This window comes from Telopea speciosissima, chromosome 3 (genome assembly GCF_018873765.1).
Source record: "Telopea speciosissima isolate NSW1024214 ecotype Mountain lineage chromosome 3, Tspe_v1, whole genome shotgun sequence".
In the NCBI taxonomy this organism is placed as follows: domain Eukaryota; kingdom Viridiplantae; phylum Streptophyta; class Magnoliopsida; order Proteales; family Proteaceae; genus Telopea; species Telopea speciosissima.
In genome coordinates, this window is record NC_057918.1 from 39516910 (window position 1) to 39588998 (window position 72089).

The window sequence follows — 72089 nt, forward strand, 5'->3', positions numbered from 1 at the left end:
TCTTCCTTGACCATGTAGGCCCTTGCATATAAGGATTTAGTTCATGGTATGGGTGATGGCATTGGTCATTGCCAATAATGAAATCGATACTGTTTCGGGCTATATCGGCCTGATTCCAGATCAAACACGATTTTTTCAAAAGAACATAAATTATATTTGTACTGTATTAGCCAATCCGATACCAATTCCTAAAATTGTGCCTGCATATTAGTATGGTATGGGAGATGCCAATATACACATAAAGCATGTAGTAGAAACAAGAAACCCCACCTATTCTACTATATATGGCCAAAAAGCCTTGGACAACAAAACCAGACACAAACGTCAGATGATGAAACACATAATAAGTTGAATACTAATTCACAATTCACTACCGTTTGGCCTCTACAGCCTACTACACATTAATTTATGATTTGGAGTACCTATTCTAAGTTGTGTTTGGTATGTATTCTTGGAATACATATTTCTAGGTCTATAACACAATCTAAAGCAAGAAAATATAACAAAAAAAAAGGGGTTTAAGAATACGTCTAGATCAGAATCTATTTCGAAAATACATATCAAACACAACCCTAATATTTTACTTTTTCTTCTTTTAAGAAAACAAAGTTCCATACAGTCCAAATGGGGTATTTCAGTGACTTTAAACATCATAATCAAGAAGTGGTTTAATTAATTCATCATTTTTGAGTTGAAGAAGTGGTTGATAGTTTACCATCTTTTTTCTTAGTAAACCTATAGATATCACTATACCAGGAACAGGCAGGAGAGAGAGAGAGAGAGAGAGAGAGAGAGAGAGAGAGAGAGAGAGAAGGACAAAAAGGGTATTATGGACCTAGAATATAATTTTTCTCCATACAAAACTTTCCCTATTTACCAACTCCATTATAGGTGTCCATATGGAAAGACAAATGATACTTACCAAAGAAGTTAGGAAGGTGACATAATACGATAAACATTTCTTTATAAAGGGTATCTGGCAAAGCAAGCAAAGCTACTTGCGACCCACAAACACAAATTAAGTGTTTGGTGACAAAGAAACTTTGAACTCACTTTAAAACCTCCTCACCTCTCTCTTTTTTTTTTTTTTTTTTTTTTTGGGTTTTTTTTGATAAAAACCTCCTCACCTCTCCTCTCTTGACCATACCAAACCAGAAATTAATTAACCTGGAAATTAAGATGTCTACAGACTCCATTTATGGTTGGCAATAATTTTTGTTTATTCTTTCTAAGTTAAGTAGTTACAAAAATAGTCAAAACTTTTGTCTAGGACAGCCGGACATCAGATCATAGACAGGTTGGTGCAAATACCCATTGATTAAGGTTGTGTTTGGTATGCATTCTCAGAATTGATTATGGGTTTAGAAAATATTCTGAAGGGAGAAAATAGAGAAGAACCGACGCAGGTTTCAGAATTCGTTCTAGACCCAAAGTCTATTCAAGAATGCATACCAAACACAGCCTAACTAGATTTTCTGCCTCTTAGATTGGTAGCCATTCCCCACTATTCAATTGGTGGCCATGATGCCATTAAGGCCAGCCACTAGATTCAGTATATGTACCATTAATTTAAACCTGATCAGATATTTTACCTAATGAAGCTCCTTTAGAGATTAGGAGGAAATTCTATTCTCATGGGTGCATTCTATGTGGATCATGAGTCCTTAGGTGTTTTTTTTTTATTTATGAAAAAGGCCATATATTAACAACCCTAGGGGGGAGACAGAAATTTGTACATAGAGTTGGGGTTGTGACACCACTTAAAAGTTAGAGTACTAAAGTTCTTTGTAAGTTCAGCAAGTTCCAAAAAGCTAGTTATAGCGTTCCAGGGGATTATGGGAAGGGACTTTGTGGTAAGCATATCAAAAAGTTGTTTGTTGCAGCATCATAGCTCCTTTAAGATGATATTGTCCGTGGTTGCTCTCTTCCACACTTGAAGAATGCCACATAGTCCTTAGGTATTGGAAATTGTAAGATCAGTGGGAGACTAAAGCTATTGGACAAAGTTTTCTTCCATCCATAGAAGATGATTCACCCACCATCCAAGGGTTCACAAACCCCTCTTAGGGTTTTAGTACGTTCCAAAATACCCTCCCGATACCTATTCCCGCCCCATTCACCAAGGGTGGAGGGAAACTCTGTCCAAAGCTATTAATCTATATTGTGCACATACTTAACCTTCAAGCAATGAGAGTGAGAGAAGTTGGTTGCAACAGTCTCCTGTCCTCTTCACCCATTATCAAGCCCCACACACAAGCAAAGCATAGAAGCTAAGAGTATTCTCTCAATCTTCAGTTGGTGCAAGGATATATTAGTACCTTTAATTCCCAGTGCTAATAAAAAATGATCTGGTATCAAGCACATGGTACTTGCCATATTGTGATAGAAGAGTGTAAATTATTATTTCTCCACCTCTTCCATTCCCTTCACAATTCTCTTGCAGACTTACCTAACTATTAGGGTCACAGATACAGCTCATTATAGTAATGGCAATCTATGTGGTGTTCAATTCTATTGTGTTCAGACTCTTTACAACACTGTAGAGCTTAACCATTAATGTGTTTTAAGCTTAGAAAGCCTTTTTATTTAAATCATGACCGTTCATTTAACATTTTAAATCATGGTAAATTCATGGTCTGATCTAAGACAATACCTCTAGAAGCCTCTAAAAGATTCTAATCAAAAGGGTACCATTCCACTTCATACTATAAAAATTTCCATTCTTTGATTTTTTGATCATTTGACAGAAAGATCTGATAATACAGTGAAGTTGTAATCAAGTGATGAAAGTTTAAAGTGATGATTATTAATGATTATAACCTTTGATATAGTGAAGATTAGTGGTTGTCATGATTTAAAATGCTAAATAAATTTTAATTATCCAACTTAAAGATTTAAAAATACTAAAACATGATTGTTAAACCGTATCCTTTAAATAGAATCTTCCAAATGTAGAAAGTTCCAGGTTTTTTGGTTATCTACTCATACAAGGGTATTTTGGTAAAACTAAGTTTTCTATTTCACTTAACTGATAATGGCAAGATTGAGGCCCCAGAAGCATCAAGTTTCAAATGTCATGTTAACCCTGTTGTTTTTACCCCTTAATGTTAGGAACCGTAGGTGTACTTTTTCCTTTATTCATATAAAGCTTAAAAAACACTCAGTATCTCAAATAACTGAATCAGGGATCGAATCAGTCCCCAGAATCCTAGAATCGGCCCTTAACTCTGACGACTCAGCGATTCTAAGGTTTCTTGGCATGAAATGGCAGTGGCAACTCAGTGAGAATCAGTATCGGTCACGGCCGATTCCTCAATTCGGTTCCGATTTTTTGAAATATGCCATTATCATACCTGAATTCACAATTAATTAGAACTTCTGGGCCAAGGAAGCCCCACGCAGCAAATCTCATAGTAGGGCTAGTAACGTTACACCGGAAGGCAGTTCAAACTATCAATAACAGTAATTTGATTTCCCCAACCCGTGTCAGACCAGTTTATTAAATTGTTTGTCTTGTTTCACTACTAATTCACCCAGATCCAGACCATTTACAGTCATATTTAGGGCATTGAATTAGGTGCCCCATATCAACTATATCAAGTGAACAATGACACCATGGCCTTGAACCAAACAACAATTTTCTTTTCATATTCACCTACTTGAAATGTATGGAGGATCCTGGGCTGCCTCAATATTCACCCGTGAAACAGCCAAGGCCTGGCTTAGCTTCTTCCCATCTTTAGACATGTTTTTCCACTGATAGTTTGCCAACCACTGTTATGATTTACAAGAAAGCGGGACCCAAGAAAAAAACAAAGACAGATGGGGGAGGGTAGCATGGTTTTAAATCAAGGTATTGGTATTGGCCAAGGCCAAGATACAGATCGGCTGTATCGAGACAAATCGGATGGTTTTACCTCGATTTTGATTTAAAAAATTATTTTGTACAGCATTTTTCCCTTGATAGTACCATTCCACTGATCCTGTGTGTCGATACCAATACTGAAATGGCTACATTTGGTCCTCCCAGAAACATGAGTTTTCCACTAGAAAACACTGGAAAAGCTAGGACTAAGAAGTACAATATGCACTTCTCCCAGTGTTTTCTAGTGGAAAACTTTATGTTTCTGGGAAGATCAAATGTTGCCTATAAGAAAAAGAAAAGGAAAAAAAAAAAGAGGGGGGTGGGATGGGGAAGAAAAGAGAAAATAAACAAAGGTATGTAGAACTATTGTTAAGGTATTGTTTTATGGACACAGTGAATTTTCTTCCTTCAAGTAATTATGTATCTCAACTAAGGAAAAGGCTAGCTACACTAAGGAAGAAAACTTCACTTAAAGAATAAAAAACTAACACCCTTTAAAGGAAGAGAAGATATTACAGAAGGCATTAAACAAGGGGTGAGAGATGAGAAAAAGTACAGAACAAAGGACGCTGGTAATTATCATGTCCGAATCTGTGCAAGGTATTCTTTATCTGCATTAGCAAGGCGATTTTGAAACAACGCCCACTCTTTTCTGCACCTCTCTCTTACCTGTGGTTGGTAGGAGAAGATAAAAAGAAAATCAATAAATATAGTGCTCTAGAAAATCTTGTACAGTTTTTACACACACACACACAGAGAAGACATAACATGGATTCTTACATACATACATGAATGTGATTTCTGATCCATACTCAATTACATGTGGGTCTCTGGTAAGAAGTGGATTCTTACATACATACATGAATTTGAGTTAGGCCCCCAGGATATGCTTATGAAATTTCAGATATAGACTTGGATCTAATGTAGATCAAAACAACTTTATGCCCATATACAAACACACACAGAGATGGGTGAAGACCTCAGATTTACATCATCTAATTGCCCAAGTTAGCACCACATAAGAAATGTACCATTCAGTCACATGCACAGTGATTTGATTAGTTAGAGCTAAATATTTCTATATACAAACTACAGTTTCATCAAACATGCCAACATGGTAAAGAAAACATGGAGAGATTGATATACATTAGTTCAGATCATACAGAGAAATGTGTTTTCAAAGAAACACCACTAAAAAGGGGGAGGGGATAGAGAAGAAAATGATGCGAAATCAGTAAAGAAAACATGAACACATAATGGTTAGGGAATATACCCCTTCCCATGGTGCTTTCCCTGCGTCAGCCTGGCCCTGCACATTTTGACAAAGTTTGGATTAATAAGATTAGAGCTGTGAAAGCATAGCTAAATGAATGCAAAGTTTCAATAAAAGAAAGGAAGTTCAAGGATCATAATGAGGTCATAGATAAAATGACAAACTATTCTCACGCACAATAATAAACAAAAGACATGAGCCCTGCTAAGAGAACTAATTCCCCGCAAAGTTCATCCAATAGGGATAATGATGCTGTTGATTCTCTAATTGTTGCCGTGGGTGCGACTTTCACATCCACAGCTGGCCAGTAAAAAAATTAACTAATACTTTCAGAAGTATTTAGTACTTAATCACTGGAAGTCAAAAAGTTTGTTCAATAGCATATCACCAAGTCATAAGTTAAAATGGAGTACACTCAGATCCTCACGCTAACAGAAAATACAATCATCAATCATGCACTCACAATGAAGAGATGGTTGTTGCATTCCATCATCATTGTTTAAGGAGCCAATATGTCAGTTAATTTGAACACTGAAGGAAACTGTACCTAACCTGAATCTGACTCACAATTAAACAGGCTCAGATTAGCCAACCTAACCTGGAAAAACCAGGATGGTGTAAGGAATCAGGGTCTACTGTTGAGTTGCTAATTCCTTGCAATTCTTGTTGTTTCTTTCCCGGAAGGGAAAAAAAGGAGGGGGATCATTTGGTTAAAGGAAGCATTTGTATCAGTATCATGGTAATTGAAGTAGATTGGTCAACAGTGCATGATGACCCTAACCCAATTGGAAAAAACAGATTGGCTCCAGCTGTTGGGTCAAGAGTCACCGCCTCTTGTCTTCCTAGTCATTTTCCAAGACTTATCCAAGCTATTTGGTGCGTGTTCCATCATTCCTCAACTCAAGATGCATGAAAAGGATTTGATAAAATCTTTCATAATATAGGTTCTTAAAAGTAGTTTCATGTGCAGCGCATGCACACACACACACACAGACACTACATTGCTTGGTCACATTTCGTGAACCCAAACCATCTGACATGTCATTTTAAACTCAAAACGAAGCACAGGAATTCATTAACATTAGAATTCAAAACTGCCATTTCAGTAATGGAATCTAGTGGGATTTATGTAATTTTCTGTTCACTATACACTCACTTTTAAGGCACTTCATCAATTTATTTTAAGCTGAACTTTGGTGTGAGCCCCTCAGCCCTCTATCACAGGGGGCTATCTGTTTCGATACATGGCAATTTGGTGACAGTGATTAAACATCTCTGACCTTTATTACATGCATGTGTGTGTGTGTGCATACTGTAGTCAGTTATGCTTCAAAACAAGTATTCTTTAATTAAGAAATGAAAATAGTACTCTTTAGTTTCATATAAGACATACATGTCCTATTAATTTCCATGTATTGGTTGAAGTTGTCTAACTGATGCTCCTCCTAATACCAGTACTTCAACTCTTGTATGGTACCTATGGTATACTACGATTATTGCGCCCATATCCAGGCATCAGTATGGTTCAAGAAGGCGACCGCTTCGGTCGAAACCAACCAAAATTTTTTTGATTTCGAACCTTATTGGCACGAAACATACGACTCAGGAGGTATTCAATTTCGATCAAGTTTTGGTCGAAATCTCGGTCCGGGTCGGTTGTGCCATGTTTCGCCGAAATGGTACAACCATGTGTTATATTGACTTAAATTCGATCGAAACTGGCACTGTTTCGATTTAATTTATATCGATATTTAGCAGGTTTCATGCAAAACCTGCTGTCAAGGCTAAAAACATCAATTCTTATCGGATCTTAGCCATTCCACTTCCTATTCTTGGTGGAAGAAGTTGTTAGAAGCTTGTACAACTCATCTACAACTAAGATTTGGTGGATTTGAGGAAGATTGGTTGAAGATTCAAACTTTGAGGTAATACCCTTTTTCCCTAAAATAATTGTGTAAAAATAAGGTAAATATGTAGTTATTAGGCTTTAATATTTGAGAAATACACAGGCAAGGTACAACGTACACTCCCAACCTGGGGTACAAAACCAAAGTAACAATTTGAGTGAGTTTTCCAACAATCTAAAGATTCCACTGTGTTTAGGGATGTTTAGGGTCTCTGCCAAGTTTCAGCTCAGAATATGGCCATTTGACCACAGAAATGGTCAAATGAATCCACCAACCGACCCCAGCAGAATTTCAACCAGAAATTGGTTGAAACCCGAAATAATTCTGTTTCGACCCTTCTTGAACCTTGGGCATCAGTGATTAGCTTGCTTCTTGGGGGAGGGGGGATAAGTGTGTTCTTCCTGTCATATAGTGGTGTTGTTCAACACATGGGTACTAAATTTTGATGGTGGCTCCCTGAATCCCTACAACTTAAGTTCTTTACTTCTGGAAGATTGGAGTTATCATATTCTCCCAACCAATTATATTTGTTTTCACAAGCGTGATGTGCACACACACACACACACAGAGACAGACTGAAATAGGATATTAGTTAATGCATCAAGCACCTTACACATAAATCATGCGTTAATTAAGAAGGGTATTACCTGGCTCCCTAAGGAAGGTATCACTTGATGAACAATCCATTGTGAATCAACCACACCAATCTTCTCATGTGCAGGCTGCACATGTAAGAACCAATAGAATAATTGATTAATAAATGTAAAAATAGAAGTGTTGTCTAGATAAAATAAAATTCACATTGAATTTGACAGCAATACAGTGGAAGACTTAATGTTCCAATGGAGGTTCAGAACAAGAAAATAAATTTCTTAATAAGGAAAATATAAATGGCTTGAAAGTAAGCCATGTCAACCATATAATCCATCAAACATATTTAAGTAATACAGATGCTCATTTGGATTGTGAACCCAATCAGATGGACACCTTCTGAGTTGCAAAATAGTCTCCTGAATAATTAGTTTTAGTCTTATTGAAAAACAATGGAAAAAAATTGCAACATGAATGACACGATTCAGAAAACGTTTTGGCAATCAACAGGACCACAAAAAGCCATTGAAATGCAGACATGCAGGCTAGAAAGGGAACAGTTGAGGAAAAGATAATTCATACCTCCACACATCTTCTTAATGCAAAGTCCAGTCCCCATCCATGTACCAGATCATTCTACAAGCACATATCCAATTAATTCAACAACTATAAGCGCAAAAGGAAAGTGTTCAATGGAAAAGGTCCCAGAATAGGGGTAGCAGAACCAAAGAACTGGGGCCTTACGTTCCTCCAAGGAATCCACTTATACCTGAATCATATGCCACACGCAACGCCAAGCTTGCCGTGAAAATACAGGGGCCATAATTTCCACAAACCTGAAGAATGGACAAACAATTATAGGCCACAAAAGTAAAGACACCATATACAATTGAGGGATTATGAGATTAGTTGAACTTAGAATAACCATTTGTAATTAAATTCCATTACTCCACCATAAAACCACCCAGGTCAATTACAGGCGGTTGGTCCTAATTATTCGGAAATTTAAACATCCAGAAACAAACCAGAAGGGGGTGGTGGAAGGAGTTGGGAGGAAGTGATGCAGCACAAAATCTGAAGGGATGGTTCCACAGGTTGCAGTCCTTGTACAGTTCTGAAGGTGGAAGAAACTTTGAGCTTTGACATCCAATATAAAAATTGTTAGGAAATCACAAGGAAATCCAGGGTTAGAGTTGGAAAATGAAGGTTAAGATTCTAGATTTTAGCTTTTTATAGGATGGAAATGAAGGCCTAAACATCATATAATAAAATGAGTTAAAGACGGATTAGGATTAGTGATTAGGAACAACAAAAGTTGTAGTAGGGCTCGCATTGAAATGATACAGGGACATTTTAAAGGTTCAAAAAGTCTAACAAAAGGAGGAGACTCAAGAGAGGAAGGAAGAAATGAGGGTAGGGTGTAGAGATCGACAGAGAAGCCATCAGAACCATAGCCTGTCACAGTGGATTGTCTTTGCTACCAAGTTAGAAACACAGACAATGTGAGAGACTGCTTGTACTGTTGTAGTTTCTGTTTAGTTGCAAAAAAAGAACGAGAAATTGAAAGAACACAAGAGGAGAGGAGAGGAGAGGGATTTGACTGTGGGCTCATGGGAGAGGAAGAAAGGAAAATCAAATAACTATTTTACCCTTTCTTTAGTAACTCTAATAAAAATTCCTGAAAAGGAAAAGTCTCGTGATATCCTGAAAAATCACACATCATTGTGACTGGAATATTTCTCCAAAGAATAAATTAGAGAAGAAAAAGAAACATGGGTAATTAAAAGAAATAAGGGAAGGAAGAAGACAACGACACAGAAGAAAGGAGAAAACCCATCAAGATATCCATATATGTTGATCCCCCTAGCAAAAAATTAATTTATCAAAGAAAACTAAAATGACACATTATGAGAGAACCATATGTAACTTGACTTGGACATGGAGAATCAAACATAATCTGTCACCATTTTTATTTTCTCATCACTTGACTAAGGGCTATTTTGGTATGATTTCTATTTCAATTTCATGGGGTGATTTTGATTTCGGAAATTGTTTGGTTTGATTTTCACACCTTATTTCGGTGAAATAGAAATCATATGAAAGAGAAATTCTGAAATAGGTGAGAAGCCCTTCCAATTTCAAAATTGAAATTACATTCATTCTATTTTGCGAAATCTTTAATGAGCATGTGGTGAACAACTGCTCTTTTGATGGGCAATGCAGTAATTTCACTCAATTTTTTTATTCAACTGTCGCTACTACTGTTTGTTGCTTCTTCTTCAGCGAACACCAGTCTAGAATCCAGATCACCTCCTCCGTCGATTTCAAGCTCCATGGGGGTTCCCTTGCTGCTGCAACCCCACCACCGGTAACCCATGTGGCAAAGGAACCTCTCACAACCCCTTTCCTGCCACTGTGAACCATTGAAGGGGATTCTGTTATAACAAACAAATTATCCCTTTTGTGAAAATGTTAAACAGCCCTCAATGTTTTAGCTATTCTATTGATTTACCTTCATTTTATAGCGTTGCAGGGGATTCATGGTAGCGAAGGGATCTGAACGCCCAACACAGCCTCTGCTCTAGGTTCATGATATTGAAGCCCGCTTCTCAGTTGGGGATTCATAAGCAAGACACAACAGTTTCAGGAGGGGAAGTAGAAGTGGTTTGATGGGTTCCAAAGCGACTTGCAGAAATGAGCTCTGAATTGCAGTTCATTAACTAAGGGGGCGATGCCTATACTTTGCTTCCAAATGGTACCTGGAAAATCAAAAACTCCAAAACCATGTTCTAGTTTTCTTCAATCGCTCTTCTTATTCTTGTTCCCATATATTTCTTGCAGGACGGCAGAACAACTAGATCAAACGTGCAAGAAAGCCATTTTTTTGCGCTATTATGCCCTTTATCTAGTTTGATTTGGTCTCAAGCTTTGTTGCTTGCTTAGAATAAAATGGGTATTCTCTTTATGTTTTATCATTTTATTCTTTTCTGTTAGATTTATCTGGGGATTGATCGACAGAAACTGGAAAGGGAGTTTATGTTTAGTTTTCCAATTTGCTACAGGAGTCGCCTGAGGAGAGATGAAGATTTTGACTTTATTGGTTGATGTGGTTATGTAGCTACCCCTACCATAAATCAGCGCCTGGTGCACAGGAGAGGGGAGAGATCCACAGCGATGGTAGGGGCAGGTCTGGTGGCAGGGCTGGGGTATGTGATGGCGGGATTGGTAGGGTTGGTGGGGCTGGGGTGTTGTATGATGGGCAATGGAGGCTTGCAGTAGGGTATTTGGCGGTGGACACTTGCAACAGGGTGTTGTGGGGAGCAGCGGAGCGTTGGCGATGGAGTTCTGCAGAGCGGCCCTAGGGTGTTATGGTGAGGTTTGCAGCAGGGTGGTGCGGGGCTTGCAGCAGCAGCAAGTCAACATGGCAGTAGCAACAAGGCAGCAGCGGCAGCGCAACAATGCGCCTGAGCACGGAATTACAGGAGAGAATCTATTCTCAGAAATTGAACTACCAAATGGGTTTCTTGTTCTTCAATATTTCAAATTGATGCAACCAAAACAATTTCAATTTCTTGACCAAAAATCTATTTGTTGACTATTTCACGAAATCAATCCGAATTGAAATCGTATCATACCAAATCAGCCCTAAACTTCCTTTGTAAAATAAAAGAAATCACTAGGACCATACTCTAGAATTATATTGTCAACTCAATATATATAATTACTATCGTCCCCCATATTTTAGGATTATGAAATAGTCATTGAAGCCTAGGGATGCCTTGTTCCTCATCATAAACGGGCAAGTTACCCTTTAGGTTACGTTTTGGTCCCATTTGAAACCTAATATCCCACCAGAAAAATTCAAGTTTTCTGAATCTGAAGCAATTTGGGGAAGTCCTAGTCTCCCTCTGCACTTCTAGTGTGAGGATGGTCTCAGCATCACTGATTCCGTCCTGGGCAAGCCTCGGTTTTCTGATGGTTGAACGAAAAAGATGGACCGCTTAGCTTTTGCGAGGATTTATGTGCAGATCTCTGCAAACGACCCTCCTCCGTCTTCCATTACAGTCACTAATGATGAAGGGTTCTCTTTCACCCAACCTGTTGGGTTCGACTGGCTTCCTCCTCCATTGCACTTCTTGCAAGGTCTTCGGTCACTTGTCTGGAAGCTGCCTCCCTTAGCCATCTGGGTCCAGTAAAGCTTCAACCCCTTCTACCGCTGCTATTGCTGCTGCAACTGTTGCTCCTCCTGCCATGCCCAATGAATCCTTCAGATCTCAAACCCACATTGGGTTCCATCCCCCTCAGGTACCTCGCTCCTAGTCCCAGTTTGCCCATCCTCTCCCTCTACCCCCCCTCCTCCTCCTCTGGTTACCCCCCCCTTCTAACCCTGACCTAGGGAGCAACTGTCGTTCAATCAGTCCAAGGTCGGAAGAGAAATAGAAACTGGAAGGTCAGGCACCGTGAACCGCCAGGTTTCTGGTTCTCCCTGAGCACATGACCTTCCAGTTCCCTCCCCGTTGGTCCAAGCTTCCTCTTTGCCTGCAGGATCAAACCAATTCGCGAGCTTAGCCTCTTTAACCGACAACGACAATGACCCCTCTGTGGTAGCTATCAATCGCCCTTCCTCTATACCTCTTGCCTGCCCCCCGAATAGCCCTTCCTGTACAGAAAGCCCCTTTGAACCCTCAATGCCTCAACCTACCATGACCTCCTCTCTCGCTGAGCCTCTCCCTGCTGCTGCATACCCTCTTCCTCCTCCACTTCTCAATGTCCCTGCATTGGTTTCTTCAGTCGTGGGTTCCTCTTCCCTTCCCCCCTTTTACTCCTGCTTCGCCAGCTCATTCCTGTGAGGTCAATCGATCATAAGAAGGTCCGCCACAACCACTCCTTATACCCCATGTACTGAGCCCCTTTTAAATGCAAGCCCGCCTAAGGGCCAGCCCATTTAAACATTCATCTTGGACCAGCCCTTAATGGCTCACCCGTGCTTAACCAAGCCTCCTTTTTGGGGCCTGCCTTCCCCTCACCTGGCTCCTACCAACCCAACCCATCCCCCTATCCCAACTCCCTGCCCGTTGGATCTAGACCCTGGGTTCGCCCACCCGACCACTAACCATTTCTGCCCTCCTTTGCCTGATACCACCACCTGGCTCCTTCTTGTCCTTGCCCCCAACATCTGTCCTGGTCGGAGTGGTCAGCCATCTCACACCACCTCCGCCACTGAATCCCCTCCCCTCTGTAAACTTCGACTGAGGTTGCTCCTCCTAGTCCCTTGTTTTTTTTTTTTTTTTTTTTTTGGGGGGGGGGGGGGGGGGGGCATCATTGCAAACTCCCAACTCTTCCAAATGAACCAGTGTGTTGGAACATTCAGGGCCTCAACTCTCCGGCCAAACAGGCAGAAGTGCTCTCCCGAATCAAATCCCACCATATTGCCTTTGTTTGCCTCATTGAAACTAGAATCAAAGAGCCAAATGCCCGCTGTATTGTTGCCTCTATTTCCCCCCCTCTTGGGCTTTCTGTTCAAACTATCCCCACCACCCCAATGGCCGGTAGACCCTTCCTTATTTCATGCCATAATTCTGTCCACTTCACAGCCTCTGCATCTCAAGATTTCTGACCCTGCTGTTAATTTTTGTTTCCTCTTCACCTGCATTTATGCTACTAATTGTGCTTTCGAGAGATGCACTCTTTGGGTAGATATTTGTCAAATTTCCCTCCAGGCTGGCTCTCTACCCTGAGCCTTGGAAGGGGACTTCAATGTTGTGTGGTTTGCCCATGAAAAATGGGGAGGTGGCCAGTTAGAAGCCTCCTCTATCAATGCTCGTAATGACTGCCTTCAATACATAATAATGGATGATTTGAGGTGGTCAGGGCTTAAGTTCGCTTGGCACAACAAGCACAGTGGTGAGTCTAGAATTGCCTGCAGACATGTGGTCCTCATCCAACCTTACACCTCCTTCGACTCTAAACCATTCAAGTTCTTTGACACATATGTGGTCCTCTCATCCTGACTTTCTATTGTCCGCGATGCCTGGGATAAGCCTGCTGGTGCTCACTCCTCCCCCCTCATTTCCTTCTCTAGAAAACTTCAGAATGTCAAGAATGCCCTTAAACATGGCAACTCTTCCTCCTTTGGAAATATCTCCCCCCTTGTTTCAGATCGTCATACCAAGCTTATAGATATCTAGTCCTGCCTACAATTTGATATGGCCTCTGAGGAGAATTCTGTTTCTTCTGAGCTTCTTTCCTTGCCCAAAAAGAGAGTTTCTTCCATTAAAAAGCCAGTGTCATGTGGCTGAATCTTGAAGACTCTAACATTGCCTACTTCCACAGGTCCTTGAAAGGCAAAACCAACACTACCTCCATTTCCAAACTCTTAGCCAATGAAGGTTCCTCCCATCTCCTCAGTTGAGGAAATAAAATTTGAAACAGTTAACTATATCTTCAACATCTTCAAACTCACCTACTCTCCCCCCCCCCCCCGGGTCATCCTTGATGGTCTTCTCAACAAAACCATACATCCCTCTCTGTTTTGCTCCCTCCATTCTATTCCCTCTGAGGAGAAAATTCTCTCTGCAGTCCATTCTCACAAAGCAAATCCTGCCCCCTGCCCGGATGGCTTTAGTATGTGCTTCTTCATCTCTTATTGGGACATTCTCAAAACTGGATCTTGTAAAGGCTATTCAAAGCTTCTTCTTCAATCCCAGTTAGGTTAAAGGGATAAAAAAATTTAAAATTTATGTAAATTTATCCCAGGTATAATAATGTTGTATAATGTGAAAATGTATAAAGAATAAATTAACAAAAGAGTTGCAAAGGAACATAAAATCATATCTATGGTAGTGTGGCATCACCAACGAATGAGCTTGGAAATGCAAAAACCAATTAGGACCATCCAAAGGAGGAAGGGATCGGTCAACTGCATTATTGAAACCTAGATATAGAGATGTAAATGGATCGATACGGATCGGATATGAATCGGATGTGATCGGATCCGGGTATTCCCAGTCAAGATAAAGGGATCAATCAGATCTTCCTTTCCCTTATTCCCTAGAAAGAAGGTGCCTCCTCTTTGACAAACTTTCGCCCCATTTCCCTTCGCAACCTTCTGTACAAATTCATTGCCAAAGTCCTTGCTAATCATCTCAAGTTGGTGGTTGATTCTCTAGTTAGTTCCAATCAATCGGCTTTCATTTCTAGAAGTATTTCCGACAACATTCTTCTCTGTAATGAGTTTGTCAGAGGGTTTGACAGAAAATCTCACCCCGCCTGCAGCTTTTATGAAGATTGATATTCACAACGCTTTTGACTCTTTATCTTGGGATTTCATTGCCAGTGTTTTACATAAAATATCTTTCCCCCTACCTTAGTCAATTGGATTTACCATTGCATCTCCTCCCCACGTTTCTAAGTGCTTATCAATGGTAGTCTCACTAGTTTTTTGCATCCTCAAGTGGTATTCGTCAGGGTTGTCCCCTCTCCCCTTACATCTTCACATTGGCTTTGAAGTCCTTTCCAGAAGCCTCCGGTTTAACATGGACCTTCAGCTCATCTCTCCTATGCCCAAATGCAAAGCCCTTAAGATCTCCCATCTCCCCTTTGGTTGATGACCTCATGATCATTTCCAGGGCTGATATCCCCTCAGTAGAGACTGTCTTAGCCTGTTTGTGCCTCCTTGAAAGCATGTCAGGCCTCTATATATACCTCTCCAAATCTCTCCTGTTTTTGGTTGGGGTTCTTGAGGCTTAAGTCTTGTCTAAAAAGAGAAGTCTGGGTTCTCTTTGGGTAGTCTTCCAGTGAAGTATTTGAGGTACCATTGATCCCCTCTAGGTTAACCGCTTACCATTGTTCCCCTATTTCTGGACCTCTTGCGCAAGAGACTCCAACTTTGGAAGGGCAAGCTTCTTTCCTATGTCGGCCATCTTAAGCTAATCATATATGTGCTTCAGTCCTCTTATATTTACTGGTCCAGCATTTTTGGTCTTCTGAAATCCATCATTTTGAAACTTGAGTCCCTCATGCATGCCTTTCTTTGAAAGGGGTGTGAATCTCCAAGATTCCTTTGCCCGATTAGTTGGTCCTCTGTTTGCCACCCCATTGAAGAAGGGGGCCTTGGCTTGAGAAGAATCAAAGAAGTCAATAATGTCGGCATTCTTAAGCTTATTTGGAAGATTGCAGCTAGGAGAAAGAGTATCCGGGTTGATTGGGTTTATTCCCGCCTCCTCAGCAATGACTCCATTTGAATAGTTTCTCCACCTTCGGATGTATCTCGAGTTTGGAGAAAGTTCCTACAGCTCAGACCTCTTGTGCTAGGGGTTATTACTTCCTAGATTGATGATGGTGCCTCCACGAGGTTCTGATTAGACCATTGGCACCCGCTTAAGGTCCTTTTATTCGGTAGGGAACAGAGCTATCTACAATTCAGGATTCAACATGTTGGACATGATTTCGGACATCTTTCAGTCTGATGAGTGGCCACCTCCCCCCTCCCCCCTCCACATCAGGCATTTGGGATGTTCTTCTGAGTATCCCCAGGAGACCCTTTGGCAGTGGTGATATTATTACATAGTCTGCATCTTCATTGGGTCAGTTTAGTGCCAAGTTTGCTTGGGATCTTATCAAGGCTCGCGACTCAGTCAAAGTCTGGCGCAATCTGGTTTGGTTCAAGAGGCACATCCCAAGCCTTCCTGATTCAGCGCCAGGTCCCTGCCTCTGTAGGAATGCTTCTGAAGATGTGGATCATCTCTTCTTTGACAACCATTCTCTTCCACTGTTCGGAAAGGCATCCTCTCCAAGTGCTGGCCTTCAAGAAGAAGAATCCTCCCTTTCGATAGAGAATGGATTTGGGTGGATATGTCTTTTGCAGGCAAATCTTGTTGTGATGCGGTGGTTAAGCTTGCTTTGGAGCCACAATCTACCACATATGGATCAGCGCAATCTCCGCATATGGTCCCCCAAGTCTATATCTTTTCAGCGGATTTGGGGTTCAATTCTTTTTTATATCAAAGCCAAGTTTAGATGCTGCCCCCTCCCGATATGCAGACACCCCTAGAAATAGGTGGTTGTTGATTCTAGAGGCTTTTCCCCCGCTATTCTTCAAACTCATGCATCCCCTCTTCTGTAAAGGCGGAGCTCTGTAATTTGTATTTTCGCATTTGTTTCGCTCTTCCACTATCTTGGAGAGTCCCATTGTTTTCTTTCTCTTCTTTGGTAATGAGTTACTTATTCACCAAAACAACAACAACAACACAGCCTTATCCCAACTAAATGGGGTTGGCTACATGGGTCCTTTCAAAAACAAAGTAGAGAAGACTGAGGTCCTCATAAAGGGAGAGAAAAGTAAGAGAACCTTGAAAGAAATGGGATAAGAAAGGTATGTAATGGAAAATGAAAGATGAAAGTAAGAGGAAAGACGATAGCCTAGGAAATCAGGAAAATCTCAGCTACATGGTGTCGATGACGAGGATCCTTGCCCTCCAATAGGCTCTATCTAAGATCATAATTGGTACAAGACCCAAACTAAGCATGTAATTCTTCACAACCTCACCTATGGTCATTTTAGGCCTGCCCCTAGCTCTTTTAGCTCCTTCAATCAGCATCAGATCACTTCTCCTTACTGGAGCATCCCCAGGCTTCCGTTGTATGTGGCCAAACCACCTTAGGCCGTTAGGCAACATTCTCGGAGCATGTCGCTGATCGGTGTGACTCCCACATCCGCTCTAATATGTTCGTTCCTCACTTTATCCTTCCTAGTTTTGCCGCACATCCATATTAACATTCCCATCTCTGCAACACATTTTTTCGCTACATGGCACTTCTTAACTGCCCAACATTTCAGTCCCCATACATCCTAGCCGATCGGACAACAGTCCTATAGAACTTTCCTTTAAGCTTTAAAGGAATGTGTCGGTCGCACCTCTCCACTTCATCCATCCTACTTTAATTCTTTGTGAAACATCATCATCTATGTCACCTTCTTTGTGTATGATAGACCCCAGATATCAGAAATAGTCACTTGGCTATATCTCTCGCTCCTCAATTTTCACCATGTCATCATCCATCGTAGTGTGACAAAAGTTACACATCATATACTTCGTCTTTGATCTACTAATCTTAAAACCTCTTGTTTCCAAGGTCGATCTCCACAACTCTAACTTAGCGTTAATCCCTGTTTTTGTCTCATCCACCAAAACCATGGTACAAGATCTCGGCGAGATATCGCTATTATCTTGGTTTGGGTTGACCTCGAGATGAGATCATAGTCGATATCTAAATACTACAATATCTGGCTGAGATCTCGCCAAATATCTCGGTCTCGGACTCGGTTCAACCAAGTTGAACCAAACCAGAGTCGAAATCTCGCCTCTGTTGGTTTGCTATGAAGGGAAAAGTCATACAAAGTGGAAGTTTGGTGATTTTTTTGGGCAAATCTCACCTCCAACTGAAGATTGAAGCTTCAACATCTCTCTTGGGAGTTGCATTGCATCTCAAGAACACTTTTAGGTAAAAATTCCTTCCCAAAAACAATTTTTCTCATAGAAACATGATCTAACCTTGTTTTGTTGACTATGAAATTATTATATGTTATACAATGTCCAGCGATCTATGGATTGAGCTTGATTCAACAACAACAACAACAACGTGGTCATTATGATGATCCGATCCAACACTCGTTTCAGTAATAGCTTGTATTTATTAATCTATGTGACTGTCTCTTTCCAAGTTTCTAACAATTATGAACAAACAGTTGAACCATCACTATGTATGATTATGAATATGAATATGATGCCTAATGCTTAAATGGTTTATGGTTTGGTGTATTTTTATTCTTAATGCTTATTTAAGTTGTTTTACACATTTACTTTAATTATATGACTTCTAAATATTCTGTGGAATAGTCTAGGATAGACCTCACGCACGCCGTAGACTACCAACCTAGGGTCCGTATTCAAAGTACCATTTTGGGTTTGAATTTGTAAAAAGTAATGATTTGACTGTGTTTAGATTAGAAGGGCCTAAAATAGGGTGAATGTCAAGTTTCAGGACCTATCTTGGCCATACGGCCACCGAAACCAACCATCAAGTTGAAGAAAAAAAATACAAGATCTCGCCGAGATCTCGGTATATCTCAGTTTCATGGCCTGGCAAAACCAGTGGCGAAACCGAGATCTAAAACCTTGACCAAAACGATATCATTGGCTAAGAGCATACACCATGGTACCTCGTCTTGGATGTTCTTGGATAATTCATCCATGATAAACGCAAACAAATAAGGGCTTAGGGCTGATCCTTGATGTAACCCAACCCTGATTGGGAATTCCTTGCCCTGGCCACCCACATATCTCACACTAGTCACCACACCCTCATACATATCTTTAATTACTTCTATATACTTACTCGACACCCCTCTCTTCGCAAGAACATGCCGGATTAAATCTCTAGGTACTGTCATAGGCTTTCTCCAAGTCAATAAAGACCATATGGAGGTTCTTCCTACTAGCTCTACATCTTTCCATGAGCCTCCTCAGTAGGTAGATAGCTTCTGTCGTAGATCTACCTGGCATAAAACCAAATTGATTCTTCGAGATATGAGTCTCTCTTCTCAGACGGACTTCAATAAACTTCCCCCAAAGTTTCATAGTATGACTCATCAGTTTTATGCTTCTAAATAAATCAGTATGCAATGGGAGTTGTCTAATTCAAAGTTGATTTCAATTAGTTCAAAGCCAACTTCTATCTTTTCTTTTTCTTCTTATTCAACAAAGTGTTTCTTTCTTCTTTAAATTGACGTTTGAGTCAAATTAGGGCATCCCCAATAGCAAGGAATTGAAACTAAATGATGGATGGGCCACAAACCTTAATTTTAAATCAAGGAATTAGAGCTAAATTGGAGGGAAATAATAAGAGTTAGTGCAGGACAGAATGGGGAGATTTTTAATAACTCCGCAACCAAAGCTCAATTAGGGCTGAAACACCAGTCAAGTATAGGTCCTCGGGGGTCCTAACTAGGACTAAAATATCATGGAAAAACTCCAACTCTATGCGGGTGTGATAGGCCTGCAATAGGCTTGCGGCCAGACCAGAGCAGTGTGTTAATTTGGGTATGAAATCAGGACTGTTGATAGGGAATAATGGTGCGTTTAAGCAGGGTAGCAAACAGAAGATGGATGATAAAATATGGGATGAAACAGGGAAAGATTGGAGGAGATATGGAAAGAAAAATAAAACTGGAACTGGGTGACAAAACAGGATATCACAGGAACAGTATAGCAGGCCCAGAAACAAACCTGTTAATGGCTGAAACAGAAACGAAGCAATAGCAAACTAATGCTTGATAAATTAGGCCATGACCCTGGGAATTTACCCACAACCAATCAATCGATTGCCGAGCAATCCTTCAAATTCTAATTCATTCAATTCAAATCACTGCATTAGATTGTTAACAAGGCTCCATATTTATAGACTAGCTTCTTCCCAACTTTCTATTCTTAGCAATGACTAAACTCTAAGAACCTTTCTAAAATTCCTAGACTGAGAACAAAGGAATCTGAAATAAGAACTTTCTAGAGCTTCTAGAGTTTTTGGAATCAGATTCAGTAGTTCTTTAAAAATAGGAAGAACTCAAATTAGAAACTCAAAATAAAACTACCCTAAATACTTTAATAAACCCAATTAGAAAATAAAGATAGCATCTAAAACCCGTGGACACAATATGGGCTTATAAAAGTTGTCCCATTTAAAATAAAACCCAAGAGTACTAAGCCTATAACCCATATAATTGACTAGGCCCTCAAAATCAAGTCTTTTCAGGTCCAATTGAGTTGGGCTTCCCGCATCACGAAATGATCCAACAGGTGACCAAAAAGCAATACATTCTGCATGTTCATGTTTGTTTTGTAGAAAATGTTCTTTCTGATTAAATTTGGTGATGATGCTTTCAAGGTCTCTCTAGGTGCCGATCTCTAGAGTTATAATGATTCTGGTAATCTGGTCCACTAGAGTTTCTCTTTCCTTCTCCTAATCTTTCATGTTATCCATTTATTTTATGTTTCCTGCAGTAACCCTATTGCAACAACCCCTAACCCTATTATTCACCAACCATCCCTTAGTTCCATCAAATTCCTAATTTTTAACGTAACACAAGTACCACTATCTACAATTACTTCAGCCCGTGACTGATGCAGGACAATATAGATACCTGAGAGTAATCGGCCCAACTAAAAATAGAGATTGTGCTAACTGGGACATAAAAGTTTGAATTAGACGTTCAGGTCATAAATATAGATTTCACAAGTTAAAAAAGCTAGGTTCAAAACTGAAAAATTAATGAAAATCAAAATCTGAAGAACATAAATTAAAATCAATTTATTGGTAAAATTGAATAAGTGACATATAAGAACACTATCTGTATTAGCTAATTGCATACAATTTTGAAACAGAAACCAGAGAATTCAATTAACCGGTCAGTGTCACCATGAACAGTAAACTAGGCTTGACCATGAAACCCTAGGACAAAGAATCCCCATTCTCATTCCATATGCACAGAAGAAATTTAAAGCCAAGACTAGGATTCCGAGAGAAACTAGGAATTCTGAAATTCCTGAAACTGCAAGCTATTTTTTTCTCCTAGCATTGCTACTAGTGCCTAGATACTGCATCAAAATTCCATTCCATACATAAAAAAATTAAAAGTCACATGTATATACAGCTATGTGAACCCAATATTTTATAAGCAATTGACTTAAACTTGGACACTTAGACACCTAACTCAACCTGACAACTAAAACATTAACTCCTAAATGAAAACCAACTTAAGACGGATTACATCTTCCGTAAAGACTACAAAATTCATATAGACTAAACAGTAATCCTAAGACCATTAAACCTTACCCTATCTTACTCAAAACATATCTCAATTAACCCTACTACCATTTCGCATGTCTATGGCAACTGAAATTATTTAAATGATTATACAAAAGTTCTTCAGTGACTAAATAAATCCCAGAACCCAAAATACCTACTTTCTATAACAGTTCACACTAAAGCACGCTCCTACTTTTTGAGGAGAGTAGTAAATAGTAATATGAAGTAAAAGATGCTCCTGACTCATTCACCTACCCTAATCTTCTCCAAATCCTACACCATAACTTTCATCTACTTTGTTTTCCCAATGTACTTTCTTTAGGAACTCCTCCATATTTTGAGAAAGTTGAGGTAGTGAGTACGCTACATGACTACGAATGGGAAGGGTTTTAGTCCCCACATCGTTCGGTAGTGTGCAGTTGTTGGGCTTATGAGCCTGGTAAGGGCCTCTCTACCCTGAAGCTCAGGCTTTTGGGTTGGATGCCGTAAAATGGTATATAAGAGCGGATTGTCCATACACAGCCATGTGAGGGCCCATGGCCAGGAATAGGACAGGTTTTAGTCCCCACATCAGTCGAGTAGTGTGTGGTTGTTGGGCTTACGAGCCTGGGAAGGCTTCTCCAGCCTAAAACTCAGACTTTTGGGTTGGAAACAGTCAAAGATCCTACATTACCAGTTAAGGGGGTCTTTCTAGGTCCATTGATCAAGACCAGAAATTATGAGGATGGTATGTGTAGCCCATGCTTTATGCACTTTTTTTTTTTTTTTTTTGTTGGGGGTGGGGGGGGAGGGAGAAAGAGCATACGCTGCACATGGAGGAAGATGTGGGTCACTACACCAGCCTGGTTTCTCTAAGGTTTCCCTGCATACAATCAAAATGTTTACCATTTATTACTGCAGATGGCATTAAATAAAATAAAATTATTGAAGGAGAAAAAAATGAACTTGAAAATCCTACTTGTGAACTTCACTGTCACCTCTCCTCTTAGTCATCTGCCAAGTAAGTCCATTATTGGGCTCAAGTCCAGGTTGAGAGATCTCCAAGCCATGTTTCTTTACCAAATTAAGGTACCTGGTATGGTTGCAAGAAGTAACAATATAAATTGAACACGTAGAGATACTACACTTTCACAAATTAGGTACAATACAGCACTCACTTCTCTGCATTGAAGTGCTGAACACCAAGATCTTCATCCCAGATAAAAATGTAATCATAAGCTGCCACAACATCTGGATGCAAAAATCGCTTTGCATACCACCTACAACAGATTAAAAAAAAATCTGTAGCTCAGAATAAGTAGTGCAATGTTGCTAACCATATGAATGATATTGGGTCAAGAAAATAAAATGAGAAACCATCAGCAATCCTTTTAACAAGTACCATTTTGAAAGGTCTTCCAACAAAAAGAACCTGATGAACACCAACCCCCAAATGAAAAAAAACAAAAAAAAAAGATAGGGCAGTAATGAACTCCAAGAATCTGCAACACTCAAAAAATAATACCATTTTGTTTGCCTCTTTGCGCTCACATGAATCGCACGCCGTGACCACTCAAATTGATCCCATTCACTTGTCCGACCATCATAGTGAAAAAGCAAAATTGTGAAGTCTTCAGAAAACTACCAGGAAGGGTTAAAAACACAAACCTCAGTACATTTGGCTACTAAACAAAATCAAATATTACAATATGGAAAATCCATATAACCTTTTTAACAGCTGCATCAATGTTATTCCTCTGTTCAAACCCAACCGTGAATGTAACCAAGTACTTTGGCTTACTTTTCAGGTCCTGCAGGGTCGAGACTGTTAATCATATGAAGATAGTCCCGGCACCTAAAATTCATGCACCAACAATATATAAATGGAAGCCTCCCTAATAAAAACCCAAGATCTTGCTTGAAACCATTTATCGTTGCTTGACAATGGATCCATGCATGTACACATCATAAGGAAAGAAGACAGAAGTGCCTCAGGGGGAAGAGAAGAAAAATAAAAACAGAACGGCAATCACCAGCTTGCCTTACACCTATCCCACCCACCCAACCAACCCAAAAAATAAGAGGGAAAGATAAAACTACACACCAGACCATCTTCAGGCATACACAGAAATAATATGATGTGGTAACTAACAACTTAAGGAAAAATCATTCACTGAAAATACTGAAAAAGTAAATTCACCTCCTTGGGCTCTCCCCATAATCTTCGCAAATAGAAATCTGACTCAGACACAACAATCCCAGGAGGCAATGACTCTGCACCACGAGGATTCTCTGGAACATATATCTGAACAAGTCAATTAGGCAAGAAAATGTTAGCAATTAAGAGAGAGAGAGATCTCAAGAAGCACAACCACGTTGTAGGACAAGCAGCTGAGGAAAGAAAGAAAAAAGAAGCCAACCTCTCTTCTATGTCCAATTTAGAATTTGGAATTCAGCCAAGAACAAAGAAACTACATTGACCATAGGACAAAAGACCAGTGTATTATCATGAGCTTCATCTTACAACTTTTAGCAAAATATTTACAAGCCTGTTACGTGTAACATATGGATTGGAATGGCAGGTCCAGCATTTAGGTGGCCCTAATTGCTGTTATTTGGTCAATTTGGGATGGCATGCTATGGTATTTCTGAACAACTTCTCGTTTCTGATAAGAAAATCTTATTAAAGAGAAATACATTTCAATACCATAAAAAAAACAGCCATGAGCAACACAAATATAAGGATTGAAAATTTTTGACAGATATAAGGGGCTGTAACTCCCTAAAAATCATTATAACTGGATGCCAACCGAAAGACCTTATCCTTAGTCTCCCAAATTAACTCCAGCTTCCCTGGTACTTTCAAAAAACTCTACTGTCATGAATCTGCAAAATGGAACCCAGAATAAGGTCCCAATCTATTGACTGTGCCTATGAATCTCATTTTCTTCCAACAAGCTAGCATCCTTTCAAGAAAACAATGCTTTAACCAGTAATATTCAGCCTTCCCATGATACCACACCACGTCTCTTAACAAAGAGACAATGTGAGACCACATGGTTAACAGATTCTCCAGTAGCAATGCAGAAAATAAACCACTTGAAAGAAAGCAACCATTTCTGATCAGATAATCAATGGTTAGGATTCTGTCCACCATGGCTGTTGAAATAAAAAAATTGTATTTTTTATGAACCCTCCACCAAATGGCCTCAGAAAAACCATTTCTTTCCAGGCTCACTAAAGGATTCAGAGTATGATTTCACAGTGAAAGAGCCAGACCGTTTGATTGGGGGGGGGGGGTAGGTAGGATGAACCCTAGTTTCAAAATACACAGCCCTTTTTAACAAGATCCCAAGTAAAACCCCAAAACAGTAAAAAGGTCAACAATAAGGTCCTAAGTCAACCTTATTGGATGGAGTTCAAATTATGGTCAGAGGTAGGTTTATGTTAGGTTAACAAATCCCCAAAAGACTGATGATTCAATGAGCAGATTTAACACAATTAGCAAAACAGTGAAATCTGGAAATTAAATCAGAACAAATGAGAACTCTAATTACTTCCTATCAGAAACTCAGATCTGTCCAAAATTCAGATCGAATTTAGGACTTGGACAGTAGATGAAATCCCCAAAAGATGTTAACAATCAAACGAACAAGATATGAAATTGCAGAAAACAATGGTGTATTCACTTGAATATTGATGGAGAAGAAGATATGACTAAGCATCCCACCTAGCCTTGACTGGACTCCCACCAGCCATTAAAGGTACCCCCCCACCACCACATAACACTGCATCTCACAGCAAATCTGAATCTCACAGAATAAAGAAAAGGCTTAAGCCAATACCTCATTAATCAAATTCGTGTACAAGGCTGTAGCTGAAACAAACCCAAACACTAAAAAGGAAAGGCCTAACCCAATCTTAACTAACAAAATAACATAAACTGATTAGGAAACTGACTCAAAACAGGACTGGACTTGTAGAATCCTAATCCAGCCTAACTAAAACACCTAATAAAAATTAAAATACAGAAATAAAGACAATTACTTAACTAATGTTGTATGCCTAGCCTCTACCCATATTATAGGCCCGTTAAATTGGCCCATTACGTAACTGGTCTGGTTCAGTAGGCACATTCCTTGTCATGGTCTGACGTGCCCTCTCCCGTTGCCTCCCAACGCAATCCTTTCTTGCTCAGCGGCAGATCCCGGCATCGCCCAATTGCTGCCTTTTGCTGGAATGCTCCAGAAGATGTCGATCATCTACTCTTTAATTGCCCTTTCTCCGTTGTGCTTTGGAAAGCTCTCCTTGCAAAATGTTAGCCAAGGAGAAGAAGGATCTTACCCTTTGACAGGGAACGGAACTCGGTGGATATATCTTTGGAGGTGCTTCCTCCTGCGACTCAGTTGATAAGCTTGCTTTTGGTGCAGCCATATATCATATCTGGATGAAGTGTAATCTTAGATTGAACCCCATCTTCTAGGACTGTGCAGCAAATTGTCCTCTACAATTTTCGACATTACATGCAAGCTTTCAAATGCCACCTCTTGGTGCATCGATTCCCCTCGAAATAGGTTGACTATTTCTTTGTATCCCTCTGTTTCCCCCCCTAATTGAGGGTTGGGCTTATTTGTATTGCGCTTTCACTTTTTCCTCCCTAATTGGGAGTCCTTGTTTTTTTTCTTCTCTCTTGGTAATGAATTATTTATTCACCCAAAAAAAATGGGTCCATTACAAAGAAAACCCATTGGATCAAAGGCACAATCCAAAGCTTATTTCTAATAAAATAAGCTCATTCAAGTGATTTAACTGCATCACCCTTCCAGCATCCAAATTCTTATATCTTATATCTTTCTATGTTAGAGAGTTGTCAATAAGGGAGAAAAGATCTACAAACTGGTTAATGTCCTAGTTGTTCAGGTATATACCATGAACCAATATCTGCCAAAACCAGATATTGTTGTGTAATACCAAAAAAAATCTCTGCTGTAGGCAAGTTTAGTAGACCATGAGAAAGGGAGCAATGATTATCAAAGCACCGGTTTTCTTTCCCCAAGAAGAACCTGATTACCTTGACATGCTAGCATGCTGATCACCTTGAGCCCTGTAGTGATATTGTCAGGACCCGGTGACTTGTCAGTCCAACTCATCTATGCATAGGCATCTCTACTACTCTAACACTTGTACTATTTCTTGTTGTTCTTCTTCTTGGGGATGTAGGGCTTCAGCTCTGCATCAGCTCTCCCTGGCTTGAAAACATTCGTCTCTGATGAATGGACGAAAGACATGCATCGGTTATACTACTCTAACACTTGTACTATTTCTTATTCTTCTTCTTCTTGTGGATGTAGGGCTTTAACACTAATCATGATTATGTCTTTTGGCTTGAACTCTACATATCGCCGATGTCTATCTGCATTAGCCTTGTAAATATCATTGTTGATAGCAATTTTTCTTCGAACATCAGCGTGTACCTCTGTGATATGGCGCTAAAACTCATCAGCTTCAACACTTACCCTTGCTTGAGGGGGTAAAGGAACAAGATCGATGGGACACCTTGGTTGAACTCCAAGTAAAATTTCAAAAGGAGTACGTTCGGTTGTCCTATTCACTGAACTGTTGTAGACAAACTCAATAATATCAAGAATGGAGGGCCATGTCTTCTCATAATCTCTAACCAAACACCTCAATGAAATTCCTAGGTCTTCTGTTCACCACTTCTGTTTGCCCGTCGGTTTGTGGGTGGAAAGCAGTAGATAATAGCACCTTGGTGTTGGTCTTCAGCTACAAGGTCTTCCAGAAGTAACTCATAAACTTCACATCTCTGTCTGAAACATTAGTGTTTGGCAGTCCAAGGATACGCACTTTTCCCTGAAAAATAGCTTCCCCATATGGGAAGCAAAAAGTGTCTTTCTACATGGAATGAAGTGAGCCATCTTCGTAAAACAATCTACCACAACCATAATAAAATCATACTGTTCCCGTGTAGGTGGCAGTCCAAGAACAAAATTCATGTTGAGATCAACCCATGGTGCATGAGGAACCGATAAGGGTGAATAGAGACTAGTATTCTGCTTGTCTCCCTTTAGTAACAGACAAACTTGGCACCTCTTGATCACATGTTCCACATCCTTAGCAATGTGCAGCCAGTAATAACGATCAGTCACCTGTAAGATGGTCTTGTCCTCTCCAAAATGTCCTCCCAGGCCTCCTCCATGTAACTCGCTAATAATGTGATGGCGTAGGGAAAAACCTGGTATGCACAACTTTGTTCCTAAGGACAAATAACCATCATGAATAGCATACTTAGAGTGCGTTTGGTAACGGTCAGAACAGTGTTCTGAACAGTTCTTTTGTTCAAAAATAACGAAAAAATATGAAAAAGTGTTTGGATTATCGGTTCGTTTTTTTATTCTTTAAAGACCGAACCGGGCATTTTTGAAGTAAAAGAACGTTCTTTACAGACCGTCTTGGAGACGGTCTGCAAAGAACAAAGAACAAATCGAGAAGGCTATCGAGCAAAACCCGTGACTTCACAATCGAAAGAAACTCAAGCTGCGAGAAGAGGAGGGGAAGGAAGAGAAGGGAAACGCTCGAACCACTGCGCAGTACAATGGTTTCTCTCTCTCGCTCTCTCCTTCACGCTCTCTCTTCCTTTCTCTGTGTATCTTCCTCTCTCATCCTCTCTTTCTCTCTCTGTCTCGCTCGCTCTCTCCCTGTCTCACTCTCTATCTCGCTATCTCTGTCTCTCTTTGCTCGTTCTTTCCCTCACGCTCTCTCTGTCTCTCTCTCTCCTTCACGCTCTCTCTTCCTTTCTCTGTGTATCTTCCTCTCTCATCCTCTCTTTCTCTCTCTGTCTCGCTCGCTCTCTCCCTGTCTCACTCTCTATCTCGCTATCTCTGTCTCTCTTTGCTCGTTCTTTCCCTCACGCTCTCTCTGTCTCTCTCTCTCTCTGTCAATCGTTGTTAGATTGTGATTTTGACGAGGACTGAATTTTTTCCTCCCATTTGTGTCTCAGGAATCTCAGGTTTTGGATCTACAACTGTAAAATTAGAAGTAATCGCCGAAAGGTATGATTTTGGATCTGTTGAAATATTTGATTTTTAGGTCTAGATGGATGTTAGGGATTTTGGGGATTTTGGGGATGCTGGTTTGTGAAGGTAGTAGATCTGTAGTTCTCTGATCAGTCTTCGTAATGGCTGTTTTATTCGGTTTTTTTTTTTTCTTTTCTGGATGAACTCTCTCTATCTTCGTAATGGGTTGTTTACTCCATTTTGCCCATGTAGAAGCTCTTATTGCATGGAAACCTTTTCAAATAAAAAGCTGCTCTGGAACCAGTAAAAACAGAAGAAGAAATAGCCCTTTCTTTTTGGCCTCTTTGGACGATTTGGTGACTCACTAGTAACCATAAAATCTGCACTGATCTCGGAAACTGAATCCAATTCCATATCAATTGCAACAAAGTCCTATTGCATATCTATCTTAACTAGCTAATATTCTTTGGCCCTTGGCACATTTTCTGATTAAGGGGCCTTTACTCACAGATTTATGTTAGATCTATCTTGCATTTACAAATTGATGTCCATATCTTTGGTGGAAAGAAGGTTTTATTACCTGTGAACAATGACTCCATCAATTCAAGAACAAGTCGTGTATCGCATGAAATCCAAATACCAATAAATTCTGGTCTACATGTATAGATGACTAATGAATGAATGGTAAGAACTCTTAACTATTGATTCTGCACAGGGAGAGCCAACTGAGGCATGATTCTAGGGAAAAAATGGAACACAAGACTTCCTAACATTTGGCCATTAAGGGGTTCCAACAGCGTTCAAAAAGACGGGTTTTTTTTTAAGTGGGTTATATTGATATACGCAGCCTGCTGTTGCTTGGCATGCTTTAGTCTGATTTCTGCATTCCATTGGCTTCCCCTTGCAACTCCATCTTTTTTGCATCATGAAACATAGTTGTAACCCAGGAGAATTTGATGAAATGGTGGTTTGTTGCCTCAACCAGTATAACACATAGGAAAGAGAGGAATAGGTAAAGGTACTGAGGATGAGTTTCTTACTCCCCACATGATCATTAGAAGGATTGTTCATGATGTTCGTGGTAAGTTGCAGGTAGAAACATGGATATGATATAAAGAAATGAGGGAATTCATCCGTTCAAGGGACAACCAGTTTCCTTCATCCACTAGTCTGACAGTGCTCTTGAGCTCTTCCCTCCATCTGATCTTTCTTTTCCCAAATCCACCAAATCTCAATCCTCTCTTCTTTCTCTTTTACAGAGTCTCTGGTTTGCATATCTGTGACTGTTTTTTTAAGCTCTTAAACACATATTTCCAATTTCTTTCCCCTCTTTAATTGCATTTAATATATCTTTTTTCCCCCCTTGGGTAATTGGGATAGATTTGTCTTTAACAACTCATGACAGGAGAAACGGTTCCCTGCTGCATAGCAGTATCAAAGCTCAGCAATTCGGAGTTTATTCTTGAAAAACAAGCACATGGGTTCTTCTATGCAGTCCCTTTTATGGGCCTTACAGGGACTGAATTCTCATTGCTTTCCTTGTACGATTTGTGGGTCTTCTCTAATTTTTTTTGTTCTTACTTGAAGATTACCCATCGCTTACTTCAGTAATTTGTTCTATAATTTTTAGTACTTTTGTTCTTGGCCAAGAGGGCCAAATCTGTGTGGTTAATACCTATATGTAGCCTTGAAAACAACATGTTTGTATGGAATTGTTTGGGTCTTTTGGTTATGGTTGAGGAGTGGTTCTCTTTCAAGTGGACTAACCCTAACTTTGCTCATTGTGATCAAGCCTCCTATTTCTCTCTTTTTTTTTTTTAATCAACATTCTTCAATTCTTTGGTAATGAATATGACTATTTATTTTTTTGGGTAATAGATATTTTTATTTCATATTGTTTGTTACATAATGTATGTGTTATTATTCAGATATTATGACTACTTCATCAAGGTCAAAAGGAAAATCAAAAGTTGGTCCTGTATCTTGGTCCACTACTGAGGTTGCCTTACTAGTTCGGTTGATGGTAGATAATGTAAGGGCTGGCAACAAGAGTGGGGCAACCTTCAGCAAGAATGGGTGGGATGATATTCAGACCCGGTTGGAAACCACTCTTGGTAGGGTGTTCGATAGGGAACAGATAAGGAACAAGTTCAACAAAATGAGGATAGATTATGGAAGTTTCAAGTCATTACTTCAAACTACAGGATTTGGATGGAACTCAATCACCCAGACAGTTACTGTTGACGATGACAGTGTTTGGGATAAAGCTATAGCGGTAAATACTATACTAATATCTTCTTTGGTTTGATCTAAACTATTATATTTAGTCTTATGTTGATTATGTAGTAAATATCTAATAATTTATTTGATATTGTATATAGGCAAATTCAGGATGGAAAAAATTTAGGCATCAAGGTTTGGCACATTGGTCTGAACTCCAAATTATATTTGGAGATTCTTATGCCCGTGGAGATGGTCATTTGGATAACACGCAAGACTGGGTGACAACTGAGATTGATGATCTAGATGTTGATGATGAAAAACCTACACCAACCCACACCACTTCAATGGGTCTAGATGACTTTGAAGTCAATGAGGTTGAGGAAGATACTACAGTCCATAAACAAGATAGAACTCCAACAGCTAAACGGAAGCGAAGTATGAGTGGTAGTGTGACAACTCGCTTTGGGATATGTTGGGAAGTTATGTCGGATAAAGATAGAGAAGGCAACTCGCAAGTCTTGAGGCTATCAAGTTTCGGCCATGGCACTTCGGTGACTCCTATCGATACTAGTGTTTTGGCATGTACACGTGTCCTTGATGAGATACGATATAAGTAAGGACATGTATCTGAAAGCCTTAAAACAAATTAGGGAGTCAGGACCGTGGAGGGAGTCATTCATTGGTTGTAGGCCTGACAGGAGGATGTGGCTGTTGGAGGAGTTATAAGGTGATGTTATTTAAATCTGTGTGGTTGTTTGAAACAATTTACTTATGTTATGTTTAATTTGGATGGTATGATGATACAATCTTGTATTTTTTTAAATTCTGTGTGGTGGTCTGAAACAATTTAAGTTGTGTTATGTTTAATTTGGATGGTATGATGATACAATCTTGTATTTTTTTTAGTTATGTTTGAAACAATTTACTTACTGTATTATGTTAAAAGTTTATTACTTGTTGTGTATATTTAGCGGTCATGACAACAATATACCAGTTCAGTAATGACTCTTCAAGTGATGAGGATGACTTGATAATGGTAGCTGCAACTTTAGTTGCCGCACAATCTCTATATACAAGAGAACCTTGTAGGGATGGTAGACATCCAGGATCAATTATGGTCCATGAAGTTTTGAGTGGTCATGCGGACCGTTGCTTTCAGAAGTTTAGCATGGAAAGACATGTCTTCCAAAATCTATGTACACTAATGATATCTAGAAAGTGGTTAAAAGACAGTCGCTATTTAAGGGTGGATGAACAAATAGCCATGTTTATGATGATAGTAGGAAGGGGTTTCTCTAATCGGGATATTCAAGAGGAGTTTCAACATTCTGGAGAGACCATTAGCCGTACATTCAAGCGTGTTTTAATGGCTATGGGAAAATTGGCAAAAGAAATGATCACACCACCAGACATCCAGAAAATTCAGTTAGACATGCAATCAAAACCAAAATACTATCCTTTCTTTAAGGTAATATACAATCAATACAAGTATGAAAATTCAATTATTTAAATTTTTCTTATTTTAGTATGACAAGTTTATTTTATGAAATCTGTTTTTAGGATTGTATTGGAGCAATAGATGGTAGTCATATTAGTGCCATAGTGCCTCAACAAGATGCTATTCGCTACAGAAATCGAAAGGGCATTACCACACAAAACGTGATGTGTATATGTTCTTTCGATATGCGATTCACGTATGTTTATGCGGGTTGGGAGGGCAGCGCTAATGATTGTCGTATATTTGAACGTGCAAGGAGAGATCCAACATTACAGTTCCCACATCCACCTGAAGGTAAAACCCATTTAATTCTACTGATATATGAAGTACTTATTGGTAAAGTTGAGTTTTTCCTTACAATGGTTTGTATGTGTAGGAAAATATTATGTTGTAGACTCTGGGTATGCAAGTCAAGTTGGTTACTTAACTCCATTTCGAGGTGAGAGGTACCATATTCCAGACTACAAGGGAGCTGGGAGAAACCCAAAGATGCTAAAGAGCTGTTCAACTACGGACATTCCTCACTTGGAATGTAATTGAGCGTACATTTGGGGTTACGAAAAATAGGTTTAGAATATTAAGACATATGACTAGTTACTCAATCAGAGATCGGACTTACATTGTGATGGCCTGTTGTGGGTTGCATAATTTTATTCGTGACGAACAAGAGGCGAGACAAAATATTTCTTGGTTTAAGTGTCGATGACAAAGTAGTCATAGATCCACCGAATCCTGTACACTTGCCTTATGATACATCTATGTCTACTCTCAATCGAGAGAGAGTGCAAGAATCATGAATGGATTGCGGATAAACATTGCAAATGAATTGGCCATAAGTTGTAGGATGGCGCAACTTACATGAGTTTCTTTTGTATTTGTTTGACCAAACTAGATATTCAATCAGAGAGACAATGCAAGAATGTGATTTGAATGAGTTTCTTTTGTATATGTTTGACCAAACTATGACTTGTTTATGTAACTTCTGTTGGATTTTATAGAGTGATAATTGCGGATGTGAATTTTTTCAATGGATAGAAGAAGGCATGACCTCATCTTCTAGCCAACAGACTAATGTATCGATGGTTTGTCCCTCGGGCTCACTGGCTGTATCCGCTCCGTCTTCTTGAAATTTACGAAGGTTATTGCAAGAGTGCAATTACATCCTCGGAGAATCATGCCAAGATGTTCAAAGACATCCTTAAAGGTCTTACCAAGTTAGACTTGAAGAAAGAAGAAAATTAAATCATGAGAGAGGTTGTCAAAGTTGTAATTTAATGACTTTAATTAACTATAAGTTGACATATTTTAATTATAGACATATTTTAAATTATGTTAAGTTTAGGAATTTATTAGATATTTTAATCTATGTTAAATAAGGAACTTATGAGACAATTTTAATTTATGTTTGTAGAGAAACATGTATTTTGAGGTAAGGATGGCATTATTGTAATTAACATCAAAAGCTTTCGAACAAATTTTACCAAACACCATTTCCGTTCAAGCGCGTTCTTGAGAACGTTACCAAATGGTTATTTTTGGTCTCAGAACGCCGTTCCAGACGAAGAACGCAAAAGAACGTTCTTAGTCAAGACGGGCGTTCTTTGTTCAGACCGTTACCAAACGCAGCCTTAGGGTGCTGCCCACCCTGCTACAACTCAGCATATAGGACACTAAAGTCCTTATCACTAGCATACTCATCACGGATTTGCTCGATGCTAAGTGCATGTGCTGAAAATGTATTCAAAGTCAGTACTTTTCTACTCAGTGCGTCAACCACTATGTTCTCCGTTCCTGACTTGTATTTCAAAGCAAACACAAACACCTACATAAGCAACCCACTTTTCATGTCAATTGTTGATTGACTTCTGTGAGTGAAGGTGCTTGAGTGCCTCATGATCAATGTATAGAATGAATTCATGCCAACAAGATAGTGTCTCCAATGGCGTAGCACTTGGACAATAGAATAGAGTTCTAGGTCATATATGGAATACCGTTGCTTGGTTTCATTGAATTTCTCACTGTAAAAGGCAATTGGGTGCCCATCTTGCATCATTACACCTCCCAGACAATTATGTGAAGCATCAGTCGCCAACTCAAATATACGGTCAAAGTCTGGTAAGCGTGACACTGGTACCTCTGTCATTTTCTTCTTGATCAGCTGAAAGGCCTTGTTTGTTGTAGCTGTCCATTCAAACTTCCCTTTACTCTGTTCGGTACATTCGGTAATGGGTGTCATGATCGCACTGAAATTCCAAACAAACCGCCTGTAGAAAGAAGCCAAACCATTGAAGCTACGGACTTCAATGAATGACTTCGGTGTAGGCCATTCAACAATACATTTGACCTTTTCTGGATCAGCTTCAACCCCACGTGAAGAGACAATAAAACCAAGAAATATAGCCTTGGGCAGCATGAAAGAGCACTTCTTGAGATTGATATATAGCTTCTCTTGACAAAGTACTCTCAAGACTTGCTTCAAGTGGTCAATGTGCTCATTGGGGTGCTTACTATAAACCAAAATATCATTAAGGTAAACAACCAGAACTTTACCAATGAAAGGACAAAATACCTGTCAATCTGTCATGACTCTCATGAATGTACTGGAGGCATTCGTCAAACCAACGGGCATAACCTTCCACTCAAACAGGCCATCTTTGGTTTTTAAGGTAGTCTTCCATTCGTCTCCAGGTCAGATACGAATCTGATGGTAACCACTTTGCAAATCTAATTTGGAGAAGATCATAGAACATTAGAACCAGACAGCATGTCTAACACGTCATTAAGCCGTGGAATGGGAAACCTATACTTGATTGTGATCTTGTTAATAGCTCTGCTGTCAACAGATATGCCAAGACCCATCTTTCTTTGGAGTGGGTAAAGCTGGAAAAGCTCAAGGACTTAGGCTCTCTTGAATGAAACCCTTTTGCAGTAACTCTTCCACTTGTCTCTTGGGTTCAGCATGCTTTGTAGGGCTAAGGCAGTACGCATGCAGATTAGGTAACACAGAACCAGGTACCAAATTGATTGTGTGCTGGATGTCTCTCAAAGGGGGTAGGTCATTGGGTAACTCCTCCGGTACCATATCAGAAAAGTCAGACAGCAACTCTTTAATGGGCTGTGAAAGTTGTACTTCCGGCTGTGGGGTGGCTTCTTTGGTAACCAGCGCCAAAATCTGAATCTTTGCTGGTTTTTTCAAACTCTTTCTTTGGAACAGCCAATAACTTCTTCCCATGACCTGTACACTTTTAATTGGTACGCAAGGACTGTAGTTGGTGCAGTTCAGCAGGTAGGTTAAGAGGATGGAACACTGCTTGCTGTCCCTTGTGTTGGAAATTGGAATATACACTGGTTCTTTCTTCCACCAATTGTAACATCGTTATCATATATAACCATGGCCTTCCCAGTAGCACATCAGTCATCCTCACGGGAATAACAGCACACCAGATATCTTCTGAGTAGCAATGAAGATGTAAAGGTACAGAACAGCACTGGTTTACCTCCATCTTATTGCCATTCAGTAGAGATACTTTATAGGGTTGTGGATGTTTTTCAGTCTTCAATCCAGCCCTCTTCACAAAAAATTCAGAAACAACATTAACACAACTACCACTATCAACAATTACCTGGGCGTTGTGATCTCCTGAGCGCATACGATTGTAAAAGATGCAAGTACGTTACCTGTCTTCTCCTTTGGCTTCAGCAACAAGACTTTAGTAACCACATGAAGCTCATAGGTATCTTCATCATCAAGCATATCAGCATAATATCCAGCTTCCTAATACCCATCATCCATGGGATAAGAATGCAAAGCATCATCATCTTCAGTTGTATCTTCCTTTTCAGCAACAGCAATAGGCTTCCTACGATGAGGGAAGTCCCGCATAATGCCCAATGTCTTGGCAATGGAAACATCGGCCTTGTCAGTGCTAACCATGGGTGCCTTACCCTTGTTGTCAACCCATGGTGGAGCTGCAGGACGTGAAGGTCCAGCAATAGATGAGCCAGTAGGAAAAGATTTAAGTGCTGAAAAATTTTTCTTGTTGTCGACAGCAAGAGTACCAAACCGTTTACCAAGAGGTGTCAGCATAGTTGTCACGGCGTCTCGGAGACCCAAGGCGATGGAGAAGGTCCAAATTCCAGGCGACACCAATTAGGCGACCAAGGCGTCCTAGGCGCCCGCCTAGACGACTAAGGCGCCCAAGTCGAACAAGGTGCTTGGACGCCTAGTGACGCCTTGACAACTATGCCCTGAAGTGCCTTGGCAGATAATTCTTTCTCAGCTCGTCCTTCATTTCAAACCAAGTATTAAGCGCAGTGCCTTCATACTCCATATCTCCTTCAATAGTTCTCCACCACTCACGAGCGGAACCGACTAGCTTAGTACATGCTAGCTTCTTCCTTCTATCCTCAAGTAAATCAAACCAATCGAAAAATAATCATCCAGTGCAGCTAACCAATCATAAAATACTTATGGTTCATGATTGCCATCGAATTCCTTTAACTTAAGCTTGATCTTTTGAACATCACCATAGCGTCAACAAGGAGCACCATTATCAGCATTAAAGTAAGACCTCATATGGTCTTCAAAACTCATTCGATTCTCTGGAGTTCTCTGTTGTTCCCCATCTTTTTCTGTCTTGTCTATACTTGTATTCCCTGTGATCTCTGTACCTTTCCCTGTCTTCTTTGTATTCCCAGTGCCTGTCCCTATCTTCCCTATGTCTTCTAGGAGGTCGGTGAACTTGGGATTGCACCTGATATCTGTCCTCTTCCATGGGTAGATTGTTGTCCCTAACATAAGTAACATTTTGTTGCTCAATTAGTTGCAACCTTTCATACGTAGCTTTCTGTTTAGATCTTATTTCTTTAGATATAGCCCTCTGTATAGCTGAAAACTTTTGAAACATCTCAATCACAGTAGCCATAGGATCGGGTGCTGCTGGCAGCACTGGTCTACCTTGTTCATCCATTCTCTGATACCACTTAATGTAGTCCTAGATTGGTAGGAGACCAACTAGGAGCCAATCAACCAGGATCTATTATGAACAAGTGAATCGACTAGGTCAAAATAGGGTTTATGGTGAAATTAGGGTTAGGGTTAGGGTTAGGGTTAGGGTTTGATGTATGGGTTATGTCAAGTTAAGGTAGGGGAGTCTATCAGTGAAGGTCCTGAAATGTTTTAATGGATGGAAATATGTAAACTTGAACGGACAGCACCTTAGGTTTAGGGTTTCGGAAAAGAGGGGAATGTAGGGTTTCAAGTGGGTGGATGGGGCTAGAGTTTGGATCGAGTGCTATAAGGGCAGAGAAGGTAATTCGGCTCTGGTTTGGTGAGGTTTTGATGGGTGGATTGGTCTGTGCAGGTTTTAGATTATGGAAAACTTAAAATTAACAACGGGGAAAGTTAGGATTTGGGGTTGTAGAGGATTAGGAGAAGAAGGATGGGGATGGGGATGGGGATGTCTCAAACTTACTGTAGTTGCAGATTACTCTTGGCAGCAGCTTGTTTGAGGATAAAACTTGGATCTTTAACTAGAACTTCAAAGAAATCTTCAAGTAACTTGAAGGAGAGCTTCAAAAGAACCACCCGAGCTTCACACCGCAAGGTATCGATTGGATCAAATACCAATCCGACCAGTCTTGATCACACACAAGACAATCTTCAGCAATGAAGAACAAGTTGCAGAGCAGCAGCTCAAAAGAGAAAGATTTTGTCAAAATTCAGAGGTAATGTGCACCTCCCACGATTTTATTAGTATATATATAGGTGGCCAATGGCCTTACTCCTAACCAGCCTAGGAGAAGGAATAGATCCCCCCCTAGCTGAGCTCTATTACATGGGCAATAAATCATGTGACTTATTAATTAGTCACATGACAACTTAAAAATAAACAAGATCCTATTCTAAAAGAATATCCAAAATAACTTAAATTGGACCAATGGTTCAACCGGTTCAATTTAAAACATAAAATAAAAAATAATTATGGGAGTCTACTATACATAGGCATCCCTACTACTCTAACACTTGGACTATTTCTTGTTCTTCTTCTTCTTGCGGATGTAGGGCTTCAGCTCTGCATCAATAGTCCTGGTCCGTATCCCCATCATTCCCGAGCAATAGTGATCCAGATTGGGTAATTTGGGTGATGGAGGCGGAGAAAAGCATTAAACATTGTGGATTGGCAATCCACTCCCTCCCAGATTAAGATCATTCCAGAACAATACTGGTCCAAATCGGGCAACCTACATGATCCAATACTAATCTTTAGATCATGCTTTAGAGGAAGACTGCCCGGCAGTATCTAGACTGGTGATCATTGATTTGATGGTGTCTCCAGTCCCAAAACATATGCACATACAAGGGCTTGGAAGGATTTTGTGACCCTCAGATTGAACAAGAGCTAATCCTCATCTAGAAAATTGGATTTGGTTTAATTCTATGTAGGATTCTTCTTCCAAGAGCTAATCCTCATCTAGAAGATTGGATTGTGTGACCCTCAGATTGAACAAGATCTGATTCAAGGTGAGGACTTTCCACTCCAAGATATTGCTGTTTAGTGAAATTTAGCAAAAGTCTTTAGCTATTGAACTAAATGTGAATTTTCTACAATTAGAATCCTAATAGGGAACAAATGTATGAGGTCCAACGATTGTTTTGTTTTCTTTGGTTGGACTTTGTTCTTTTCAACACACGCATTAACGCATACAAGGAGAGATGGACTGGTCTAACTGATTGACATTCGAATGAATAACAGAAATTGATTTGAATGCCAATTTATTTTTTTATTCCCTTTGTCCTGATATTCTTCTCTATTGAAGCCATTATCTAGCTTCAAACTCAGAGACAGTTCTCAGGTTATATTCTTTTGAGTAAAGATAATAAAGGTCTGATCTTGAGACTGAGATACACCAACCACAAACTGTAACATCCAGCCATCACACTGCTCATCAATCAGCCTGTTGCTCCATCCTTTGAATAATCTGTCCATCATTATCCCTACAATCCGTTTAATCAAGTAATTCCATCCTTTCGCTATTATTTGAACATTAACTTTTGAAACCCCATCATCCTATATTTCATCACTTGAGTTTAATCCAGATTCCCACTCAATCAGAAGAACCTAATACACTAATAGGACATCACAACCTATGCCGGATGGGATAAGTTTGAAATATTCTAAAGAAGAGTGTCCCAGTGAAGGAGGCTCCTGCTACTGCAATCTGGGAGGGGCAAATGTTTGCAGTCCTACCCTCTGCTTCACAGGAGAGGCTGTTTCCAAGTTTTGAACATGCAACCAACAGGTTGCAATAGCGCAACTTAACCGTTGTGCCAAGGCTCACCCACTAAGTTTGAAGTATTCTGAAACCATGCAAAAGGAAAAGAGATATTTATACCATATAAAGAATTTCAAGTATTACCACAAAGAGTTTGAAATAGAAACGACAACCTTCATTTGTAAGAAAAGGTAGCCACTCTTAACTGAGATTTTTTTTTTTCCCTGAATACTGAGTAATAGTAAAATTCAGATTAAAATTAAGAAGTGATAGCCTTTGCTATAAAAATTAATCTTGAGTTTATGGTTATGGTTTAAGTGGGTAACTGATCATTTAAGGTTGACAAAACAAATCATGCAAAACAATAGAACTAAAACTAAGTCGTTGGTCAGAATGTAGGTACCACCTTTGGAATATCATTTGGTCTGTGAGATTCAGATGATTTGCTTCTATCATTAACAATGGCCGCATGGAAGTTAAGCTGCAAGAATCCACAACAACTCAGAGGCTTAATAATGATTTGATAAAAACTTTAAAGAATTAAGAGACGCATGCCAACATACCTTAGTAACTGAAACAGATGGGAATGAAATACCAACAAAAAATCCAAAGACTACTCCCAGAATTGTTGTGATAATAAGTCTGGCACTGTCATTTGATTTCTTCAGAACTCCACTGAGGACCAGGCAGAAGAACTAATTAAACAAACTATCTTGAAGGCCTCAAGACAGTATGACAAGCCTGCCTTATGAGTGCGGCATGGATGATAGAAAAGAACAGAGGATATGCTTCAGCATATTAGAGGCAAAGTAGCGACAGGTCTAGAAGTAAACATGCATAGAAAGAGCATGTAACTTGTACACAAACCTGCGGTGGATAGTTCCCATCTCGGTATGTCCCTCAACTCAAAAGTCAGACTGCCAGAGTTGACACTGCAGTGAAATGTTGGGTCAAACCCTTGGAGAACTTTGGAAACAAATGCAGCATTCTTCAACGAGTATGGTGCTCCATGTTCTACAGAGTGCCTTCAGGGTTGCCCCTGACAGACGGAAAAGTTAATAACTATATGGTAAAGTGTTCTCACCACAAATGCTTACAAACTGAGATGAAGCTGAGTTCTCTTTAATCATGATATTCACACCAATGTTCAACATTAAAAGATATAAAGGGAAGGAGGACCGAAGCATTTGACTTTGATTTGTCAACAATGCTTTGGTCAAGCGATTTAATCTCATTATGTATCATTAATGTAACCCCCACTGCCAATTTTATTCCCTTCCACCCCTCTTCTAAATCTGCTTTAAAAAATAAATTCTTTGAATTCACTCAGGATAGCCAACATTAATTGTTAAAAAAGGGGGGAGCAAGATTTCATGACTTAACTTACAGCAGAGTTAGACATACATTGGTTAACATCCAACGAACTAGACAATGACAATTTGGTACTTTAGTTCCTGTAAGTGGACTCTATAAAAGTGATCCCATCACCCGCCCCCAAACCCCATTTCCCGCCGCTCCAGGGAATGATTCCCTGTCCATAAACTACTCAAACATGATGGAACTATCAATGTTAAAATGCTGCATCCGCTAATGTTCACAGCTTGATTTCCAATTCTGCAACAGAATATAATAACAAGTTCGAGATTTATACTTCCACTGTACCTCGAAGAATGACCAAAAGCATTCCAAGTATAGTTTGTGATCCGTAATCGATTAATAACGTTTGAGTTTCTCTTTTTTCCCTTATTTTCTGACAGATGGGAAAAAAGGCGGGTTGAACTCAAACTGGGATAGAGCAAACCCCCGTTAGCAGAAAAATAAGATGATAATCACTGAACTAAGTTGATATAATATTCGCAACGAAAAGATAAAATCCATTTTCACAAACTATGATTACAAGAGTTACAGCGGGCAGATGAATTGAACCCCCAAAATAAATTTTTGATTTATAGAATTTATAACTGGAAATCGGAGACCAGATGGAATTAGCAAAATCAAGGCCATAGAATCAAGGGGGAGAAAACTCAGATTTAACAAAACCTGTAGAAATGGAAAGAAGGAACACTCCTAAACGTCGTCGATCGTACAAGTGGAGCCACAGAGAGAGAGAGAGAGAAAGTTCTGACTTCTGAATTCGGAAAAGCTACCAAGAACGACGAATCTTCTTATCCTCTCCTTCGATGAGATTCATTTGCGATTTGCCTTCCCAAATCGCAATTTCGCATGTCCATTGGAATTAGAAGATCATCTGTGATGCGCTTATGTACATTTCGTTTTGTACCAACTACTTGTCCTTCAGGACCTTCACCTTTGAAGCGCAATTGAGTTGGGCCAGGCCCATCATTTAGGAGGAAAATGGGCCCGCATCAGATACTCCCCCTAGGCCTATACGGCCTGTCTTTAGGGGTTTGGGGTTGTCCAAGAGGAAATAAATCATCTCCAGCACGCCAGCCGCTCTAGTGCTGATCGAACGGTTGGAGGAACTCGGGGAGCATGCCCGGGTGCCTCCAGCCATTGGATCCACGCTGGAGATGATCTATGTCCGGTCCAGGGGTTCTTTTGTGAACCCATATCGACCGGTTTAATTTTTTGAAGTGGTTTTTAGTCAGTTCCTATTGGGTGTGATTTTCACATTAAGGCTATGTTTGGAAGGTCAGAAAAAAAATTCAATATGATCTGGAAGTTGCTACAGTTTTGCTTTCCCACTTCAGTGAAGCTATCACCACCCAAAGTTTGCATACTGACTCCTTAAATCAAGCTCTCTCTACAATTCAACCGGTTGTTTCAGAGGATACAAATGAAGCCTTCTGCATCAATCCAACCATGGAAGAAGTTCACAGAGCATTGAAGTCTATGAGGCCTTTAAATTCACCAGGCCCAAATGGTTTTCCCCCTTGTTCTTTCAAAAGTTTTGGGACATCACTAAGGAGGAGCTCTACAATCTAGCTATGGAGTTTTTCTCGACTAGAACTCTCCCAAAAGAGGTGAATAGGACTTACATCTGTCTTATCCCCAAAACTGCAAATCCAAAGCTTGCGGAACATTTTAGGCCGATTAGCCTTTGTGGCATGGCAATTAAGGTGATCTCCTAAATATTGGTTTATAGACTAAAAAGCACCCTGCAAGGTATTCTCTCTCCATACCAATCAGCTTTTGTTCATGGTCGCTTAATTTCTGATAATATCTTCATGGCACATGAGCTTTTCACTACATCAAACACTGAAAGAAAAGGAAGAAAAAATTTTTAGGCCTCAAACTTGATATGTGGAAGGCATGTGATAGATTGGAATGGCCTTTCATCCATGTAACTCTTACTAAAATGAGCTTCTGTAATCGGTGGGTCGAACTTGTTATGAAATATATATCTTCAGTTTCTTACATCTTATTAGTTAATGGTGTAGAGAGGGGATCCTTCTCCCCATCTAGGGGTATCCGTCAAGTAGACCGTCTATCTTCTGTCATTTTTATCTTGTGCTCTCAGGTACTTAGCTCCATTATTGAAAAGGCAGACAGAGAAAACCTCATCAAAGGTGTCAGTGTCAAAAATAGGGTGCCTCCTATTTCACACTCGCTATTTGTTGATGACTGTCTGCTATTTTCTGAAGTCAAATTACAAGACATCAACCACTTGAAGTCGTGTCTAACTTTGTATTGTGAAGCTAGTGGCTAGGAGATCAACTTGTAGAAATCAAGCATCACATTTAGCCCGAACACTCTAGTGAGATTCAAGAGATGGTTTTCCTGCATTCTCAAAGTTAAGTACGGTGAGGGTCCGTCTAAATACTTGGGTCTGCCTTCTAAATTTGGGATGTCTAAAGCAGATATTTTTAAGAGATTGGAGCGAAAACATGCAATAAAGTACAAGAGTGGAAACATAGGCTTCTTTCACAAGCCTGTCGGGAGGTTCTAATCAAGTCAGTTGCTTGTTCAATGTCTAGTTATGCTACCTCACATTTTGCACTCCCAACATCACATCATGAAACCATCAGGAAAGCTATTTCCAATTTTAATGAGGGCAACAAGGAGAGGAAAGGAAGATGCATTGGATCTCATGGACCCGATTGTGCCACCCAAAAGAAAAAGAGGGCTTAGGGTTTAGAGACCCAATTCTTTATAATCGTGCTCTTTTATACAAGGTGGTTTGGAGATTGTGGTCGAATCAAGATTCTTTATAGGTAAAATTCATGAAAGCCATTCACTAACCCCACTCGAACTTTGTTGAAGCAAGTGACGGACATAAACCATCCTGGGCATGGAAAAGCATTTTGGTGGGCCGTAAAGTGTTGGCTGACGGATTAATCTACCAAGTTGGAAATGGAGAAGACTTTGATATCTGGGAGTGCAATTGGATCCCTTCTCTTCCAAACTTCAGAATTCAAAGTTTGAAACCTAATCATTGCAATATAAATAGGGTGGTAGACTTGATTGATAATGAGAATCATACTTGGAGGATGGATTAGCTTAACCAACTATTCTCTCGAGTAAAGGTAGAAGCAATTGTGAAGATAAAATTAAGTCTTTTCCTAGAGAGGATCATGTCATTTAAGGCAGAGCTCGAAACGGTGTCTGTTTAGTGAAAAGTCAATATCATCTTGTCTCAAACCAAAGGAATTAGAAAGTTAGACTCGGTGCATCATCCTCTCGCAGGCATGATTGGGAAGAGATTCATTTCTGTATGTAGAACCGAATCTGGAAATGTAAGTCCTTCCCAAAGATTAAATCCTTTCTTTAGAAGTCATGTGCTCAAGGTTTGGCCCCCGGTGAGAACTTGGCAAAGCGTCGTCTTCCAATTGACCCCAATTGTAAATGGTGTGGATATAAAGTTGAGACTGCAGACCATATTCTCCTTGACTGTCCCTCTGCCAGAGCTACTTGGTTTGGTAGCAATCTATCCTTTATTTTTCTATGGAGGGATCCTCCGAAACTAGCTCCATTTCTTAAGCTATGGGATCAATTTGATTTTCCAAGCAAAAGAAAGGGGAAGAGATTTTGAGTCTTTTCTACTTTATCCGTTGGTATCTTTGGTTGGCTCGTACTGATCTGATATTTAATCTCAAGAGATGGACCCCTCTCGAAGTGTTCAGTCGAGTCCAAAAAGCCTTTGAGGAATTCTCGAATTCGACTATCAAAGGTTTGCAGATTGCTGGCCCCTCATCTCCCCGCCACCAAGCTTGGGTCCCCCCCACCGACTGGTTCCTTCAAGATGAATTGTGACGTCTCTATCATCCCTTGCTCTTCGATTAGGGGTCTAGGAGTGATTCTTCACAACCAAGCTGGTGCGCCAATGTTTGCTTTTTTTAAACCGGTCACGGTTGCAGATGTGTTTTTAGGAGAAGCTCTTACCATGCGAGCTGGGATGCAGTCAATTCTTGAGGCGAACCTTAGTCCTACAATTATTGAATCAGATTGTGCAAATCTGATATCCCTACTGAAAATAGAGCTCTGCCCCTACCCTATCAAATAGATGGCATTGTGGAGGATATTTGTTTCATGGGATCCCTTCTCACTAGATGTTCCTTTGTTTGTTTTCTAGGTAAGCGAATAATGTCGTTGACTCTCTAGCCCGGAAGGCCCTGTCTATGGCAAGTAAAACAGCTTGGTCTATCTCCGATTCTTGGCTTCTTGATCTTTGTAATCAGGATGCCTTGCGCTCCTCTTGCCCCATTTTGCAACAAGAACACTACTTACCCCAAAAAAAATCAAAAATTTTGAAAATAAGGAGAGAAATAAACTCATAAACCAATCATTTTTGTCATCATGATTTTTATCTTATTATGTTTTTCGTTCTTTTCTTACCATCCAAACGGGGCCTAAATGAATTGCAATGCATCGTACATCCAGGTCGGTTGAGCTCCATCACTCCTACTAGGACGTACACCTTAAAGTATACATTGAATAGGGAGAATAGGGAGGAGAGCATGGTATAGATGCACAAAATCGGAACCAAATCGGCTAAGGCCTATCCTGATTCAGGCCGATTCAAATCAGCCAATCCACATATAAAATATAGGGTTAGAGCATATTATGACTAATTCTGATCGATTCCTAACCAATGCAACCTAATTCAAGTTTAATAACCTTTGGCATGACTTCTTTGTAAGCTATAGGGGAGTCAATGGGTGATCACATACCTGATTATGGAACCCAGCCCCAAATACCGATTAGTGAGGTCCGATCTATTTCAATCTTGAAACTTTTTGTATAATTGGACTGAGATTGATATGACCCATTACGGGGCAGTGTAGTACTCAATAAGGGTGTCAATCGAGATGTTTTTTGGGTAATCAGAATGGTTGTTAATAGGTTCCAATCCCAATCGACCAATCCTAAATTTGTCTTTTTTATTAAATGATTTCAAAATTAGGATCCAGTCTCATTTAATAATGAGATAGTTTGGGTTCCTTAATAGTTATGGGGATTCATACATTCAAATAAGTCCAAAATTCTCAAATATATAAATAATTATATATATATATATTTCGAAACATACAAATATTAAACATTAATCCTTATTTTTTTCTTGATACTTACGACATAACCCTTATAAGTTATAATTTAAGTATAAATTAGTTAAGATTAAATATGCATCTTAAATGGGTCTTAATCCAGTTGGTTCCTTATTAGACTTTCGATTTAAAATCTGTAGAAAACTCATCCCAGAACTATCCCAGAACTTTTAAAAATTTGTTCCAAAATGAATTCCCAAATTAACCATTCCACTTAGTAATAGAACGGGTTGATTCCAAACGGTTTCAATTTCTGGATCCAAATTGACACCCTTGCCCAATAAATTATAAATTTTCATTGTCTATATTTGTTGATTTTCATAATTATATTTTTTTATTGTAACACTTTTGCTTTCTTCTTCCGAGCTTTACTGTTTTTATATCTTTATTTATTAAGGGTATGGCAACCCAAATATTTGGCAAGTCGACCTGAAAATTTCACTTTATACCTGAAGTAAACCGGGAAAGATTGAACCAATAATAATCTTATAGATATTAAGGTCTACATACACATGAAGCCTGGATGTTGAGGACCAAGATGCAACCACTTCATCTCATATTTTTAAAAAAAAAAAAAAAAAAAAAAAAAAAAAAACATAACACAAGCATTGCATATCACCCGATAATTGGGTTAGTGAAGAATTTCAAGCATTATTTTGCTCTTCATCTTGAGCTTGATGATACCCCACCAACAAATATATTGAAAGAAGTGATCATCAACTGCGATCTGTCATCAATTGTGACACAGAATTGAAAAGTCTTTTACAGTAACCAATTAATGCAACCAATCACCAACTACGCAGGAATGTCAAATTTGATCATGACAGTCGTCTTGTTAAAATCTGTAATGTAGAACTCCAATAAAAGTGAACCTCAACGATTGTAATCTCATCTTAATTCGAGTAGATGCAACAGCAAATAGTTTTAATTTGTATTGCAGTTTCGATAAAGGTTTTTCAATTTTCTTATCTTCAACTCTTCAACTGATATCAAAGCTAATAAATTGCCCTTCTCTTCTTCTATCTTTCGTCGTTCATCTTTCAAAGTCTATGACCTCTTCCTATAAGCTCTTTGTAACTTCTACCACCAGTCTTGTTCCACTTGTACGTGAGTTGTAGCAGTGTCGTTTTTCTCTAGTTCTCATTCATCAGTCCGGACAATCTCTGTGTTTCTTCGTATGTTATATCTATCCATTGTTGTATATATTTTGCCATTGCAGATGCTATTGAGTTGAGCAGTAGAGAAGCAAGGGATTTAAAGAAAGCTAAGATAAGAGAGACATTTATGATATGTCAATGGTAGGTATAAAATAGTGATCGAGAGTGACTTTGTAGTGTGTTGGGAGGTATTAAAAAAAATAGAGTGAAATTTAAAAAATGAGGTATTATCGTGTTGTGTTCAAAAGTAAAAAATACGTATATTAAAAAGTGAGTGGTTGGTGTGTAGTAAATGAGAAATAAATATTTTTTTTTTGAAAAAAAAAAAGAGAAAAAGACAGTAGTTAATGTGACTATGGGAATTAAAAGAGGAGAAATTGAGAGGGGGAGCAGAGGAAGAAGAGTAGAGAAATTGGTTAAAAAAAGTATTTGAATCCTTTAATTTTTGAACAAATTACATGTACCCCCCCCAGATACTTATAACAATATCAAATCACCCCCCCTTAGTTTCACTATTTTTAAAAACACCCTAATGAGTCACGGTGTTAGCAAACTGTTAGTTTTGTAAGTAAAAAGACTGTTGTACCCTTTTAGTTAAGTGAGTATTTTAAATTCCCATTTTACCCTTATTCTACTTCTTCTCCTCAAAAACCCCAAAAAAGAGTTAGGATTTTGTTACCAGTTGCAGGTCCGGCGATTCGAAGAGGACAACCCAAGCACGGTGGAGTTCCTCTGGCCCTAGCACCCTCCGACGAAGGTAAGTTCAGGTGAACTTACCCAAATCCTCTCTCTCTCTCTTCCTGTTGCTTCTGAGCATCCCAATCAGCCATGTCCGAATGCATCTAATCCCAATCTTCCATTTCCGAATGCTATGTTTTCCATAATCCCAATCGGCCATGTCCGAATGCATTAGATGCATTAACCATATTGCTGTGTTTTCCCTAATTCCAATCGGCCATGCTCGAATGCATTAGATGCATTATGCTGTGCTTTCCCAAATCCCAAATGGTCATGTCCGAATGGACTTTATGTCAATTTTTCATGTGAGCTTTTTCAAAACTAGCTTATTGAAAACATAACTAATGTGGGAGCAGAGCATGTATGCATGCTAAGTAGAACTTTCTGAACATGGTTTCAAAAAGTAGTCTGGCTGATCAAACTGAGTTGTCCAGAAGCAATTACTTGCTAGTTTTCCTGATCAAACATTTTTGTTCTTGCAGGTAAAAATATCAACATCGAGTGTGAATGAGAGCAACCAAGGTTCACCATTGTATTTGAACATACAATGTAGATGTCAACGAAGGGCATTAGTGAGGATATTAGAGTCTGCACAAAACAAGAACAAGTTGTACTACTGCCGCAAAGATGCACCTAATGGATGTGGATTCTTCAAATGGTGTGACCTAATAAATGGACCATCACCACCACCACCACCACCACCAGTATTGGCCATACCTGGAGACCATCCACATGAGGTTGTAAGTGAAAGAAGCCTAGAAGATAGACAGAGTGGGGAAGAGATGCATGGTTTGAAGGAAAGATTGAAGGAATTGGAAAACTTTGTTAGAATACTGAAGCTTGTAGTAACAGCTTTGGTTGTGTTGGTCTTTGTACTATTTGTTAACAAATAAAGTTAGGAAAGCAAGTTTGTGGTGTCTTTGTACCGTTGTTTGTTGTTTAAACTGATAAAATTAAATTATAAGGTTTGTACTTTTAATTTGAATGTGACCAAAATGTAATATTACAAAAATAGTTTTAATTTTCTTGGATTGCGTATATGAACATTTATTTTCAAACGGACAACATTTTGGCATATATATGACTGTAGTACAAACCTGTATGGAGTAGTACCTAATTTCACATGAATATTCTAACTAAATGTTCAAATGGACAGCATATTACAGACCTGTATTATACTACCATAATCAACCACAGTAATTACCATCAACATAATACAATTACTTGTTCAAATTCAAACCCATTAAGCCGTAAACATCCACACAAATATTACTTGTCATAATTCAAACCTATCATGCCATAAACATCCACACAAATATTACTTATCATAATTCAAACCCATCAAATACATTCACTGTTTCAAGTCCTAAACACTCTCTTAATACCCTCTAAATTCCTATCTAGCTACATCTCTGCACCCATAGCCTTAGCTGCCCATCTTCCTAGCTGTTGCCCTTTGTTCATTCTTGCGTGCATGCTTCTTGGTCAATTTAGCCACAGGCCTTTCCTGTATACTCTCTTGTGTCATAGCTGTAAATGCCTGTGACCTAGTAATTCTTTGAGAGTTGCAGGTACCATCTTGGCTCTCATTCACCTTCTTTCTCTACATATGCAAGACATACGACATAAGAAAGAGAGAGTTAGTAATGCATTTCCATGAAACAATCAAGAAATTACTGAATTAGGCATATAGGTTATATACCTTCATACCACCTCCCTGACTGGTAGAAGTTCCAGTGCCCTTGACTGGAGCTAACTGGTATTTTCTCTTGTTGTGACCTGATTGCTTGCAGTTGCTACATATCATAGGCTTTGATCTCAGATTGTTCACCTCATCACCATCCTTCTTCCTACTTGTATGAGGTCTTCCTGGTCTCCTTTTAAGAATTAGAGGTTGTACTAGCTTGGTAGGATCAATTGATTTTAATTCAGATAGATCAGGAAGTGGCTGGATCATCCCACTATATACATCCATATATGTCTTCACATTATAGAATGCATCACAATATTGTTCTGTTTTTCCCTTCATGAAAGTGATAGCTGTTGTTGCATGTTTACATGGCAGTCCAGTAGAATTTCATATTCTACAGGTACAAGTGTGAGCTATCAAATTAACCACGAACCGACCTTGAAACATAACTTGCACCTCAAAGGTATGTGGACTAGATGAATGAATAATGCATTCCCTTGCCTTTTCTTGCACCATGTCCAACTTTCTCTTCACATTTGTTGTGACTATACCATGAATGTCATAACCACAGCCTTTCTTATATATTCTATACAATCTCTTCATCATTTTCACTCTTAGTTGATCAACTAAGGTAAGAATAGGCATGCGCCTTAAGTCTGCTGTCTATTGGTTGAAAGATTCAGACAAGTTATTAGTGCCATGGTCACCCTTTGCTCTATCATCAAATGCATGCCTTGGCCACATGCTTAAGGGATTCTTAATCAACCACTGATAGACTTCATTGTTAAGCTCTCTAATAAAATTCATCTCTCTCTCAAACTGGATGGCAGTATAGGCTCTTGATGCTGACCAAAAATACTACTTTAAAACTAGACCAGGAAACAATTTTCTAAAGTTTTGATATAGATGTCTACTGCAACATCTCTGTTGAGCATATGAGAAGATCATACCAATTGCATCAGATAGTCCCTACACAACATAATCAAATTATCAGTATTACCAAAATATAAATGCTTGTTGACAAATAAATAACATATGCAAATAATAGAGTACCTTCTGTTTGTCTGACATAAAAGTCAGAGATTAATCATGGCTGGGATCTCCAAGTCCCTCCTTTAAACATTCAAGGAAAAAGAGCCAACTGTCGTTGCATTCTACTTCTACTATTTCAAATGCAATGGGGAACAAGACATTATTCCCATCAACAGATATGACTGACAGTAGAATACCACCATACTTTCCCTTGAGATGATATCCATCAATACCAATGAATGGTCTGCATCCCTTCTTGAAACCTTCAGTGCATGCATAAAATGATGCAAACAACCTCTTAAACATTGGAGATTGTGACATGTCTTGCCTATCATTATAACGTAGCCTGACTATACTACCAGGCATGTTCTTCAAGACCAAATTAGCATACTCAGGTAATAGTGCATATGACTGTGCAAAGCTACCTTGATTAATTTCTACAGTAATGTTGCGTGCCCTGTACATTTTCATATAAGAGTCTTGAATTCCTGTTGAACCCAAAACTGCCTTCATTGTCTTTACATTTATGTTTGGATCAGTCTTAACCTGATTTGTAAATTTTCCTGCTATCCATTTTGATGTAACACTCTTGTGTTCTGTTCTCCTGATGCATGTATGTGTTGGAATATAAGACTTTATCATAAAAGTCTTGTCATCAGTGTTGGTCATTGAAACACGGGAAGCATACACTCTCCAAGTACATCCAATTGCTTTACATACAGCACTGACTTTGTAGCTTTCATTTTTCACAAACAACCTCTCAAATCCCTCTTGAATCACAAAGTCCTATAGGATAGACCTGAAGTGATACACATCATTAAAATTTTTTCTTTTTTCCAAAGTTACTCTCCTAGAATCATTAGAAACAACATCTTCAAATTCACTGGGAAATATATCATCAAAACTCTTCTCACTATTTCTATCACTCTTGTTTTTAAAATTAGCTGCATCACCTTCACTGTTATCCATTTCAGTTTCATCATCACTTGGCTTATCATCATCACCACTTTGGTTTCTCTAATCTTCATCGCGACTGGATGGACCTGAGGATGGACTTGAACTATGCACAGGTTCCTCTGATTGTGCAACACTCTGGCTAACTGCTCTCAAATCATTAGGACTTGATCTCAATTTACTACTATTTGCCCGTTGCACATCAGAAGTCTTCTTCAAGTCCTTAGTGGTGGCTAAACTTATACTTGTAGCTCTTCCACTAAAGACTACAGCATTAGCATTAGCACTAGCTTTACCTCTACTAGATGCAGTAGCATTAGCATTAGCACTCCCAGTAGATCCACTACCACTGCTATTAGCACTAGTGGATACCCGACAAACAGCACCACTCCTTCTAGCACTCTGCTTGGGCCTTCTTGGTACAGCTCTAGTCTGACTCCTCTCAAGCTGTGTACCATCAACTGTGGAATCAAATATAGCTGTGTCCTCAGCTAAATTTTCTCTATAAACAATCCCATTAGGAAAGTTGTTGACTGTATACTTGTCCATTTGACCGGGGCTAGTTTTAAGATCACATACATGCAAATTGATACCATCCCTCCCAGTCAATTCAAACAACTCATACATAGCACAATCATCTGTCACCACTTTGACCACTCCATCAGCCATTTCACATCTGACTTTGAAGGTTACATTATGGCCTACAGGTACTTGGTTAATGACTAAATTGTAGATGTCAAAAACCATGTCCAAGTACCCATTCGTGTCTGGGTCAACATATTTTCTGAATACTTTATTCTCCCAATGAAATACAATAGCACACCTTACATTCATGATTTGAGAGCAGCTGAAAAAGGTCATAATGATAGAGAAAATTAATATACATAAGCTCTTATTCAATATCATAAGCTTAGACATAATCAAACTTATGAGATATTTGGCAAGAGATTATTAGACATGGAAAGCAACTGTAAGGTTTCAATTACCATGGACTGTGAAAACAAAACTATCCTTTTAATAAGGGCTGTCACTCGATGCAATGGTACAAGTTCTTTCATAGGACAATTGTCCTTTATTAATGTTAATTTTTTCAAAAAATTTAATACAAGGAGAGCATAAGAAGAAAATGACTTACAATTCACTTGGGTTGGTTTTTTTTCTCTTATGAAGTGCTCCTGCTGTTCTAATTTTTATGATCTTTTTCTCAGGCTTTCTCAGATGTATGGAATAAATCATGTTCTACACAAAAATCTATTTTCTTGGTACCTCAAGGAAGGATCTATCTAATTAATGCCAGTAGGTTTACAGGACCTTGTGCTGATAAATTAATCATCCAGGTAATCTCAAACAAACTTTAGTTAATTCTACAATTGTTGAAGTGGGCTTTTAGTAAATTCTATTTCTCATTGAGATTGACTTATTTCTCTGTGCAGATTGATGGGAAAATAATAGCACCAGATGAGCCAAAGAACTGGGACCCTTGCAACCAAGTGTGAGGAAGGGTTCATGATCCCAGAACCCAGGTGTGAGCTGGTGCATCTTCATGTTCATGCTTCCCATGAGTGGGGAGAAGATATCACAGAGTGACTAATTATATAGAGCAAGCATAACCAAAATAGAACAGAGATGGGGAGAGATGTGCAGAATCTTTGGGAAATTAGCAATCAAAATGGAACATACAGCACAGTTTGGGGATAGATTTATACTATACTTTATGTATAAATCAAAATGAATTACAAGATCAAATATATTGTCAGGAATTAATCTAAACTAAATCTAATTAGAGAAATCCTAGCACAAATCTAACAACAAATTTAGATTTTGATTACATTATACAGAACATGACAAATTAGTACTGGATTGAAGGGGGAAAAGTTACTTTAAAGGGCCAAATGTCCTCGAAAATTGCTGGAGAGAAGATGGATTTGTCTGAGAGGTAAGTGGAGCAGTGCACGGTTTGGGGATTTATAGCAGCTTCGATTTTCTCTCTACAATAGCAGCAACCGCAAGCTATCGACAATGATTTCACGCAGCAACAGCTGCTCCGGCGATGAATTGACGCAGCAACAACAACTCCGGCGATGATTTCACGCAGCAACATTGGAGAGGAAAGTGGAGCAGTGCACGGTTTGGGGATTTATAGCAGCTTCGATTTTCTCTCTACAATAGCATCAACAGCAGCAACCGCAAGCTATCGACAATGATTTCACGCAGCAACAGCTGCTCCGACGATGAATTGACGCAGCAACAACAACTCCGACGATGATTTCACGCAGCAACATCAGCTCCGGCGATGAATTGTCCTCTACGTAGTTCTCTGGAGAAGAAAGGCATAAGTTCAGAAGATGGGAGAAGGGTTAGGGCTTACCCTTATGTCTCACAAGGGTAAAATGGTCCATGGGAAAATTTTAAGGGTAAAATAGGGTTTTTAGAAAAATTTAACTACAACTAACATTTTAGAATTGACGGTAGGGGCTTATTTGTAAGTTGTCCAAAATCCAGGTCGGTGCACATAATAAGTTAAACTAAGGGGGGTGGTTTAATATTGTTACAAATATCTGGGGGGGTGCATGTAATTTGCTCTTAATTTTTTGGTTCAATTGGTTTCACTTTACGTGTACCAATTTTAGCCAAATAGTCATGGACTGTTATGTCCACACATGGCCTGGAATTGTGAAATCGATTGGTCAGGGACATAACTTACTTAGTAGTGGAAATCAATTATATTAAGTCACAATAGCAGATTTGACAAGTGTAGCTGGGATCGAAAAAACTCATCAACAATAATTATAACTGTTGGGTATATTCTATAACCCCTTTTATATGTTCTAATATAAGTCTACTTGAATAAGGAATCAGGTTGTAGTGGGCCCCACTGGATAAAGTCCATCTAACCTAAAACCCAAGTCTTTCCTATAAATACTAGCTAGAGGCAACAACCTGTTTATTTCAAAACTTGATATGCAGGGTATATTGCTTTAAGCAACCTTGTGCTTAAACCCAAAACATTAACAATCTTAAAGCAATAGATTTTTTATTTTTTCTCTCCTCGATTGTGCGCTACATTTGGATTCATGGCTCTTTTTTTACAGGTGATCAGCTTTGGTGTTTGGATTGACAGTTATGGCTTCTTAAGAGATTAGTTTTTGCTGTTTTGTCTTCATTCACGGTTCTGGTCTGATCGTGCGTTACCCTTTTGAAGCTTACAGAATTTTTTGTTTGTGCGTCACAGTTTTGGTCCGTGTGATCAACTCATGGGTTTTTACCTTCTACGTTTTTTGTTTGACGAAAAGGAAGTGCAAGTTTTGTCTCAGAAAGCTTTTTGAAAAAGCTTTGATTTAATTATTGTTTGATTAAACAAATAAAGAAAAGGATAAAGCAAATTCTCATGAATTGTCTTTTGTCAGAAAGTTTTGCACAAAGTTTTTAGTTGATTAAAAAAAAAAAAGAAGCATTTGCAGAAACCTTTTTGTCAGAATTGTTTTCTTGGTTTCAGTTTTCATAACGATCGGCACGACATGCGCCAACCACTAGCGCTAGCGTGATCCACCGAGTCCCTGCCGATTGTGTTTGATCCTCCTCTGCCATCTCCTCTCACCAGGTGTGATTGTTCTGCTTTAAATTTTTTTTAACAAAAAAAAAATACATAGCAATCGTTTGAGATGGAGAAACATGCGGTTCCATTTGAGATGATCAAATTGGAAACTTTTATTGGATCTGAGTTCAATGCATGAAAACGGAATACTTAGTTTGATCTAAAATCTCAATGGGTTAGTGATGAAGACTTTTGAAAATATTATTTGCTGAATTGCTTATCAGATAGACTTGCAGAAACTTACAGTAAATTTGAAGCTGCAAAGGAGATCTGGAATACTTTAGACGCCCAATTTAAAGAGGAGGAACTATCCAAAACTCACTTGGTGGATAAGATCATGGACTTCAAATTTCAAGAAGACAGAGCAATCCTCCCTCAAATAACTGATCTTAAGAATTTACAGTCTAAATTAAATCTAGAAAAAATATATGTTTGTGATACATTCCTAGTTGGTGCTATTATTTTTAAGTTACCTTCGACTTGACATTCTTTTAAAACTGAGATGTATAGAAAGAAAGTGCAAGTGGGGCTGGATGATCTCAAGCGATTAATTAGAATCGAAGATGAAAATAAGGATAGGAATAAGGAGATGGTTAAACAACAACAGTCAGCTGCTAACATGGTTACATATCCCAAGAAATTTTTTAAGAAATTCAAACCATCTAAAAGTGAACCAAAGCAGTTGGAGGTAAAAAAGACTATTTTTCAAAAGAAAGGCAAGTGCCACAATTGTGGTAAGTAGGGTCACTATGCATCTGAGTATAGACACCCTAAAAAAGGAAATACTGACACACCAAAGAAAGAAGCCCACATGATGGTAGATAAGACTAAGCCTACCAACTTTGTTTCTATGGTTGGAAAAGGTGAGGCCAGATCTTCTTCAGATTGGTGGTTGGATCTAGAGCTACCTATCATATGTGCAACAACAGAAATTTGTTGATTGAGAAAGCCAAAGTAGCAGAGACGGTTACAATTGCCAATGGAGCATTAGTTGAGGTGACTTAGAAAAGAACTGCAAATTTGGTCTTGTCTTCAAGTAAAACTTTAATTTTAAAAGATGTTAAATTAGTTCCTGATTTTGGAAAGACTTTAATTTCACTTAGCCTATTATGTGATGCTGGCATGTGTGTTTCTTTTCATGGTGGTAGAGTAACTTTGTTTGTTAACTCTTATTATTTTGGTTGTGCTTATTTAGTCAATGACATGTATAAATTAAGTTTAACAAATGAGACAATTAATTAAGTTAGTTTAAATTTGTTTGATCATAAAACATTACATTGCAGATTAGGACATGTGAATTATAGGATATTGCTCAAACTAGCTAAAACTCATAATTTACCATTAGACAGTTCGATTAAATTTGACAGATGTGAAATGTGTGCTTAAATCAAAATTACTAGAAAACATTTTCATTCAGTTTTTAGGAATACACAATTTCTTGAATTAATACATTCTGACATTTGTGATTTTAAAAGTTTCACCACCAGAGGCGGTCGAAAGTATTTAATCACTTTTATAGACGCTTTTTTTAGGTATTGTCATATATATCTGTTAAAATCGAAAGATGAAGCTTTTAAAAAATTTAAAATTTTTAAGAATTAAGTAGAAAATCAGTTGAACTTAAAAATTAAAAAGACTTATAAGTGATAGAGGAGGAGAATATAAATTGTCAGAGTTCAAGAAATTTTGTGCGTCTCAGGGCATAATACTTGAAACTACTGCTCCTTACTCGCCTTAATCAAATGGCATAGCTGAACATAAGAATAGGTTGTTAACAGAAATGTTAAATGTCATGTTATTGATAATTGACATGTCTGCTTGTTATTGGGGAGAAGCAGTGTTGACTGCTAATCACATTCTGAATAAGTTACCACACTCTAAGTTGACTTCTACTTCTTATAAAATTTGGCATAACCATCCCTGTAGATTTGACACTCTTAAAACGTGGGGTTATATTGCTTATGTAAGGATACAAGACCCTAGGAGACCTAAGGTGGGAACTAGAACTAACACTTGTATGTATCTAGGATGTGCAGAAGATAATGCTGCAGACCGTTCTTTGAATCTTGCATCCAATGTTGTGATAGAATCTAGGGATGCTATGTTTTTTAAGGATAAATTTCTAAAAGATAAAGGCATGACCTTACTAGGTCTGACAGCAATGGTTACAAAATCACCTTTGGAATTTGAATCAATTGTTTCTGGCACTACTCCCATAATGCTCCCTAAATCAGATACTAGACGAGTTTCTACTAGAGATCAAGTACCAAAGAATTTTGGTGAGAATTTTATGACTTACCATTTAGAGGCTGATCCATCCAACTTTAAGGAAGCGATGAGATCTTGGGACTCATTATTATGGAAAGAAGCCATTGATGAAGAAATGAGCTCTTTAATGCATAATAAGACTTGACAGCTCGTTGATTTGCCTAAAGGGGCTAAAACGATAGGCTGTAAATGAGTTTTGAAGAAGAAATTTAATCCTGACGGATCTATAGCCAGGTAAAAAACATGTTTAGTAGCTAAAAGCTATACTCAAGTTAGTAGGATAGATTATTTTGATATCTACTCACCAGTCTGTCACTTGGCTATGATAATGATGTCTCTTGCTTTGGCATCTATTGAGTACTATGTTGTGTATCAAATGGATGTGAAAACGACTGTCCTTAATGGAGACCTAATAGAAGAAATCTACATGAACCAACCTGAAGGGTTTGTCATTGAAGATTTTGAAAAGAGAGTTTATAAATTGAATAAATCTCTATATGGTCTTAAACAAGCACCTAAATTGTGGCATGAAAAGTTTGACAGAACAGTAAAGAGCTTTGGCTTTCATACCAGTAACTCAGATAAATGCTTTTACTATCGGTTTATGTCAAATAAGGTTACGATTATTTGTTTGTATGTAGACGACATGTTGATTCTTGGTTCTGATCATTCTGTAGTGAGTGACATTAAAGCAACATTTTTCAAAGAATTCAACATGAAAGATCTTGGTGTAGTAGACATCATTCTTGCTATGAAAGTAAGTTTTGATAGGCAAGGGATCACTCTTAGCCAAACTCATTACATTGAGAAACTACTTTTCACATGGGGATACAGTGATTATAAACAGATTGAGACACCTTATAACTATAACAAATGGCTGAAACCTATCCAAGTGACACCGTGAATCAGTTGGATTATTCTAAAGTGATTGGTAACCTCATGTATGCAATGAGTTGTACTAGACCAGACATAACCTATACGGTAGGCATGCTGAGTCGATTTACTAGTAACCCTAGCAAAGAGCATTGAGATGCTCTGACAAGGCTCATGAGATACCTTAATGGTACTCTAAGATATGCCTTATACTATACTGGACATCCTCAAATTTTGGAAAGATATTCTGATGCATCGTGGTGCTCATATTTGGGAGACAGTAAATCTACCAGTGGATATGTCTTTACACTGGGTGGAGTAACTGTTGCATGAAAATCCAAGAGACAGACTTGCATTGTTCTGTCATCTATAGAATCAGAACTTGTTGCTCTAGCTTCTACAGGAGATGAAGTAGAGTGGATCAAAGATCTGATTGTGGATATTCCATTGAGAAGTTTGAAGTTAAACTCTCTATCTATATTTTGTGATAATCAAGCTACGAAAATGATAGTTAATAACTCACTCTTTAATGAAAAGAGGAGGCATATCAAGCTGAAACAGGCCATGCTGAATTATCTGACAGAACATAGAATCATCATTTTGATTGATGTGCGATCGAAGGATAATATGACAGATGCTCTTATAAATGGACTGAACAAAGATCAAACATTCAAAACTATAGGGCATATGGGATTAAAGATCCTTTAGACAGGTCTTAATCTAATCCTAGGCTATTTTGAATTATTCGAATCTCATCTAGTCATAATAAGCATTCGCGATAATTTACATATTTTAGATAATTTGGCAAGATTACTAAGTATGGAGGTTTATGAAACCATTCCAAATCTGATGGTGTAGCAAATTTCTGTATGTCGTTTCCTTACTTTGTTATTCCACAAAAAAATATGAACATTTCTTTTGATATGTTTCGTTGATATTATGTTTATCTTCCAGTCCTTTATAGTATGATGTGTCATTCCAAACTTGATGATACAACATCTATGATTGTTATAACGATTATAATATTCCAAAAAGAAACATGATATCATCCTTATGAAAGAGACTATAGAGGGTCTTGTTCTTGTATAGAAACTTGACGATAATGCTTATTGTTGAATTTTGATTCATTTTAGCCATTATATGAATTATTCTAAGTTCTTCTTGTTGAACTAGATACTCTTATATCTTTATGCAAATGATGGAATTCATTTTTCTTATGAAATTTATATTTTATAAATTACAGAGGATGACGAAGATAGAGGAGAACATTTAAATTTGGATCTCAATGATGATGACTTACTTGATGAGTAAAATCATTAAAGATTGCAATGATCTTTCCTTTTTAATTAGTTCACTTGCATGTGGAACTTTTAGTTGTTTGAGTTTAGAGTTGATCTAAAACTCAAAGGTTTTATTTCTTGAAGTTTACTTTATGATCCATTAAAGTTTTAAACATTCTATTTATTTGATTTAATATTTCATTTGAACAATGTTTATCTATTCTTGGTGCTGACTATATGTAGAACATTGGAGGAGAATGTTGGGTATATTCTATAACCTTTTTTTTATGTTCTAATATAAGCCTACTTAAATAAGGAATCAGGCTGTGGGGGGCCCCATTAGATAGAGCACATCTAACCTAAAATCCTAGTCTTTTCTATAAATATTAGCTAGAGTCAGCAACCTGTTTATTCCAAACTTGATATGCAGAATGCAGGGTGTATTGCTTTAAGCAACCTTGTGCTTAAACCCAAAACCTTAACAATAACTATTAGAGATCGTATCTTGAGTCATATCTGCAAGGACAAGATCTATTAGAGGCTGTTGGTGGTAGCGAGACCTAATCTCCAGAAGGATGCAGAAATGGTGTGTAAAGGCTGGGAAGGCCATGTACGTGTTGAAGACGACCATTCAGAAGGAGTTATTGAAGCATATTAGAGAGTCCAAGTCACCCAAAGAGGCTTGGGATTTATTTGCTGCATTGTTTTCGTAAATAAACGTTGCACATCTTCAATTTCTGGAGAACGAGCTAGGATCCCTTGTTCAATGTACAATGGCAGTAGGTCAATATTTCATGAAAGTGAAATCACTATGTCATGAGATTTCACAATTGGATCTTGACTCCAAGATTAATGAGCCAATGGTGGACAAATTATAGTTTGGGAACTCAAACCCAAATATAGTGGCTTCATGACAACAGTTCGTGGTTGGCCAACTCAACCGTCTCCTTTGGTTCAAGAGTTTGCTAGCCAACCAAGAAACTATAGCTAGACAAATGACAAGAGTTTCATTGAAAGATCAAGAAGAAGTGTGCTTTAGTAACCAATGAAGAGGCAAGCCAAACATAGAAGCCACTGTGACAAATAGACAAAAGGAGAGAGGTTATCAACAGAGGGGAGTTAGTCACAGCCCATATAAATCCAATCAACAACCTGGAGATTCAATGCGTAGAAATGTTGAATGGTTATAACTGTAGCAAAAAAGGCCACTATACTTGAGATTGTTGCTTAAAGAGGAAACTGATGGAAAATAATTTTGCGACATTGACCAGTTGTTAAGTTGATAACAATGAAGATGAGTGGGATGTCCACCTTGCTTGTTGTACCATTGAACTGGTCACTCAAGTTTGCTTAGGAGAAGAGCTACTTTTACTGTGAGGAATCGACTATAATCATGATTGGATTGTAGATTCCGGATGTTTAAACCACATGACAAGAGACAAGAAAAATTCTTTCCATGTCAAAATATAAAGGCAATCAAGTCATCGTGACAACTAACAATGCGAAGTTGTTGATCACCCATATCGACAAGGCCAATTGCATCCCTCACTTCAGCCCTAATGAAGCTCATTTGCAAAATCATGTAATAAGTATGATGAAAAATCTATTATCAGTGTCACAATTAACGAATTCTAAAAATTATGTTGTGATTGGACAAGAATATGTGAAAGTCTTCCAGAATATTAAGACATCTGAAGCACTAATCATGCAAGGGCGACAATTAGACTCTTTCTACATGATGTCGTACGAATTGACATACGTAAAAAAAATCAGATGTAGTGAGACTGCAGATTTATGGCATGCACGACTAGGACACGTCGGCTATCACAAACTCAAGGTGATGATGGCCAAGTTTGAAGGGTCTTTCACAACTAGAAGTGCGGACTAATTCAATCAATGATGGGTGTTAATTTAGTAAGGCACATCAATTATTATACTTTTGAGTCCAAGTATAGGGCCAAGAAGCCCTTAGAGCTTGTTCACTATGACGTGCTTGGTCAAAGGAAACAATCTTCAATTAGCAGGATGCACTATATGTTAACTTTCATAGATGACTTCTCAAGGTACGTGTGGGTATTTTTTTTAAAATAAAAAATTAGAAGTACTTTCAAAATTTATAGAATTTTAAGAAAATGTGAAAAAGAGAAGTTGGGTAGAAGATTTAAGCACTGATAACAGTAGAAAGTATACATCCGAGGAATTCATTATTTATCTGAAAAAGCATGGAATTTATTTTTACGGTTATGAAAAAGAATAAAAAGAAGAATGACCTCTTTATCCTTACTACGTTTATCTATCTTCTTTCTCTCTCTCTCTCTCTCTCTCTCTTGTCTCATCTATCAATCATGTCATGTTTATCCATTATATATTAAAAAACCCTAGACAAAAAGACATAAAAGCCCCTCGTAAATCGAGGGCTTCAACATTGCCAGCTTGCCAGCTACATCTACGGTTCATATTACATTATATTCCTTTATAAGAAGACTTGTAAGAATCAAATTGAAATATCTCGCTTACTGTTCTTATCGTTCTACTTGTCATCGCTGTGAATACTCTTGATTCTTGAAGATGCTATTTTCGCTGGTATTTAGAAAATCCCTGAAATCATTGGGCGGGATAGGTTTTCCGCAGGTGAGCAGCTCGATTTCCTTCCTAAGTAGAAGGTTCTGTTCACCGGTGGGGAGGCCAGATTTATCCGACGATGTGAGTAAGCTGATAAGCAGCCCCTTTTACAGCCATGGCCCCTTAGGTTAGTTTTGGTTAGTTTTGAATCCTTATTTAGTTAATGCTAGTAAATTTAATCCTTAGAGTATGTTAATCCCTAAGCTCCGGTTTCTTTATACAGTTGCATCTAACATATTCATGAGCAATGTTAAGTATCCGTGTCCTCATTCTGACGAGGAGTACGATGCTGTTAATAACGAAGGCATCGACGATTGGGTAGGGATACATATAAGAAAGTGTTACTCGGATTGTGTGTTAGGTAATGTGAGATCTACTTCTATTTTCCTTCTCGATCAACGTACTTATTTTGGGTTTTAATTGATTAAACCTACACTTCAATTTTCACAAAGTCGTTTGAGTTTGTTGAAGCTCCGGCTCTGGACCAGATAACAGTTATGGGACTGAAGTTATACTCAACATATTACATTTTCCTTATCGATAAAGGGGATGTGGTAACGATCAATATCCCAATGGCGAGGATTGGTAGTAACGAAGATGTGAAGGTTTGTTTATTGCATCAGCAGGGAAACAAAATTATTGTGGAAGGTGAAAGCAATGTCGAGCTGAGATATTATGCTACTATCTCCTTTAGTGGATTTTTAAAAATTGATGAGATTGATCTTGAAACAGAGAACGGGGTGGTCACACTCACCTTTCCGAAAGCGTATAGTTACTGAAGGAATGTGATAGTAGTAGTAATATAAGGGAATCATGGAAAATGTCGTAGTGGTTTACAGTATGTTGAATTACGGCAACGAAGAAGTGAAAGTTTGTTAGCTTGCTTTTTTTGATGAAATATCTCATGTTAGCTGGGTTAATGGAGATTTTCCTTTTTAATCTCCCATTGTATTTAAGATAAAAAATGTGAGCACAATGGTCCTATATTCTAAATTCCATTTGATAGATTTACCCAAAAAAAAATAAAAAAATCTACTTAGCACTTGGCAGTGGAATCGTCGTGCCGATAATATTAATGGTGCCAATGAATCAAACGAAATAATAATAATAATAAGATAGAAATGGAAGGCGAGCATTCTCTATCCATACTCAACAGTCGAGATGGGATCTCCTCTAGATCTAACGGCATAATGGTAAATCATCCTCGTGTGTACCAGAGTAGAGGCAAAGAGAGTAGGGTTGCAACAAGGTGGGGTTGGGCTAGGCTTTATAAAACCCTAGCCCAACCCTAAATCTCCTTAGCTAGGCCAAGGCCGACCGACCCTAACTCAGGGCCTGAAAAACCCAACCCTGACCCGCCCTCAGGGTCGGGCCAGGCTGACCTTGATTGGCCTTGATCATGGGGAGGGGGGAAGGAAATGCATAGGTTGGAATGGGCCAGGGTGAAAATTATCAATTTTACATAAAATAACACTATAATAAAATGTATTATATCACTTATTATCTTCATATATAATATATTATATTAAAAAATGTGGGTGACATTTAAAGTTTATAATATATATATTATATCAATATATATTTTATAGTATCATTTACAACAAGGTCGGACTGGGCCGGCCAGGCTTAGCCAGAGGCCTCAACCTTAGCCCGACCCGACCCGACCCTGCCTCAGGGCCAGAAATTTCCAACCCTAACCCGCCCTCAGGGCTAAATATCTCAGCCCAGGCCCTGTTCGGGCTTAGGGCGGGCCAGGGCGGATTCGGGTCGACAGGGCCAAACTTGCACCCCTAGAATTTAATGACAGCTAACCTGTTCGAATGCACCACAGTAAAATGGAGTATTGGAAAGAAAGAATCAACATCTTGATTAGATATGTTGAAGCAAGATGCATGCAAAAAATTCACTTAGTCATTTTTTGGCCGAATGCATGAAGACGCCGACGCATGTGATCAATCAGTTGTTACAGACTAAGTTGGGGTTTGTATCACCATTTGAGAAATTATGGAAACACAAACCCAGTGTAAGTCACTTCCGTGTATTTGATTGTGTATGTTATGTATTTGTACCTAACCATTTATGCAGTAAGTTTGGCAAGAAAGCACTTCTGTGTATATTTGTTGGATATGACACTAAACGAAAAGGGTGGAGGTATTGTGAACTTGTGATCTTATCATCAATAGATGCCATTCAACTCGAAACGTTATGTTGGACGAAGCATCATCTTGGTGGTCACTACAAGTTGTCATACTACCAGATTTAGAAGACTTAGAGACCAATCTCTAAGAGGAGCTAAAGCAGGACTCAAGTGGACAAGCATCAAACTGGTCAAGAAATTGTTGAAAATTCACCAGAAGTAAATGATCTTAGATCTCAATTCAGTTCATCAAGAGCACAAGAGAGATCGCCAAACTCATGACAAATCGATGTTAATCAGCTGAGAACGCTAGAAGAACTTCGGCCAAGTCAGTTCAAAGAGTTTGAAGAAGAAAAAGTAGCTAAGAACTTCGATGGTCCATCAAAGTGAGGAAGCCGAATAAAAAATATGTTGATGTTGTCTTTCTTGAAGAAGTCAGCCTATATGAACCAGCTATATATAAGGAAGCATGCCAGAGCAAGGAGTGGTGAAAGGCAATGAAACAAGAGATTCTAGCAGTCAAGCATAATCAAACTTCGGATTTGATTCCAAAGCCCAAGGAAGTCAATCCCATCTCATACCGTTGTCAAGTAGAATCAAACTTGGGACTTGGTTACAAAGCCCAAGGGAGTTAAGCCTATCTCATGCTGCTAGGTTTACAAAGTGAAAACACACACTGATGGATCGGTAGAAAGGTATAAAGCTCGATTGGTTGCTCGAGATTTCTCACAACAATATGGGTTAGATTATGACAAGAAATCAGTCCGATTGCCAAAATTACAATCGCATAGGTGTTAATGGAAGTTGTAGCAAATAAATCATAGACATTATGGAAAATGGATGTAAAGAATGCATTTCTTCACGGAGAGATTGACCCATGAGATTTATATGGAGCAGCCTTAAGGGTTCGAGTGTCAAGACCAACAAAGCTACGTGTGCAAATTACGAAAAGCCTTTTAAGGATTGAAGCAAGCACCTTGTGCATGGTACAAAAAGATAAATGAATTTTTAGTTCAAAGTGGATATTCAGTTACTCCTGCAGATTCAAGCTTGTTCATAAAAAGCTAAAAATGATAAGATATCAATTGTACTTGTTTATGTAGATGACATGATCATCACAAGAGGTGATGAAAATGAAGGAGCTCGGGGAGCTCATGCATTTTCTTGGACTTGAGATTGATCGAGTCAAATAAGGGTTGTTCTTGTGTCAAGAAAAATACACAAGAAATCTCTTACAAAAGTACAAGATGGATAATTACAATTCTATCTCTACACCAGTAGAAGTCAACACTAAACTAAGTGTTGGTGGTGAAGATGATTTAGAAGACTCGACCATGTACAAGCAACTCGTAGGTAGCTTGATTTATTTGACAATTACCCGACCTGATATCACTTATGCAATTGGCCTAGTGAGTCATTTCATGCAGAAGCCAAAGAAGCCTCACCTGGAAGCAACTCATTGTATTTTATGATATATGAAGGGAACTGCTGATTTTGGTCTCCTATAAAGAAAAGGAGAAGCATACGAGCTATTTAGATATTGATTATGCAGGTGATTCAAGCACAAGGAGATCAATGATTGCATATACATTCAATCTTGGATCAGGAATAGTCTCTTGGTATATTAAGCAATAATCGACAATATCTTTGTCAACCACAAATGTAGAATATAGATCAGCAATAATGGCAACACATGAAAGCACATGGTTGATACAATTACTGAATGATTTACATCAACCAATGCATTATCGGTATAACTATACTGTGATAATTTGTCTGCCATACGATTGGCAAAAAATCATGTTTTTCATGCAAGGACTAAACATGTGGAAGTACATTATCGCTTCATTCGAGAAAAAGTTTTACAATGAGAAACTACATTGCAACTAGTTAAAACAGAAGAACAAGTTGCTGATGTGTTTATAAAAGGACTTGACTAAACATGTGGAAGTACATTATCACTTCATTCGAGAAAAAGTTTTACAAGGGGAAACTACACTGCAACTAGTTAAAACAGAAGAACAAGTTGCTGATGTGTTTATAAAAGGACTTGTTTTTCCAAGCTTGTCAAATATAGAGATGAACTAGGCATGACAATCAGGCTTGGAAAAAGAGTCAATGTTGAGGGGGAGAATTGAAAGAAGTCATCATCGACTGCTGCTCGTCACCAACTATGCAAGAGTGTCAAATTTTATCACGGCTGCTGCCTCGTTGAAATATATAATGTAAAACTCCCTATAAAATGGAACCTCGTCGATTGTAATCCCATCCCAATTCAAGTAGATGTAACAAGAAGTAGTTATAACTTGTATTGCAGTTTCAATAAAGGTTTTCCAATTTCCTTCCCTTCAACTCTTCGTGTGTGAGTATTTGATATGAGAGAGAGAGAGAGAGAGAGAGAGAGAGAGAGAGAGAGAGATTTAGGTTGTGTTTGGTATGCATTCTCGAAATAGATTTTGGGTCTAAAACACATTCTGAAACCTGATTCTTCTCTATTTTCTAGCTTCAGATTGCATTCTATATCCAAAATCTATTTCGAGAATAAAACGAAACACAGCCTAACTTCAATTATAGAGCAACTTTTGGCTACATTGCTATATTGAGAATGCATCCTCAAACATGGATGTAAAACAACAATAATGTGAGCACAATTGTTATTCCCCATCAAGAATCATCATTCTCCTTCCATCACATGGGGAATCAAATAAAGAAGAAACAGTGAGCATCCTTTGATTTGCCCTGTTTTATCCCAACAATCTTTTCATGAACATTTAGGAAAAGAATGACAATTGAGCTATTAAATCTGTTAGAAAACAAGGAAAGACAACTAAAAACAATTCAAGAATCAGAATTTTGCACAGTGGCCAGGCAGACCAGTTTCATGATCCACAGCAACAATTTCTGTCAAATTATTGCATCCAATCACATCCTGCCCCAACTTTGCACCAGCTGCCTTCAGCCCCTTTAGAGAGACTGCTTGGTTGAAAAGATTCACTGATGGCAACTTTGACGCAGGAGGTAACTTTCCCCCTGGCAGCAACCCCCTGAAGTCCTCCTTCAACAATGGCACTTCAAAATCTGCCTTGTCATGCCTAACGACATTGTCCTTAGCACTAACATGTGCCCCAGGTTCCATATGGTTGGTTGAAAAACTTGCCTGATTGGGGAAGTTTGGATAGAGACTAACATATCCTCTTAGGTACATCATATCAATCAGGAACTTCTTCCATGAAGCTTGCCAACCATTAGTTCTAGATTTTGGAATTTGAACTGGGTTTTTCTTAGCATCTTCTGTGAACCTCATGTTCATGTAGACATAGAATTCTCTCCAGTGTTTGGGGAAGAAAAGTGCACCCCAACTGCAAGGTAACTGATGGAGATAAGGTGTGTTTGGATGGATGCGCTTGAAAAAGTCAGTTGCATTCCACTTGGGTCTCTCTTTGACCACTTCAACCAATCTTGGGGTGTAGAGAGAGATGGAAGAGAGTTCGGGGAGGGATACTTGTGGATCATAATGATAAGCTAAGAGGGCATATTTGATCCACAGATAGTAGTATGGAGAGACCTCAATGTCATCTTCAAGTAGGAGACCAAAGTCATTATTAGATGATGGATACCAGCTCTCACTGACAGCTCTGATAAGCCCTCCTTGAATGATTCTTCTTCTGAGGGTTTTGTGACCATGGGGCCACTGGAATGAGTTCACAAGCCTTATAGTCTCTTCATCCACCTTACTGTCCATGCTAAAGCTAATAGAGATCTCATCACCAATGTAATAGGCATCACTCAGAGATTTGAGAAGCCTCATGAGAGAAGTAGCACGGTTTTGGGTTACGATGCTCACCGAGATCCTCATCTGGTTCCAATCTGCATTAGTTACAAGATGATGTTGGATCATTATGTATAAAACCAGAGGTAAAAAATATATCCAAATTTAATGTTTGAAAGGTAACTATGTCAACTTGAGTATTAGGTTTAATGACATAAAATGGAGCTAAAGTAAAGAGGACCAAGTAATTTAGAAACAATCAAGATAAATATTCTAGTTCTTTAAGTTCTTTGCAGAGATCAAATTCATGTTACTAATCTTATATTGAAGCCGGCAATCCTTGCAATTTGACCCAACTTGGAAGGGTTCTTGATAGAACTGGAGATAAATGAATATTAAATAAAGAGGAATAGAAGAAAATAGGGACTAAGGATTAAAATTTTGCCTCAAGTACCATAACCTCAGTTGCTCAGCTCTAGTCCATCAACATTAGAATGGAGTTAAAATGTGTGAGACTCAACTTTGATATAATTGACTCGCAAATGCTTCTCAATTACTTGAAGAAACCTATCACATGGTCCAGAACTAAAAGTACACATCCTATACCGAGCTTCAATACGAACTCGAGTTCTCAGAAAATTGAGGTAAAGTTTTGACTTTCAACCTCACTTAGTATAACAGAAGACATTCTTCGCTGTTTCTATTTTTGAAAAAAAAAAAAGAAAAAGAAAAAGAAAAAGAAAGGAATTTATATAGATAATCAGTAAACAACATAAACAGAACTCATGCTTCTTACTTGGTAATGCTGTTGATCGTAGATCAGCCATCCAGAGAACCCGGGACACAGAAGACCTTGGTAGAAGTATCAGCGTGGAACAGTTTGAACTAGTCTCAGAGACCGTTTTCAGAGCTTTCTTCACATGTGTATCAATATCAGACACAGTGATCAGTACACTGGGGTTGTGAATTTTAATCAGACCTTTCATGCTTGAGTACACTGCTTGAAGGACAGGAACTTCTGAATCAGACGAATCTGAAATAGCCCCTATTCCCAAATCGAAAATCTTGAATCTTCTCTCTCTGCAAACTGATTTGGGCCACTTCAGAGCAGATGCAGCTTCTTCACAAGGACAGTAACTGCCTCCAGAGATGGCAATATAGGCCTTCTTCCCAACCGTGGACCTGAATTTTTCGAGAAGGGGTGCAAGTACTTTCACTTCTTCAAGTGAATGGGCATAGAAGAGAGCATCTATTTTTTGAGGATACATTGCTGCCCATTGAGTCATATAACCTGTAGAGAGGGCTCGCCACCATTGATCATCTCGAACTTGAACAATATCTTTAAATATGACTGTGGTCTCAGACACATAAGCAAGCCTGTGTTCACTGTCACCCCAGGTATCAATATCTTTTACGTCAACGGGAAGCACAAAAGATCCGGCGTTTCTGTACTTTTGGAGCTGATAGCTTCATAGTGAACAGATGAAGGAAAATCAGAATTTAGAAATAGAGATGAGATACTAGAACACACACAGTCAAGGTCCATCTACTGTTGGTGTAATAGTATTGCTGGTTCTTATATTGGAACTCCCACCTACGAGATTGGCTCAACCAAAATGTAAGTTGAATGGCTATCCTACCCACAATCTCTCTCTTTCAATTTTCTTTTTCTAGGACAACAGGACTCATGATGACCCAGAAAATAGTAACCCTACGTGGTCTGCTACCACCATGAAGCCCACTGTGGTATAATCTTTCAATAAACAGACCAACACAAAGCAAATAGATATTGCACGGCCTACACTAAAAAAGGAAGGAATTGCCTAGCAGAAGCTGAAAGAGAATTGTTTGTTGGTGAGTGTCCAATAAAAAGTGTAAAAGCAATCAAGAATGTCCATAAAGAAAGATCAATGTCAAGATTCAAGAAAATGTTCAACTGGATCTACACCTGGACAAAATTAGAAGGGTAAATTCACCCTCATTATGCCACATGAATGGATGATGTGGATATGCCACGAGGACAGATGATGTGGTTACTCCGACCATTTGATAGAGAGGACATGGTCTGGATAAGTCGCATGTCAAAGTTATAGCCTGATTCAATTGTATCCCCCTCCCCCAATATATTCGCATGCATCCCACATGTGTCCTTGCAAACCTACAGTACTCCGACCACTATTGTGCATTCTCCCATAGTCCTGATTTTTCAAAGCTCTATTTTTTTACTTGATATGCTCTGTTTGAGTTAAAATTTGATATATGAGCAGGAGACCTTGGGGTCTACCTGTCCACATTTGGGCCCCAACTGAGTGTGGCAGCTCAGTTGGGCCACCTAAGAAGACCCTCTAGCTATGTGTTCTTGATGGAAGGCCCTGTAGCTATGTTAGTAGATACTTATTGTTATCAGTTATTCAGGGAAAGTAAAAAACTAGACCACTCTTTCTATAGGGGTAAACCCTCTATGTTGTGTACTAAAAAAAAAAGCAATGAAACAAGGTGCCAATTCCAAATGACGCGTACCTTAGGTGCAGATCTTCACCGGTCATGAAGGTGAAGGGTGTTTCAATGAAAAGTGTCTTAACCAACTCCGCTGATAAAAACCATGAGCTAGACAGAAAATCCACCTGCACAATTCTCTCAACTGTGATATCATAAGCAGGGTCAGGCAAATATAGCCCCGCTTCCTTCGATCGAAACTTTCTATAGCTTGGAAATGTATAATCCTTCTGTCTAAAAGGCAGAATCCTCCCTATACTGCCCAACACTGAGTTCTTATATTTCTCTGTCCCAGCCACATGGGATAGTATCTGTAGCATCTTCTTACCAGGTATCATGTCATCATCAAGGATGTATATAAGATCAGCTTCTGTTTGCAGTGCCATTTGGAATCTTCCATAATACTTGAAATCATAGCTCGAACCGACGAAGCTGATCCTTGAATCATTGTAACTATGCGCAATCCTCTTCAGTGAGAGCTCATTCGGGCTTCCAAATGCCAGAACCCAGACACTGTGGAAGGGAAGGGTCTGTTGAAGTAGGGAATCAAGCTGCGAGCAGAGTGTTTTCCTCTTAAAATGGTTCAAAATCACAGTGACTCTTGGAATTTTTGTTCCTCGTAAATCCCACTTTGACCTCATCGCCATAAGCTCTGAAAGGGACTCAGTCCCAAATGACTTACGTTGGAATTCTAACACCTCATCATAGAGCTCCCTCTTTAGCTTGATCATCTGCGTATCATTTGATTTCTTCTGCAAGAAATCAATCTTTTCATGCTCGCATACCTCAGATGGGTCGATTGGAAGAAGTTCGGCTGCAATAAGGGAAGAAGTTTCTTGGTAGTATCCCATAACGTGTGGTGAGATGATGAACTCTTTCCATTGTTTGGCAATCCGGGTAGCCCATGAGAAATTTGGTTTCGTTCGTAAATCTACAGCTGGGCTCATGTAGTACACAAGAAAGGTGGCATAGATAGCAAATGCAAACTGAAGACAGGTGAGGGCAGCTACAAGGCGGGCAGAGGCACTTCTATTAACTTTTATTTTGGGTTTTGCTCCCACATAATCATTGATCATTGCTTCCAAGTAATCTCCACTTCTCATATTTGGTTTGAAGCAATCTCCACTTCTCATATTGGGTTTCCGAACTACACTCATCTGAAGAGTTTGTAAACAGAAGAAACTGATCTACAAAGTAATGCAGAGTACAAAACAAACAGGAGCACCAATTTGTTCAGCTGGGAGGGACAAAAGCAGAGGCTTGTGAATTGAACAAACAGCTTTTTAACACTTGATCAATATCACACTCGATTTCTTCCAGAACCCAAAGTTTATAGCAACAGGAAGACTCTCACAACATGGAAGACAGAGCCACAACTTTTGATTTTGGGTCAGAACAGGTTCCAACAACAGCAGAAGCTGCAGAAATCAATGTTGGGTGAGATGTCAGAACAGGTACAATAGT

The 72089-nt window shown here is 38.8% G+C and overlaps 3 protein-coding genes across 4 annotated transcripts in view; all 3 read right to left on the bottom strand.

Moving 5' to 3' along the window:
• Window positions 1-4209: 4209 nt before the first annotated feature.
• On the bottom strand, window positions 4210-41607 carry LOC122656717. 2 transcript variants are annotated; one of them, XM_043851335.1, is made up of 15 exons: window positions 41549-41607; window positions 40376-40547; window positions 40072-40183; window positions 39915-39989; window positions 23679-23783; window positions 23206-23289; window positions 23004-23119; window positions 22657-22758; window positions 22458-22571; window positions 22305-22361; window positions 8406-8472; window positions 8219-8272; window positions 7693-7767; window positions 5139-5174; window positions 4210-4534 (listed from the first exon to the last, which is right to left on the bottom strand). In XM_043851335.1, the coding sequence occupies exons 2-15, from the start codon at window positions 40393-40395 to the stop codon at window positions 4445-4447; spliced, it is 1107 nt and encodes a 368-aa protein (XP_043707270.1). In that variant the 5' UTR covers window positions 40396-40547; window positions 41549-41607; the 3' UTR covers window positions 4210-4444. The 2 variants fall into 2 exon arrangements, with proteins under 2 accessions (XP_043707270.1, XP_043707269.1); XM_043851334.1 differs by having other exon boundaries at window positions 7693-7770.
• A 9075-nt stretch (window positions 41608-50682) lies between these two features.
• Window positions 50683-51600, bottom strand: LOC122655164. The gene is made up of 2 exons (XM_043849384.1): window positions 51478-51600; window positions 50683-51417 (listed from the first exon to the last, which is right to left on the bottom strand). The coding sequence occupies exons 1-2, from the start codon at window positions 51598-51600 to the stop codon at window positions 50683-50685; spliced, it is 858 nt and encodes a 285-aa protein (XP_043705319.1).
• A 15386-nt stretch (window positions 51601-66986) lies between these two features.
• Window positions 66987-72089, bottom strand: part of LOC122653989 — a 5894-nt gene continuing 791 nt past the window's right edge. The window contains exons 2-5 of the mRNA XM_043847963.1: window positions 71761-71782; window positions 70650-71730; window positions 68926-69596; window positions 66987-68227 (exon numbers count right to left, since the gene is read on the bottom strand). Of these exons, the coding sequence (XP_043703898.1) occupies window positions 67206-68227; window positions 68926-69596; window positions 70650-71730; window positions 71761-71782 (2796 nt within the window). The 3' untranslated portion in view covers window positions 66987-67205. The remainder of the gene's footprint in view (window positions 68228-68925; window positions 69597-70649; window positions 71731-71760; window positions 71783-72089) is intronic.

Coding starts and splice junctions, on each gene's coding strand:
- LOC122656717 (XM_043851334.1), bottom strand. CDS start 40,395: ATGGGAACTATCCACCGCAG. Junction 22,362..22,457: donor GGTGACAGTGAAGTTCACAA/GTAGGATTTTCA, acceptor GATTGTATGCAG/GGAAACCTTAGAGAAACCAG. Junction 7,771..8,218: donor CATTAAGAAGATGTGTGGAG/GTATGAATTATC, acceptor TTCTTACATGTG/CAGCCTGCACATGAGAAGAT.
- LOC122655164 (XM_043849384.1), bottom strand. CDS start 51,600: ATGGATAACAGTGAAGGTGATGCAGCTAATTTTAAAAACAAGAGTGAT. Junction 51,418..51,477: donor TTTCTAATGATTCTAGGAGA/GTAACTTTGGAA, acceptor TCTATCCTATAG/GACTTTGTGATTCAAGAGGG.